At 36.4% G+C, this 61,662-nt stretch overlaps 2 protein-coding genes across 7 annotated transcripts in view; both read left to right on the top strand.

The window, feature by feature from the left end:
* Positions 1-1,553: 1,553 nt before the first annotated feature.
* On the top strand, positions 1,554-49,736 carry LOC117926465 (serine/threonine-protein phosphatase 5). 6 transcript variants are annotated; one of them, XM_034845557.1, is made up of 14 exons: positions 1,554-1,657; positions 4,099-4,265; positions 7,414-7,595; positions 7,684-7,755; positions 16,066-16,216; positions 25,061-25,270; positions 27,686-27,794; positions 27,891-28,008; positions 45,282-45,429; positions 45,959-46,207; positions 48,272-48,397; positions 48,480-48,580; positions 49,126-49,200; positions 49,313-49,736. In XM_034845557.1, the coding sequence occupies exons 2-14, from the start codon at positions 4,187-4,189 to the stop codon at positions 49,370-49,372; spliced, it is 1,680 nt and encodes a 559-aa protein (XP_034701448.1). In that variant the 5' UTR covers positions 1,554-1,657; positions 4,099-4,186; the 3' UTR covers positions 49,373-49,736. The 6 variants fall into 6 exon arrangements, with proteins under 6 accessions (XP_034701448.1, XP_034701447.1, XP_034701450.1 ...); XM_034845556.1 differs by having other exon boundaries at positions 1,575-1,702; XM_034845559.1 differs by having other exon boundaries at positions 1,576-1,702; positions 7,426-7,595.
* A 10,785-nt stretch (positions 49,737-60,521) lies between these two features.
* The window catches only part of LOC117927135 (cinnamoyl-CoA reductase 2-like), a 2,609-nt gene continuing 1,468 nt past the window's right edge, over positions 60,522-61,662 (top strand). Inside the window, exons 1-3 of the mRNA XM_034846547.1 lie at positions 60,522-60,658; positions 60,753-60,922; positions 61,470-61,655. Coding sequence (XP_034702438.1) covers positions 60,535-60,658; positions 60,753-60,922; positions 61,470-61,655 — 480 coding nt within the window. The 5' untranslated portion in view covers positions 60,522-60,534. The remainder of the gene's footprint in view (positions 60,659-60,752; positions 60,923-61,469; positions 61,656-61,662) is intronic.

The raw sequence follows: 61,662 nt of genomic DNA, 5'->3' as shown, positions 1-61,662 counted from the left end.
TATGAGCTTACTACTCTTCATAAAAGCAAACTAGTCAACTTTTTATTTGAGCAAACCAATATGATTGAATCTCCACATTTGGGACTCCGATTTGGACCTTTTTTTAAAAAGAAAAACCACATATCTCTCCAAGACTCACATAGTAGTGCCCTCCTCTTTCCATGTCGGGCCCCACAAGTCCCCTATCCGAAATGCCTATTTGGCTTCCCGACCTCAGAGCGAGGCGAGCCATGCCATGATAGATTCATCTTGACATCACGATCTTCCCACAATTTGGCGCGACACACAATTTTTAGCCATTAAAAAGTTATCCCCTAAAAACCAATGACATTTGACTTAAGCCCCCGAGGTTCCCGGGGACCCCACCGTCTGATGGATCTAAAACTCCTCCCATCGTCTATCCGATCCCCCGATCGTCCAATATCGGCCCTCAAAATCGATCATCACCGATCTTCCCCGTTTTCTCCCTCGTGAAAGACCCCCGCATTTTAGGATGATTAGCGTAGACGCTCATCCTTTTTGACCCCCGAGGTCGAAGTTATGACCCAAAACGCCTTTTCTTCCCTGTCTTCCCATTCATCCATCAAACAACTCATCTGACCACACCGTTGCGGTCTTCGCGTTGAGACTCACTGTTTAAAAAAAAAATGTTCAAAAACTCCACCCAGAGCCCCTAAAAAAGCCTCCGAGAAACCCTTCTTTTGACCTTTTCCCCTCTCGTCCTTTAATGTCTCGATCAAAACCCAAACCGTTCGTTAAAAAGCTAATCCAGCTGTACGGATCGAAAGAACGTGTTGATTTTAAGGGGGGGGGCACCCTCTAATCTCCACGAGCATTCCCGAATATCTGGATTATAATACATCTATCAAAACCACCCTTTTTCCTCTATGTCCCTTCCATCCAACACTCCATGTGCTCCACCTCCGTCATGCCCCATCCTCCTCATCATGTGGCGCCATCCCATTGGCCCACTTGTTTAACATTTTCAAGCCATCACCACCTTTTAATCTCAATTGTCTATGTTCAACCTTAATGAGTACACCATTTCTTCTTCTTTAATAACATTTTGTTCTTTAACTTAAAATAAATAAGAAAAAACATAACCAAATATGTCCTTACAATAAAAAAAAGGCATCAATTTTTTAAAAATATTTAAAAAAATCTAATTTTAAAACAAAATTTCAATCTCAAATTTTATAATTATTTGAAATTAGTTTTTAAATACATAATTTAAACGCATACTTTTTAAACAAAAGTTTTTATTTTTTATTATTATCATAATGTTTTTTCTAAAAACAAAAATAGGAAAGTGTATGAAAGGAGATTTAATGAATGTAAGTTATAGAAATTAGAAATAATTAATTAATTACAAACTCGTGAAATCTGTCACTGACTTAAGCTCGTCTAAATTAATCATGATATGGAAATCTCCAAAGACAGATTGAATTTGAGTTGAGTTGCTTTGCTTTAATTGTTACATTTCAGCCCACCCACGGGCCAGTAGTTTTTAAAATTGGGTCGGCCCAAGTTCAGCCCATTATCACTGATATTAGAAATCAGTCGACCTGCAGCGTAACAAGCGCCGTCGTCTGTTGAGACACAAGCATTCAATCATTCTTCTCCAAACGCTGCGTTTCGATCGATCTCTGAGTTCAAGGTGCTGCTCCAACCTATCTTCCAAGTTCAATCAATCGACTTCTAGGTCAGATACAATAGTTTACGCTCCGAAAATAACGAGAAATGAAAGGAAATTTTGAATGGTAAACTTTTCACAATCTAGGGCTCGAGAATAAAAAACTCATACAAATTTCGGCTTAGTTCAACCGAGGTGTTTTTTTTCTTTTTCTTGGGTTTTGTGTTGGTGGGGGTGGGGGTGGGGGTGGAGATTTTTGGCTGCAAAGTAAGTGAGATCAGATAGGAATCAAAATATGGTTTTCTTTTATTTTGCTTCATTTTCTTGCTAGCCAAACTGAGGGCTCCAATTCCACTAGAGTGCTTTATAACTTGGGAACGCTATTGCTGGAAGTTTTGGATTCTAATGGTTCTCTTTGAACGGCCGTGCAACTATCGCAAGTTTCGATGCACTCTGAAATTTTGTTTCTCATTATTTTTGTTAGGATGACGGTCCGTGGAAATGTCTAGGGTTCAGACTGAAATTTTTTGTTAGGTTGATAGTCTTTGCTATTTGGGAATGTCTTTCTGGTATAAAAATAGAATTATTTAGAGGCAGAGGAAATAAGAGAAAAGTAATTACAATTTTGAATTGTAAAATTTTCACCATCTAGGATTCCGGAATACTGAAAAATGCTACTTCAAACTCCCACGACTGTTCGGCTTAGTTAACCTGAGGTTTGTTTGTTTGTTTTTTTAAGCAAAAGATGAGAGATAAGGTAGGACTGAAAGGGTTCTTTTGTTTAATTGCTTCATTTTCTTGGAAACCCAACAGAGGGTTAGGGTTTCTCTTTGAATGCTTTTACCTTGTCAAGTTTATTGCTGAAAATTTTGAATTCTAGGATTTCATTTTGGACTACAGCACAAGCTAGAATTTTTGAAAATTTATCTATGGAGGAACATTTTCTTGTACAAAAGATTTGGTTTGAAATTAAGTTCACTTATTTTCCATAGAAACATAAATGGTAACCCGCCATGTTGGCATTGAACCCAATGTAAAGAAAAAAAAGAGGAATAACAAAAATGTTAGATCATGGTTGGCAACTGTTTAGAACCTAAAGAAAAAGGGAAATATGTTTGACAACTGAAAAAAATAAGTAAGGTGTTTTCATATAACACATTTTAGTTGTTTTTGTGGACTACTTTAGAAAATAATTATGTAAGTATGAAGAACAATTAAAAATAGAGAACTAAAGATAAAAGTTATATTTAAAAAATATTTAAAAACATAGAAAATAGGTTAAGTATAATTTAAGTTCCGAATGAACTTTTGATCTACAAAACTTCAAAGAATAGTTTTTCAAAAACTTCAACAATTGTTTTTTAAAACTGTTTTTGAAAACACTTCCCAAATAGAGCCTAAAGCTCTTATCTTAAAAAAAAGGACAGAAAGAACTTTAAAGTGCCCAATAAGTAAAATGCATGATAAAAAGATACATTTATTATGGTTTTTATGGTCAAATAATTTTCTATTGACAAGTTATGATTTTTATAGTCTAATAATAAAAATATGAGGGGAAATAAGTTATATAATAGGGGCATTTTGGAAGGAAAAAGGTCTCTTTCTCTCTTTCCCTCTCTTTTCCTCTCTCCCTCTCTCTCTCTCTCTATATATATTGATATTTAATATATTTTAATTTTTGGAGAATGAAAAACTAATTCAACAAACTTGTTGCATTTGGAAAGTTTGGATTGAGGTACCAAATAATGTTAATCTAAAACTTGATTTCCTCCCTTGCTTTTCTTGGAGACCAAACAGTGCATTAATGGAACTGTTTTAATTTACTGCATTGTTCAAAGTTTAATGCTTCATATCATGGGAACAATTTAGGCATAGCTTGCAGGTGATATCATTTTCATTATTTTTATTTTTATTTTCAGATTATTGTATAACATAGTGCAAATAAGGTTTTTATGTGAACTTTTTCTATCTTGTGCACTGGATTTGCTGGGTGACTTGCTTAGAAGCCCTTGAAATTCAATTATTATTGATATAATAACTATTTCGATTATAGATTCACAAATTAACAAAGAAGTATTTGAATTATATTAGTCAAGTTTAGGCAGTTAGATGGTCATAGATATCTTACATGTTTTCCCTGTTAATGGTGATGACTTCCTTTGTTCTATAGGCAGCTCTTCTATAAACTATTGCTTAATTACACCCACACCCTTGGGCTAATTATTTGTTAACATTCCTTCGGCCTTGCATGGTGGTACTTTATTTCTATGTTATTATTTATTTTTGTGGCTGATTTAGCACCAATTTAAAATTTGCAAACTCAAATTGTAAAGAAGTGCTAACAGTTACTTTTACAGCCTTCTGACAGCTTTTCTAATTGATAGCTTATTCTCCCTTCCATTTCCCCTTCTTGCTCTGCATGTTTCTTTTTAACTTTATTATTACTTGCATTTCTTAAACGGCAGGTAGATCATTTTGTATAGAAAATGAGAGAGTGATGGTGGTCTATCGTTCGCTGTGAACTTATCCATTCTGAACTTTAGAAAGTTGTTAATGGTTATGCCCAGTATGGAAATCGAAAATTCCTCCCAAGCTGAAGAAATCAAACTCCAAGCTAATGAGGCATTTAAGGGTAATTTCTAGTGATTCTACAAGTTGTATTTTATTTTGTTCCTTTTAAAATGCATGCATTCATCAATTAGTTGCTTTTGTTAAAATAGACATCAAGTGAAGTTGTTACCTGGTGGTTCTTATAAGTTATATTGCATATTTTTTAGTGGTGTGTTGGGTACAAGTATGTATCTAGGTGTTAGATCCTTTATTCATACAAATTTTTGGATATGAGGACTTGTTTAAGAAGATCTTTATCATAGGTATGGACACTTGAATATAACCAATATTTTCGTAACTAGATTGGTCATTGAATTGAAAAAGCTATCGGTTGATTGTTTAATGGTCAAATCGGTGGTTGAATCTTGATGTCATCATTACATCATAAATATAATTATTTTTTATTAGAAACAAAAAATGTATTAAATTATGGATAAAGATATATTGATGAAAGATGAGGAATTCTTCTTCAAATACAATGAATTGATAAAAAAAAGTATGTTTGAAACCTCAAAACTACTAAGTAAACCTATTCAATGCTCTCTCTTTGCGAACCCACATTTTATGATCTACACATCGAAAACCAATCAAGGTGGACTACATTGAGAGGAATGTCCTTAAATGCTGTGATGTAAGAGGCCCAAAAGGAGGTGTAGAAATGATTGATGTCCAAAAGAGATTCTAAAGTCCTAACCTTGTTCTTAAAAATCCCAACATTTTTTTCCCACCTAACAATCCAAATCAATGCTAGACAAGTGGTTTTGCCAAAGAACCTTGTCTCTAATGGAGCTTCCCAATCCCTTATATGAATAATCACCATGTCACAAATACTTCTAGGAGGAACCCAATCCAAGTTAGCTAATCTAAATAGTTTGTGCATAGTCCCATAGTCAATTGACAATGTAAGAAAAGATGATTCACCATTCCTCCACTCTCCATACACAATAAGCAAACATCATGACTAAGGGTGTTTTTAGGGTTCTCTCAACTATAGCATGTCATTGGTGTTTATCTTCTAGTGTGCCACTAGCCAAGAAAAGATCTTGACTTTAGATGAGACTTTAAAATTATTCAAAAAATTTATTTGGATACAAAGGAATTGGATTTGAAGGATTAAACAAGACTAAAAAGAATGACTTTATAGTAAATAATCATGATGAAGATAATGACCAAGGTCCATATTTGGGATTGATGGAGATAAATACAAACTAGTGAAAGAGGGCATGAATCTTTCAAAGTCTTCTGTCTCCAAATTAGAGGGGTTACGGTAATAATTAAAATTCTAAGAGATAGGGTAAGTAAATCCAAGAATTGATGAGATAGGTAGATTTTTAACTAGGATAGTTTTGAATAAAGTTGGGAATTGTGAGCACAAAGGTTGATTTTTTTCCATCACCCACCATAAAATGAGTGGGTTTGAAAAAAATACTGAAAGACCTACACAATGGTCTTCCAAGGACAACGATGGTCCTTAATATGATGTTGGCATCCCACCCATTAGGGTGTGTCCCCTAGATGCTCATAATAACCTGATGCCAAAGAGCATAACTTTTCCTAGGAAACATCCATCCTCCATAGCCATTTCCCTAAAATAGAATGATTCCTTAGAGAAATCTTTACCAAATCCACCTTAGACTTGCACATTAGGTCCCAACTAATGAGAGGGTCTCTCTTATGCTCACTAAACCCTTAGATTTAAGAAAATCATGTTCCATTTCCTCAATCTTTAATGCCATTGAAAAAGGTATCTTAAATAGTCATAAGAAGTTAAAAGTATCTATAAATAATTAAAAAACTGGAAATATTTCATTCTTTTACCATTAATAAGTATTGTATTTAATAATAAGAATAAAATATTAATGTTTTAGTATTTTTTATTTTATTAAATAGTTTATAATATCTAACTAGTAAGAAGATATATCATCTATTAAAGAGTGAAATAAAATTTTATCATTTATTTTATTGACATTTCATTAACATTTTATTTTTTTATTCGAATTTCATTAACATTATAATTTTGTCATATTAATATTTGGTTTTAGTATAAATATCTAAATGATGGATATATTTAATGCATGTAAATAATGTAATGAAAAGAAAATTGTGTCAGTGGTAGTCAACTCCATTTCTTTTGTGCCCAAGCCCTCCCTTTGCATTTTGGGAAAAAAAAAATTACAAGTTTTGGGGGGGAAAAAGGATGTAGGAGGAAATGGTGGGAAATAGAAGAAAAAACAAAGAGCAAAAGGCAACAAGCAAAATGGCAGAAGTGTGGTGGGCCTATGAAGGGAACAATTGGTAAAAGTGGTTGGCGTTAGTGGGCTATGGCAGTGGTGGGACCCAGGAGGGGAAAAATAAAAGTGATGGCTTACACACATGCATTGGGGGGAAGGGGGGGTGGGGTGGAAGAATACCATCCGACTTTATGAGAACTGGCTGGTCCACCTGTTCAAGCAGCACACTTTTGATTCAATGTTTAGAATGGTTTGATAGCTGGAATAGAACTGGTCATATGACTGGTCAACAGTCCGATTGGGTGGTCCAGTTCAGTTTTAAAAACCATGGATATGACATAATATGAGGGGGAAAAAAAATTAGAAATCAATAAAAAGTAAAAATATTGTTAATAAAAATTCTCTCTCATTGAAGTTAAAAAAGAAAAAAGAAAAAAATCAAAATCAAACAGGCTTATCCTAATTGAAGTAGGCATTATAGCCACTGTTATATTGAATGGGTATGCTAGGTGGAGTTGGAGGTATAGCGTGTTTTGTAGTTTGTGTACGTTTTGCTTTCCTGTGTATAGTTTGTGGAGATGATTTTCATTTTTTGTTGAGCAGTATATGTTTCTTCTTTCTGATCAATAATTGTACATCTTGGAAGAATTTGTCATTCTTCTTTATATTTATCCTTCAATACAATGGTTATGTTTGTTTCTGATATTTAAAAAAAAAAAAACACCTAGAAGCCATACTATAGATTCCTATCAAAAGAGTGTTCAGTTTTCTTACAAGTTCACTGATTGTAATCAATTTATGATGCAATAAATTTTTTTTCTATTATTTGGAAGAAACTTGTCCTTTAATATGATCCATGAGTTGTGTTCAACTGATCAAGATCATGTGTGTTGCCTCTATGATGCTGTTTTCCCCTTTCGTCTCTGCTAACTCTGTCAGCTGGCATTCCAGCACACAAATATTCCCAAGCTATAGATCTTTATACTCGAGCGATTGAACTACATAGTCAGAATGCTGTGTACTGGGCAAACCGTGCATTTGCACACACAAAACTAGAGGAATATGGAAGTGCCATACAAGACGCATCAAAGGCTATTGAAGTTGATCTTAAATATTCAAAGGCATGCTTTTCATCCTGAATCTCGTGTACTACTGCCTATGCATTTCTAAATTCTATGATCCTGTTCTGATAGTTTTTCATTATGTCAGGGTTATTATAGGCGAGGTGCTGCATATCTTGCCATGGGGAAATTCAAAGAAGCACTGAAAGACTTCCAGCAGGTATTTGGATCAATCTTGTAACAAAATGGGTTATTCTTTTTTTGTTCTAAATTTTTATTCATTAATGGGTTTTTAATACCAATCATTCTCTAATGTCTTCTATTTTATGGGTTAAAAATGACTGTAGCAGCATATCTGTGAAAAAACTCAATTAACTGGGCCTTTTGTCTGTCTTGCATATTGTAAAAGGATTTACTTGCCTGTTGTGACTTTACTATGTGTTCCTTAGTTACTGTTATTGTAGCCAGTTTCTGCATAATGCATTACCATTTAAATAGGATCAGCATGGTTGTCATCTTTTGATATTTTATTTTTATGTTATTACAATAGCATGTATTATGTTTGTTATTTTTAGTAGGATCATGCTTCTCCTAACTTAGAGGTTTTAAATATTCTGTTAAATCATGTATAACTGACCTGGAGATAGAGGATATGGAAAGACTTATGCCCTTTCTCATTTGTGTGAACTTATCACCAACTTCTGTAGATATGAGAGTTTGGTCATTATCATCTTCAAGTTTATTTGCAATTAAATCTTTGGTCCTAGCCTTTTCCAATTAATCAACTCCATTTCTCTGCTCTCCTGCAAAATTTATATGGAAATCCAACGTCCCATCAAAAGTTAAAGCCTTTTGCTTGGTTAGTGACCAATAAGAAGGTCAACACCAGTGACTTTCTCCAGGTGAAGAGAGCTTTTATAGCTCTTATTTCAGATTGTTGCACTTTGTGTAGGGGAAGTGGACACTAATTAATTATCTTTTTTTACACTATCCAATGACTTTAGGTCAAAAACACAGGCCATTCAAACTAGCAAAATTAGATTGGGTTCCTTATAGAAGTATGAGTGACATGATGACCATTTCCTTTATGGCTTTGAGGAGTACTATTAGAGGCAAAGTTCTACAGTAAATCGCTTGTATTAGGTTGGTTTGAATAGCGTGGTGGGCAAGGAATGCAAAAATTTGTTAAAGAGTAGTGGAGTACTTCAGAGACAATTTATTTCCATTCCTCCTTATGGGCTTCTACTACTGTAACTTTCAAGAATTCCTTTTTCAATTCTCTTGTTCATTCCAAGTCCTTTTTTTTTGTTATCTTTTATATTCCAATTGAGCAACTATTGTTTTCTACCTTGTCTTTCAACTCTTCACCTAGTCTTTAAGAATTCTCTACAATGATTGTGAAAGAATTTTTCTGATGTTGCCTTTCCCGAAATCTCTACCTTAGCTCTACAACCGATTTGTTGTGCCAATGGAAACTTTGAACTTATAAAATATGTCATTAGAATCAATGGTTTAAAAGGCTAAAGGCAACCTTGAGGTGTTTGCTCAATCAAGCGAGATGTACTCCTTGAGGCGAAAAGAGGCATAAGCCTCGCTTTAAATGAAAAACTTAAAACATTAAAAAAAAGATACTAATAAAGTCATGTAAAATAAATTCATAAGAAATAAAAAATTTATAAATATCAATTGCATTTCCTTTTTTTGCTCTTAAAAAAAATTAGTTCTTTTCTCTCTCTTCCAAAATCCAACTCTTTTGTAACTTTATTGAATAATCTTTAGCACCACTATCACTATCACTAGTAGGATCTACTTTTTTTTTTCATCCATCAATTACAATGATCTCTTTCCTCTATCTATTAATAAGGTAATGATTATGTATGAACCTAGCCACTACAATAGCCAACTACTCTTCTATTTCTTCTTCTCACTCTCGCTCACTTTCTTTGTGTGCATGTGTCTTCATTTAAAGGGCTAAATGAAAGCTAGTTGCATACATGTTTTTTTATAAGGACCTAATCCTTGGACCTAAGCTCAAGACAAAAGACTTGGAAAATGTATATTAAAAGGAAAAGAAAACAAAAAGCTACTCTTTCCCTCAAACCGACCCTAACCAATCAATGAAATCAATTATGGACACCAATCTTTCACTTATAAACAGTTTGGTCCAAGTTAATGAGTTACACAAAAACAAGTATTTCAGCCTTTGGATTGAAAGTTCCACATTCTCAAAAGATCTTCTATTTCTCTTTTTCCAAATTGAGAGTTCTAATTCTCAAAGAGTTCCATCTTGGGCCGCTATTTTAGTGCCTCTTATTAATACAATACCTTTGCTTACTTGTCAAAAAAATTGTCTAGAAGAGGTATAAAGGTGTCGGCCTCCAAACTTATTTCTGCTTTCTTCTAACAAAGGAACCATGCCAGCCTAATAAAGTCTTTCTAATTGTGGACCGCATCACCCACTAAACTCTAAAGAGAGAGAATAATAGCCCCCACGACACCCTTCCCTTGCCACAATGCAAAAGGATGTGGTCAATTGACTCCTCATGACACAAACATTGTACACCTTAATTTGATGAGGCTTAAGCCTTAATTTCTTTATATTAAGGTTAGAGCTTCAAGGTTAATTCACAGTGTCTCACATTGAGGTGAGTCTTAAGGTGTAAACCTTGATGGGCCTATTGAATGGCTAAAAGGAAGTCCACCAGAGAAATCCTCTTAGCTTATGGGAAAAAGGTTGTCATCCTCGCTTAAATTTGAAATGCCAACCTTGAGACAATTTATTAACTTAACCAACCTTGAGCTCGACCTCGACCTCCTAAAGAAATAAGTCTTGGCCTTGAAACCACTAGATTACCGTCAATGAATCATAGCTTAATATAACAAGAAGGTATGATGAAGGCAATGCTAGGAAGGAAAATTAGTTTTGTGAAGAGTATTTGATTAACATGCAAGATCCTCTTGAGGGGGAAAGTATCACCCAATCAGGAAGGACCTTACAAAGTTAAAATTGCACAAAAATGAGGAGTAGACCAAATCAAGCATATGAATGGAAAAAAAGATCCCTCACCCCTAGTATGCATGTAATCTACAAAAGTATTATCAATAAAATGATTGGTGATTTCTATCAAAGCTTAGAATCAACAAGCTTACAATCGACCAAGTTGAGCATCTCCTTGGGACGACTCCTTTCTTGGACCCGTTGTGAACAACACATTTACTTGCTAGGAACCCATGATTTGGATCTTCTGTGCAACTCCTAATGCACCCAAGTCATATATAATGTAAGTGATGCTTTATAGTTACATCATAACATGCTTTTAAGGGCTATATCCTAACAAATACCCTTTGAATTTCCACTTTGTCTCATTTCTATGACTTTTAGGTACAATTAAGACATTTTGAAAGTTGGGTTGAGGGGGGAGCTATTGAGATATAAGATATTTCTTCATAGACACCTCTGATTTTTTCAAAACCAGCTTATTATTATTTTTTTTAATACTTTTCTAGACCTTGTTAAATTATTAAATGAGGTTTCGTTGATAGGTATGCTTAATTATAGTTTTTGTTTTCAATGATTCTTAGTAGTGCTATATGAGATTAATCAAGTTAGAATTTTTTTCTTGAGTTGAGGATTCCTTAAGATGAGATAGTAGGATTTCGTGTAATTCAATTTAACTTGATATAGAGAGGAATGCCTAGATAGTTTGGTTGGAATTTTAAGAAGTTTAAAATTTACCTGGTTCGAATACTACGAAGTGTGATCCCAATAAGTGGCACATGGCCCTGGGTTCAAATCTTGCCACTGATGATACCTTGAATTTATTTGGTCTTGGTTGTTGCGGTGCGGTCATCACCTCGAGGTTTGAGTCCCCATGGAGAGTCTTAAGGGCTTGGCCATGAAAGGTTTCTCGGTTATTAAAAAAAATAAATACAAAATTAAGAAGGTTAAAGATTTTTCATCCTATAGAAAACATCATAAAAGAAAGGGAAAACAAACAAAAATCCCAAGCTTCAGGGCATCACTACTTCCTCTTTTTTAGCATCTACACCCTAAATCTAAACCCTACTCCAACAATTGTCTCTTATTCTTCCTTACATCTCTTACCCAATATACCTTTTACAGGCATCTCAATCTCTTGGATTTTGCCCCTCATGATGTAAAATATGTATGAGGATATGTCTAATGTTTTTCCTTATTCAATAACAATACTTGTTTTCATAAGGACCCATTTTCATATGGAAATACAACAAACAATGTATTTTAGACAATATTATCTACCAAAGGAAATTACAAACTAAATAGGAATTTTAAACATTTTCCAACACCAAGGATCCTCCCATAGCCCTTTTGATAGCCCCAACACATCCAAGACAATCATCTTTTCTTTCTTTTTTTTCAAAATTGGCCCATAAACCCTCAGGAGAACCAAATGAACTCATCCTATGCGTGTTAATTTGTCAAGAAGTGCATTTCCATGGTTTGTAGATTCCAGGATAGTGCTTTTCGATTGTTTGTAGTCACTTTTTACTTCTCTGAAATGCATGTGGGCATGTGCGTGCTTGTTAATTTGTCAAGCTAGTGCATTTTCATTGTCTGATGACACTTAATTACATTAGTTGTACATTATTTGGCTCCGCATTTTTGCTTCTCTAAAATCTATGTTTGTTCATGTGTTTATTAATTTGTCAAGTTAGTGCATTTCCATGGTTTGCAGACACTTAATCACAATAGTTTATCATAGGATTTAGCTTTACCTTATTTATTCTCTAATTTGTGCTATTTACGTAGGATTAGGTCATATCAATTTCATATTGATTCTCTAATTAGATAAGGAGCCAACTACTTCAGCTTCAGATTTCATAGAATAAGCTCTCTTATTTCTTTTTAGGTGGCAATCTGCATTTTTTAATCGTTTTGCAGCCAATCAGAAATTGTATATCTGACAGAAACTAGATATGCAATCTATGACCTAATCAGGTTATGTACATTGTTTGCACATGGGGAAAAATGCTTATTTTTCTAATTTTATGGGTGGATTTGGTCATGTACATTGTGATAGGATTTGTGATCCATCAAAGTCAATGCAACATTCATTGTTCTCATGTTTTACCACCTTCATTTTACTGGGACTTTCAGCTTTGTTTTGGATGCAAAATTGAGAGCCTTAAAAGCAGTCTTGAAGACTTGGAATAAAGAAGTGTTTGGTTTCATTGAGGCTAGAAAGGGAGAAGCTCTTAGCCAGGTTGTGTATTGGGATGAGAAGGAGAAAGGTTCAGCCCTTAATTTGGAAGAGTCTGAATCCAGGAAAGAGGCTAGGGAGGCTTATAAGAATTGGGTTTTGAGAAAGGAAATCTCTTGGAGACAAAAATCAAGGGAAGTGTGGTTGAAGGAGGGGGACAATAACACCAGATTTTTCCATAGGATGTCGAATGCTCATAGTAGAAGGAATTGGCTGTCCAAGATGAAAGTGAATGGTTGCTGGTTTTTCGAGGAAAATGAATTAAAAGCTAGTGTGGTTGGGGCGTTTCAAAACCTCTTCTCTGAATAAGGGGGGTGGAGTTCCAGTATTGACGGGTTGTCATTTGCGGGCTTAGATAGTAGTGAGATTGAGAGGTTGGAGCTTCCTTTTTCGGAAGAAGAGGTGTTTGCTACTCTCTCAAATCTGGGCAAGGACAAAGCTCTAGGTTCGGACGGTTACACCATGGCGTTTTGGCTCTTTTGTTGGGATGTGGTGAAGGTTGAGGTTTTGGGTTTTTTTTAGGAATTTCCATGAGGGGGCAGATTTGTGAAGTCTTTGAATGCTACTTTCCTTGCTCTTGTTCCAAAGAAGGGAGGTGCGGAAGACTTGATAGGTCGATTAGCCTTGTGGGCAACCTCTATAAGCTACTGGCCAAGGTGTTGGCCAATAAGACTTAAAAAAGTAATGGGCAAAGTGATCACGGAGTCCCAAAATTCATTTGTGGAGGGTAGACAAATTTTAGATGCAGTGCTGATTGCAAATGAGGCTGTGAACTCAAGGTTGAAATGCCATGAAGGTGGTGTGTTGTGCAAGTTGGATATAGAGAAGGCGTATGATAATGTGAATTGGAAGTTCTTGTTTGCAGTGCTAAGAAAGATGGGCTTTGGGGAGAGATGGATTAAATGGGTAGAATGGTGTATTTCTACTGTGAATTTTTTTGTTCTAGTTAATGGCTCTCCTTTTGGTTTTTTTCCAAAGTTAGAGGGGTTTGAGACAAGGAGATCCTCTCCCCCCTTACTTATTTGTGATAGCCATGGAGGTGTTTAGCTGTCTCTTGAGGAGGGCTATTAGTGGGGGCTTCTTATTTGGTTGGCGAGCGAGAGTTAGGAGTGGTAATGGGATTTTGATATCTCACTTGTTATTTGATGATGATACTTTGGTGTTTTGTGAGGCGTCTTAAGACCAGATGACTTATCTAAGCTAGCTTCTTATGTGGTTTGAGGCTTGCTCGGGTTTGAGAATAAATTTGGAGAAAAGTGAGCTAATCCCGGTGGGCAGGGTGCCTCATATAGAGGATTTAACCTTAAAGTTAGGGTGCAAAGTGGGAGGCCCTCCTTCCCGCTATTCGGGTCTTCCTTTGGGGGCCCCCTTCAAATCTGTAGAGGTATGGGATGGTGTTGAAGAGAGATTTCGAAGAAGGCTAGTCATGTGGAAAAGACAGTATATCTCAAAAAGAGGGAGACTCACTCTAATTTGAAACACTTTGTCTAGCATGCTTATATATTTCATGTCTCTCTTTTGCATGTCAAGACAAGTGAGGTTGAGATTAGAAAATATTAAGAGGGATTTTCTCTGGGGCGGGGGGGCTCTTGTGCAGAAACTACATCTTGTCAAGTGGAAAACGGTTTGTTTGGAGAAAATGAAAGGTGTTTTGGGTGTGAGAAATCTTTTTATGATGAATATAGCTTTCCTGTGCAAGTGGAGTTGGTGGTATGCCAATGAAAGGGAGGCTCTTTGGAAGCAAGTCATCAGTCAAAAGTATGGTGAAGAGGATGGGGGGCGACGTTCCCGTGAGGTGAGAGGGAGTTTGGTGTGGGGTTGTGGAAAGCTATTAAGGAGTGGAAGTATTTGAGTGACAAGTTGGCCTATCAAGTGGGCAATGGGCAGAGAGAGAGATTTTGGTTGGATAAGTGGTGTGGAGATGAGCCACTTAGTGAGTCATTCTCTTCCTTATTTACCCTTTCTACGTCTAAGGAAGCTTGAGTGGCGGATGTTTGGAACCCTAAAGGTGAAGGGGGTGGTTGGACCCTTATTTTCTCTAGGGCCTTTAATGATTGGGAGCTAGATTTGGTGGGGTGTTTTCTGCAAAAGAACCAAACATCTAGAGTTCACAAGGATTTGGACGATAGAGTGATTTAGACAGCTTCAAGTCGTGGGACTTTTTCGGTCAAATCTCTCTATTCTATTTTGATTCTAGAGATCCTCTTTCATTCCTTAGTGGTAGTACTTGGAGATCGAGTGCGCCTCTTAAGGTGACCTTCTTTGCTTGGGAGGCATCTTGGGGGAAAGTGTTAACTTTGGACCAACTTCAAAGGAGGGGGTTCTTTTTGGCAAATAGGTGTTTCTTTTGCCTCTCTGATGCAGAGACGGTTGATCACCTTCTTCTTCACTGTGCAAGGTCTCGGGTTCTTTGGGATCTTCTTTTCTCCCTTTTTAGTGTGTCTTGGATTCTCTCTTGTTCAGTGAAGGATACTCTTCTTGGGTAACATGGGTCGTTTGTGGGTAAATCTCATAAAAAAGCTTGGCAAGTGGGCCCTTTATGTATATTTTGGACAATGTGGAAGGAAAGGAATTTGATAGTGTTTGACAATGAGGAGTTATCGATCCAAATATTGAAAAATTCTTTTTTATGTAACCTGTGGTCTTGGTCTAGAGTGTCTGTAGATATGTGCTCTGTTTCTCTTGTAAGTTTCATTGATTGGTTAGGCTCTAAGTAAGGGTAGGTGATGTTTTTTGCTTCTGTCCCTCCCTCTCTGTTTCGAGCCTTTAGGCTCGACTTGTATACTTCTTGTATACTCTGAGGGCACTGTTTTCGGTGTCTCCTCTTTACTTTATATACAACTTTTCTTTACCTTTTTTAAAAAAAAAAATTTACCACCTTCATTCATTTGGAACCTTAACCTTTTATCTTGATCTAGCCAATAATTATTTACATTAGGTATACACATGTGTGTGTAATTAGGGCTCGAGGCATCCACCCAATTCAATATATGGAAAGGTATTAAGGTATCCATCAAAAAAAATATATGGAAAGGTATAAAGGTACCTCACAAGATAGACAAATGAGGAACATCATTTGATTAGCCCTTTATAATACTATCCCTCTTTCCATGATAGATTCTCCTAACGCTAGATTGAAAATAATAACTCTCCTATCATCCACATAAGGCCACTTTCCATAAAATCCTCTTGTTCGGGTTGATAATATGGTACTAGTCCCAATGGAAGGGACATTCTATACCTTGTTGATGTGCTAATCTATGGTGTATTGTTTCATTTTTATAACTTAGGTCAAGAAACTCTGTCCAAATGATCCTGATGCTACTAAGAAATTGAAGGAATGTGAGAAAGCCGTAATGAAGCTTAAATTTGAAGAAGCAATTGCTGTGCCTAATTCTGAACGACGTTCGGTAGCTGATTCTATTGATTTTCGTTCTATAGGTATTATCACCTTTATTTGATTTATTTTTTAATGATATATGATTTTTTTTTTGTTTATTTATTTAAAACTTTGGTGCATGTTTCTAAATATATGATTTTTCTTCTTGTGTTTCTTAGAATTTCTGTTATTTATTTATTTAATGAATATTTTTTATTATTGCCATAAGGAAAATGTTTAAATTTGTTACAAATTTTGGAATGATAAATGCGGACATGCTATGGTGAAGGAAGAGAATATGGTGAAGTTTTATGGCTTGAGCATCTTTTTTTTTTTTGATAGATTTGATGGCTTGAGCGTCTTAGTCGCTTCAATTTAATAGTCAACAGACTGAGGTTGACTCTCTTGGACATTGATCATTGATCATTATAGGTTATAGATTTTCTGAGGATTTGACAGAGATCTGTGATTTGGTTATCATTTAGGCTTGAATAACTCCTATAAGGTTGTACAGGAGGAAGAAATTAGGGTTGTATTGTTTTAGCTTTATGGAGATGTTGGGCTCAGGATCATGGTTCTTAGTGTGGCTTTAGAGATTTTTTTTTTTGCGTTCTAGATAGAGCTAGAACTTCTCAGAACAGAATCATTTTGATTGAGCTCGTTATGCTGGAATCATGAGCCCATCCACCTAAATGTAGGTGCAGCATTCAGACTAGTAATATTTCATTTGTGTAATCTCAACCTTATTGTATTTTTGGAATCGATTAGGTTGTTGCCTTATGATATTTGTCAAGATTGATAAAATGTGATCGAGCTTGTTTGCTAGTTATATTTCGGTTATAAATTTTTATTACATTAAGTTGAAAGACATACCAGGGTTGGAGGTGTACTTGTGATGTGGAATTTTAATCTACTTCAATCTTTGTGATGTATGGGGGATGTTAGTGTATATTTGGTTCAAGACAGCTATTTAATGTTTGGTCTCACTTCATTGAAATTGGTAAGGATGAAAATATTGATCGCTTGATTTTATAGAAATTTTAACAAAAATGGCCTTAAAAATAAAAAATATGGAAATTGAAAAAAGATAAGGAAACTTTGGCTGCAACTTTTTCTTTTGTCTTTTTTTTTTTTTGTTGAAAAACAAATAGAGAGTAAAAGAGCACCAATGAAAGGGGGTACACCTTATGTATACTAGAAGTATGCCCAAAAAAAGAAACAGAGAATACCAACTCGTATGTTTAGGCAATAGCCTCAAAACCCAAAGCATCCACAACTAAGACCATATAATTTTTTTGATGGGTAAACACAGAAGAGAATATATTAAATAGAAAAGGAAGCCCAGAGGGCAACCCAAGGCATACCAAAAGTAAATAGCAGGTGCCAAAAGGCTCAAAAGAGCAAAAAGAGCAAAACAGGAGTAAAACAAAAACCTCACCCGCCCTCACCTAGTGCCCAACCAATCAAAAAAGTCAATTAAAGATAAAGGGCCAGCATCTATATACAACTTTGTCCAAGACCATAAACTACACACAAAAGAATGCTTCAACCTATGTACTGAAAACTTTTCATTGTTAAAAGCTATCCTATTTCTTCCTTTCCACACCGCCCAAAAAAGGCATAAAGGAGTCAGTTTCCAGGCTTTTTTGCACTTCTTGCCCACAAAGGACCCAAATCAACCAAGGAGAGTCTCCCTTACCGAGCAAGGGAGAACCCAAGTCACCCCAAAGAGAGAGCGAATAATAACTCCCACAAAACTCTAGTCTTCGTGCAATGGATTAAGATGTGATTAGTAGACTCCTCTTCGGCTAGACAAAAGAAACATCTATTAGCAAGGGTCTAACCCCTCCTTTTGAGTTGATCCAAATTTAAAACTTTTCCCCATGAAGCTTCCCAAGCAAAAAAACCAACTCTTGGAGGGACATAAGGATTCCATATTAATTTTCTTGGAAACCGGACTGTACTTCCCGACTCCTCAGCACTGTACAAAGACTTAACTGTGAACAACCCACGTTTTGTCTTTTTCCAAATCACCCTATCCTCTGTTTTTGCACTAACTCTCTTTCCTTGAATTCTCATGAGCAACCGCTCCACCAAGACTACCTCCTAATCATTGAAAGCCCTCCAAAAACGAAGACTCCAACTCCCCCCTTCAACCGAAGCGACCCAAACCTCCGCCACCCACTCCTCTTTAGAAACCGCCAAAGCAAACAAAGAGGGGAAAGAGTTGCAGAAAGCCTCATCACCATACCAAGAGTCTAACCAAAATCTGATTCTTCTTCCATTACCCACTGAAAACACAATGTAGTTGCTCAACCGATAACTTTCCTTCCTAATCTCCTTCCACAACCCCACACCAAATCCCTCTCTACCTTCTCGAGTATACCACCCCCTTTCTTCCACTCCATACTTCCGACTAATAACTTGATTCCAAAGAGCCTCATTTTCTAGCATAAAACTCCAACTCTATTTACCCCAAAGAGCTCTATTAAGAGAAGAGAGACGTTTTACACCCAATCCCCCCTTACTTTTATCTGAGTATACAATCGCCCATTTAACAAGATAAGTCTTCCTCTCCAAAGCCCCCCCCACCCCAAAGGAAATCCCTTTGGATTTGCTCAAGTCTTAATCTAATCGATCTAGGCATATGCAAAATTGACATGTAGTAAATAGGCATGCTCGACAAAGTGCTTCGAATGAGAGTAAGTCTCCCTCTTTTAGATATATATTGCATCTTCCACAATGCTAGTCTCCTTCATAACCTCTCCTCCACCCCATCCCACACCGCCATTGATTTGTGAGGTGCACCCAAAGGAAGCCCTAAATATAAGGAAGAGAGCTTCCCCACCTTACACCCAAGCTCAAGAGCCAGCTCCTCCAGATTCTCCACGCTCCCTACTGGAAGAATCTCTCTTTTATCCATATTAATTCTTAAACCGGCTATAACTTCAAACGAAATTAACACCCAGCTTAGGTGAGCCAGTTGGCCCTCAGAGGCATCACAAAAAATCAGCGTACAACAGATGGGTGAGTTGAACTCTCTCACCACCCCTCCCTTTAACCCTACAACTAGTCAAAAAGCCCCCACTAACTGCTCTCTTGATCAAACAGCTCAAGGCCTCCATACCTATTATAGAAATGTAGGGTGAAAGGGGGTCCCCTTGCCTCAACCCCTTGGAGCTCTTAAAGAAACCTGGCAGTGTGCCATTAATCGACATCGAGAAAGAAGTTGTAGAAATATACCGCTTAACGCACCCTACCCATTTGTCTCCAAAGCCCATTTTCTTCAACACCTGGAGAAAGAAATCCCCTTTTAAATGGTTGTATGCCTTCTCTATATCAAGCTTACACATCACCCCGCATTCAAAATAGAATCTACAGCCTCATTAGCTATTAACACTGCATCCGGAATTTGCTTCCCATCAACAAAAGCATTTTGAGATGGAATACCACCTTACCCACCACTTTCTTCAACCTATTAGCTAACACTTTGCTAACAATTTGTATAGCCCTCTCACCAAACTGATAGGTTTGAAATCTCTAAAGCCCTCAACATCTCCCTTTTTTTGGACCAGCACCAAGAAAGTGGAGTTCAGACTTTTAACAAACCTCCCATGCTCGTGAAATTCTCGGAAAAAACCCATCACCTCCTTCACCAAATCCCAACTAGATTGCCAAAAAGCTAAGTAATATCCATCTGGCCCTGGAGCTTTGTCCCCGCTTAGGTCGCAAAGAGCAGAGACAACCTCATTAACAGAGAAAGCCTCCTCTAGCCTAGCTTCCTCTTCCCCTACTAATCTGTCAAAAACCAGCCCGTCCAAACTTGGACTCTAGCCACCAGGATCCGACAATAGGTGCTGAAAGTACTAACCACAACCCCTTGAATTTCCCTCTCCTCTACTATCCAAGAACCATTACTTTTAATCTTGGTCAGATTACTCCTTCTATGACAATTCGCCATCCCATGGAAATAACCTGTATTCCTATCACCTTCTTTCAGCCACACTTCTCTAGATTTTTGCTTCCAAGAGATTTCCTCCATGAGAACCCATTTCTTATATTCCTCCCTGGCCTGCTTGCCTCCACCTCCTCCACCAATAAGGTTCTAGACCTCTCCTGAGTATCCCATAAATTGACTTGTTGTAATGCCAAACTCTTGTTAACCTCCACCTTCCCAAACACTTCCTTGTTCTAGGTTTTCAAAAAATCCTTAAGAGCTTCAACTTTGTTGCTAGAATGAACTGCTAGAGCCCTTGAAATTGAGCCATTGCCACCAGTCTTTTAAAAGATCCTTAAACCCTTCCTCCTTCAACTGCATATTCTCAAAACGAAAAGGCAAAAGACCTCTCCTCATCCCTCCCCCATCTAAAAGGATAGAATGGTGATTAGACACTGGTATGGGAAGAGTGCTTTGCACCACCCCACTGAACTGACTTTCCCAATCCTCAGACACCAAGAAAAGATCCAATCTTGACATAGTTTGCCCATTAAGACTACCATTCCAAGTAAATGGACCCCCTGCAATGGAAGGTCTCTCAGAGCCAAATCATCAATCACCTTCGAAAATCTTCTCATTGCAGCCTCCAACCTACCTCCTCTATTGCGCTCACTAGGGAACCTTGACATGTTAAAATCCCCTCCAATGCACTAGGGGTCATCCCACAACCCACAGATAGCCCCCAGCTCCTCCCAAAAAAGTTCTCTACATCTCTTCAAAATGGGACCATAAACCCCCGTAAAAACCCACACAAAACATCATCGCAATTTCTAAAACGACAAGAGATCGAGAACTGACCCACCACCATGCTAGTCAACTCTAACACTCTGTTATCCTAAAAAACCACCACCCCTCCGGCTATTCCACACACATGCACCCCACTCCAGAAACCTGCCACTCCAAGACTTCGCACCACTCCAATGGACATCTCCTGAATTTTAGTGTCCTGAAGACACACCAGATTTGCCTTCTGATCCCTAATGAATGCTTTAATAACCTTCCTCTTATTGTTGTCATTTGCCCCTCTGACATTCCAGGACAACAACTTTAGCTTCATTTACAACTCAACTCTCTGTTCCCTCCTCCTTTGACCACCTCACTCTCTTTGTCCCCTCCTTTGTAATTGATCAACCACTCTAACTTATTCAGTTCTGAGTCGAACCTAGTGGTCGAACCAACACCCTTCCTCTTAATCTGTTCCCTTTTTATTTTTATTTTTTATCCTTTAAAGCAAACTTAAAAATTCCCCTTCAAACCCTTCTAAGGTAAAACCCAAATATTTGCTGAACTTTACCAAGCTGCTCTCATTCCACTGATCTCCAAACTCCCTTACTTCTTGAGTAAGCCCTACTTCCACAGCCATTTCTGCTACGTCCCTCCCTCCCCCTTCATCCATAGCCTTTTCACTACTGTTAGCCAAGATGATGGACAAAGGATCTAAGGAACTCTCTTCTTCTGTTGGCACCAACCCACCCTGGCCAGAGGATCCCCTTGCCACCAAGGCTCGACCAAAAAGAAAAGGAGTAGAAGAGAGAAACAGGGTCTTCACACAACCGTGGGAAAGAGTGTCATACCTGGAGGCCTCTTCCAATAGCACCTCATTTTTAAACTCTGCCCTAGCGACCTCCGACAGAGTCGACTCAGTCTGGGTAAGCAAAGGAGCCACCTCGAGCATCGGGTCCCCCTCTAGGATGCCAAAAATTGACCTTTTACCACTGTTGGCTTCTCTTTGGGACTTCTCTTGAGCCCTAGCTTCAAAGTCAGCCACGGGAAGAACTAAGGCTTTAAAAGGGCCATTGAACCCCAAACCACTTTTACTAGGCCCAACCCTCATCTCCCAACCCTCATTACAACCCACTAAAGATATTTTTAAAGAAATGGGCCTTAAACCCACCTCCAATTCTCCCTCCCCCCGTCGATACTCAAGCCCAATAACAGATTGGGCCTCCATTGAGCCCAATCTCTCTTTCCTTTTTCTTCCTTTAATCAACTCGCCACTGCACCCACCCAACGATTTAAAAAAAGTGTCATTCTCCCCTACTCTCAGGAATCAAATTAGTATTCCACTTTTTAGACCTACCCACTGACCCTAGTTCAGAGGAAGCAATAGCAACAATAGTAGTATCAGCACCAACTCCTTTTTGCCTCCCCTCATGCAACAAACATTTTGTACTCCCCTCTGTACCTCAACCAACACCACCCTTTCTCTTAAATCACCACAATAATCAGCGTGTGGCCTCTCCTCAACTGCTTCCCTACCCTTGGAACTTCCAGCCATGCAGTTCTTGCTCACCGACACCACCTGGACAAAACTAGGATGGGTTTCCCACCATAACTGAATGACAAAACAACCTGATCCCACAGAGAACTGGTTTGCTCCTTGCCTTCCAATTCTACTAAAATCCTCGCCCACTGTAATTCCATGAAGAAAGCTATATCCTCATCCACTGCAATAAAACCTCCGCACCCATCACCTATATTTTTAAGCACCTCTCTACTCTACATGTGAAGAGGAAGACCCACCACCCTCACCCAAGCCTCCTTAATGCTAGCACCTTGCTGGAAATACCCCGCCTCCGGATTCCATCTTGTAAGATGCAAAACGTTCTCCTTGAGTCTTCTTTTCCCTCTAGCCAAAACCCTTTCAGCTTCACTCAAAGACTCAAACTCAAACAACAAAAGCCCTTTACGCGGAAAAGCTGCTCTCAATCTCCCCTTTAGCAACCAAAGGTGGCTCGCCCAACTCCTCACTAAATCCAGGGGCAGGAACAAAATCCACTCCCCACCAGCCCACTAAACACCGGTCCAATTGATCCTTCCTTCCTAGCAACTCTCTTTCTCACAGCTCCAACCAAACAAATCACCTATCCTCCTTGGCCTCGGTTTTGCCATTTCGGCATAAGTCATTGACAACAAACCTTTCCAAGATCACGCAGCTTGTCCGCCAAAATATTCCAACCTCCTAACAAATCCCTTCCTTTTGGGAAGATCACACAGTACCTCTTGGACTCAATATCGCAAATTGAACAGAGAAAAAACCTTCATGCCTCATTTGATCGATGCTCCAACCTATATTTCCTCCCCTCCTCCTCCCAATCAAGAACCCACCTTCTATTTCCATTATCCCTACAACAAGTTTCAACACCATCCAACAAACGACTTAAACTAACTTCCCCAAACCTAATCTATGAAGTGGTTCCTCTACATCTCTCCCCAATACACCCTTTCAGCTTGCCACCTACCACCTCAACCTGCAACTCGTAAGACTTAGATTCAACAGCAAACTAGCTCCTTCCACCCCTAGAAGCCTCACTCATTCTTTGTGTGTGAGGCTTCTTCACTCTCAGGGTACACATTGTGCTGCTTGCGAGATGATGAATTTGGCCGTCAAGCAGTTGCGGGAATAAACCTTCTAACCATATAGAGGCTTGAGGTAAGTATAAGCAAGGAGCAAGGACACTTCCTCTAGGGACCAAATATGAATGTCATCAATGAGAAATTTCCCATTTCTAACGTACCTTTGGACCAACCAAAGAGGGATTTCCCATTGAGAAATGATAAAATAATCTATAGTATACATTAATCAAGTTCTTTTAAGATAATAATATATGTGTTATAAAATTAGTGGCATTGGTCGCTCTTGAGGCCTGGCTCAAGTGGTAAAGGGTTGGGGTGGGTTTATGAGAGGTTCTAGGTTCAAGTCCCAATGGGGACAAAAACGGAAAAAAGAAAGAAAAACAATTTTCCTATGAAAAAAAAAAAAATCGTGGCATTGGTCATTAAATAAAAATGCAAATTTATATTGATAACAAGTATGACTTTAAAAGTGAATATTAAATTTATAGTAGAGACGACAATTGTGTTTCATGGAATTTCAATACTTAAAAAACACATTAAATTACATTCTACACCAAAATGATAATCTATGTAGTTCAAAGGTACTTTAGGACATAAAAAATGATGATCTGTGCTATTTTTGTGTTTGTTTATAAGAGTTTTTAAAAATGTTGGTAATTTTATTTACAAGTCTATGCTTCATTGAAATTAATTACTACTTTATTATGGTGATTATCAAATACTCTCAGGAAAGTATAGAGCTTTCACTTCAAATATCTCACACTTATTCATTCCTAGAACTATACAGGAAGCACTAGGAATGAACTAGTAAATCTTATTTTTTTCTTTCCTTCATTGGGTTTTTCTTCAAGAGGTAAGGTGTTGAATTATGTTTCTCTTTTCACATTGAGGGAGTTAATCTTTGATATGAAGTTTTTTTTGGAAGAGAAGAAGCTTCCTTGTCTAAATTTTTGAACAATTTGAATGCATGAGAATCTCAGTATTTTCAATTATTGGAAATCTCATTGGATTAATTTGATGGGTATTGATAATGTATGATGTATTCTTTGTGTATTGCAGAAGAGTTCAATGGGGAATCATCTTTATTTTAGAGTGAGATTGGAGTTAGATTCAGTAAAGTGTTTCTATCATCTTTCTTGGTTGATGTGTATTTGTTTTTCAAATTGGTTTGATATTTTTTAACTTATGTGTTTATAAAAATGGGAGTGGTGCAGTTTCCATGGGTGGGTAGCTATAAGGTGATGTTCTAGCTAGAGCATTGGCTGGCTACATTGTGAAGGATAGGGCTCTATTGTTTGCAGTGTTCTCTATTTGTAGGCCTGATTCATTTTCAGGACTCAAAATTATCCTACATTTCTAGGCCTAATAAATTTTTGGGATAGGAGCAGGGCTCAGAATTTCAAGCTCGAGTTGGGTTGCTGCACTGATGCTTGATTTGTGTTAGTTTTATGAATACATAAAATAATTTTATAAATTTATAATAATCTATATAAATTTTATGCTTATTAAGAGTTAACATTATTAGTATTTTTACTAATTTTTATTGTTATAGGGACTGGCCCAGACTCATCATCCTTGACCACCCTGGTGACCGCTTTAGCGGCGGCAGCAGTAGCCATGGTGGTAGTGATGTTAGTGGTGGGAATTGCAGCAACCGCAGTTGCAACGACTGTGGTGGCAGTGGTGGTGGTGGTTATAGGGGCTTGTTGGTGGGGTGGCTGCACTAGTGGTGTATTTTCCAAAAGTCATACAGTTAACCTAGGTTTGAGCTTTTCAAAGTTATCATATCATACTTGTTATATGCCTACTAATACTGTATACTTTCTTTTGCTCTTTCTGCCTAAGTCTGGTTGAGGAAGAGCTGAGGGGTATTCTTTCATTAACAGTCTCTTTTGCTCTTTCTGCCAAAGTTTGGTTGAGGAAGAGCTAAGAAGTATCCTTTTATTGACTGCTGTTCTTTTCTTGGGAGTGTACTGCTGACTCTAGTGCTGTAGTGGTGGAACATTGGTTTGAGTTCTCTCTTTTTCCAACTTATCTTGATTCTTCAATAGCACAACCAAGATAACATGTTCTCTATTCTAGGGGAATATAGCAACAAGAGTTTCCAAGCTATTTGAAACAATGTAGAGTATGAAGAAGGATCACAAATTGCTCCCATAATTCCAGAAGTCACAAATTCATGGTTTTAGATATTGTGGAAACTCACAATGAATTATCGACTCAACAACTAACCAAAGAGAAGTTTGGTTAAGAATTCATCATTAGCATTAAATACCTTTCATAATGTAAATCAAACATGGCATAATAAAATTTAATAAAACTTAATAGTGATAGACATTGTTAGGTGAATGAGAAGTACTGCCTATCCATTGGCTTGGTTAATAATTCTAAATTTATATAATTGGTGGAGTCCAGTGAAGATTTGTTCTTCATTTTTCTATTGAAAATGGGCCAGAGCATGATTTGAAAATTTTGTTTCTTTTCTTTACTAGAGTGCAACACATGGGGATTAATGAAAAGAAAATTGATTTAAGCAACTTTTTTTGAAGTGTAGAAAATGAGCATTTTAATATATTGGTGATGCTATATAAAAATGTTCCGTTGAAATGGATTAATAATAGTGAATGTTGTGAAATAAAAAAACAGTAATGCTATTTCTTACCACATTCTTTACCACTTGTACAACAAGTGGTGATGTAATGTGATGAAAAGTAGTTAATATGAATTAAATGCAAAAACATTTTGGCTCCAATCACCACTAGCTATGCAAGTCGGTGGCCAAAAAGTGTGGTAAAAGTGGTAGGAAGAAAAGAATCATTCATAAAACAATTAACTAGATGTTTTAGGTAAAAGATGGAGAAAGGTTTGAACAAGATTACCTTTGGCGATGACACAAAAAAGATAAAAGAGTCATACATATGCATGCACACACTAAAAAAGATTGCATGTTTTAACTTGACTTCATGCCACATAACTACTAATGTTCTTGCTATTATTTGCTAATCATGTCCATATTGGGGAAATTGATGGCCAGCAGATGATCAGAAGTGAAATTGAGGTTGATGTTGCTTGTAGGCTTGGAACATGATGGATGATGTGGAGAAGGTCCTAGTAGTACTGCCTCATTGTATAATGCCTATGAAGTAAAGGGAAAATTTTACAAGATACCTATGAGTCCAGCTATGCTAAATGTTATAGAATGCTAGTTGCATTTGAGGCCAGTTCTAGTTGCTAGGGTTTCAGGTAGGTTTGAAGTTCGATCCCATGTAAGAGCAACCAAAAAATGAAAAAAATAAAAATAAAAATAAAAATAAAAAACTATACAAATTTTATAGAATGCTAGACAGTTAGGAGACAACCTCTTAAAATAATATGTTGCTAAAATGGTAAAAGATGGATTGGCCAGTCATGAAATGCATGATTGTCAGGGACTTCATGAGGGGACGTATTGGATATACTCAATTATGTGAAGGGTCTGTCTACCTGACTCCATGTGGTTGGGATTATGTGTCTGTTGAGTTTGTCTTAATTGATTGAAAATTTTGAAACCATCTATTTGCTTTGTTGTTTTTCCTAATCTATATTTTCGGTTCTCTTAGACTCCTGGTTACTTGTGGAAATTGAATTTCTGTTGTGAATGCATCATCGGATGTCGTTTTCTTTTTTCTTTATTATTATTAGTTTTTTATCAGAAACGAACAAATGTACTTGTGGGAAGCATTTTTCTTTCTCTTTCTTTTTTTTTTTTTCTTTTCTTTTTAGTTTTGCTCATGTACATCCTTGTGTTATTATGTTGCTGAATAAAATGCATCAAGGCATGCATATACAGATGCACTAGTTATTCTTTAATTTAATCTCTCTCTCTCTCTCTATTAATTTCAATAATTTTCTAATTTTGGTTCATGTATTAATAAAAATGAAGAGAATGGGCTTTAACCTCTTACATATTCCATCAAGTTGTTTTCCTCATGCTTCTGGATATTCTAAAGCATTGGTTCTGGCTGTCAACTTTAACCATTGTTTCAAATATAATTCATTTGCTGGGGGATATAATCAGTTGAACAAAAATTATTTCAGTTTTCTAGAAGATAATATCATATAAGTTCTGGGAATCTATTAAAAAAGGATTATTTAAATGCTTGGTGTTAATGAAGTTGCTATTTTGTTTTCATCCAAGATGTGGAGCCACAGTATTCTGGTGCAAGGATAGAGGGAGATGTTGTGACGTTGGATTTTGTGAAAAGAATGATGGATGACTTCAAGAATCAGAAGTGCTTACACAAGCGGTATGTGTAGGGAACTTTAAACTTGTTATAGGTTTGACTCTTTCAAAGATGGAAGTCCTAATGTTTTTACTCTGAATCTTGGTGTCCACTTTGTAGATATGCATTCCAGATTGTCCTTCAAACAAGAGAAATGCTGCGAGCCCTGCCTTCTCTTGTCGATATAAATGTTCCAAACAACAGCCATTTCACTGTTTGTGGTGACGTCCATGGTCAGGTAATTGCATTACTTTCTCCTTCCATCACATTTCTATGAATTTTTTTTCCCTACATGTTATAGGTCCTGAATTTAAGTAACATTCTGTGTCATTTTTGAGATAATTGTGCAGTACTCTGCATGATACATTTTGGTGTGTGCTTTCTGTTGTAGGGTGAAGGTTAGGCATGGTAGCATGTATGCACACTGACATTCATGGTTATAATGTGTACACTTTCATGTTTATGCTAGTCCTGGTGCAAGTACTTACAATGCTTACCTAAAACCACTTATCTTTTGTTCTCATTTGTCCATGTAGATGCCTTGAGGTTTAGCTCAAGGAGCAAGTGATTGGATTGGGTTGGGAGTAGGAAGGTTTTAGGTTCAATTCCAATGCCAAAAGGGGTCATCTATCAAAAGAAATATACTGCTTTTAAATTCACTGAGCTGTCCTGGATTATAGGAAAGAATGCTCCTCAAATGCTTAATAAACCATGATTTGGAGAGTTCGCATTTGGTTGAATCCGCAGGAATTTTGGGGATTGATAGGATTGTGATAGGATGTCAAACTCTCCTTAAATAGGCTGTAATCTGTGTACATATTTTCCTTTGTAAAAGATATTCAATGTAATAGGAAATAAGATTTTTGCTCATGGTATTAGAGCTCTTGCTCTTTGGGAAATAATTTATACAAAATCCTACAACTTTTCTTGCTGTTTTTTTTTTATTTTTTATTTTTAAGAAATTTGATTCTTTGAGAAATCCCTTCTAGCTGTCCATTATTCAGTCGTACCCATTATTTAGCCATGTTTGAAACATCTGAAGGTAACTCTATTGCTGTGATTACTGAAAACCAATCTGGAGAGGCACAACAAAACTCTCCAAAAGAGGAGTTGCAGAATACTCAATCATCATATCAATTAAATGGTAGAAAATACTTATAGTGGTCACAAGTGGTGAAGACTTTTCTGAAAGGAAAAGGGAAATTAAGCCATTTGATGGGGATTGGACCTGCTTAGAATGATCCTACATTTGTCAAATGTAGTGAAGATGCTGCTATGTTACTAAAGCTTGAATTAGACTATTATAAAAAATCCTTAATGCTGAGTTTGACCAAGTCTGAGTGCAAGTTTTAGGGAAGGAAACTCTACCCTTATTGCAAGGTGTTTTCTCAATATCTGAGCCGAAGAAAGTGGAAGAGGTGTCATGCTTGAATCACAACCCACAGAAGGGTTTGTCATGGTTTCCACAAAAACAAGTGATGAAGGAATCAAGAGGAATGTTGAGAGACAAGGAATCACAACTGAAACCGTTAAGAATGAATCAACAAGGTTGTTCAACAGTGATGGAGTATGGTGCACCTATTGTAAGAAGCTTCATCACACCAAAGAAACTTGTTGGAAACTCACTTGACTCACTTGAATGGTGGTTTTAAGAATGGACAGCAGAGAGGAGAGACTCACTTGACTCATGCAGAAGGTTATCCTTATGAGAATTCCAATTTAAGTAGCTCGAAGACTGGGGAATTCAATAAGGAGGAGATAGAGAGGTTGAGGAATCTTCTTAATTCCCTTCAAAAACAAATGGATTGTGTTCATTTGCACAATCAGGTAAGTTTCCTACTTCTTATGCCCTTGGTGCCTCAAACACACTCCATAATGATTCTTGGGTCATAGACTTGGGAGCAATTGATCATATGACATATTCTTCTTAGTCACTTATCACCTATAATCCTTGTCCTAGTAATAAGAAAAATAAAAATTGCAGATGGCTCTTTCACTACCGTTGTGGGTCAAGGAATTGTTACTTTATTCCCCTGTCTTCCGCTAAAAAATGTTTTGCAAGTTCCTAAATTGTCTGTCAATCTTTTGTCTGTTCATCAAGTTACTAAAGATTTGGATTGTAGATCTATCCAACCTACTGTGTTTTTCAGGATCGGGTTATGGGAAGGATGATTGGACATGATAAGGAAAATGATAGACTCTATTTCCTTGAGACAAAGGGTGGAAGTAGCAACCAACCTTCACATTGCTATTTATCTAATGATTTTTCCTTGAATAAAGATGACATTTGGCTTCAACACTTCTGTCCTAAGACATTCACCATGTAGTTTACTCAAAGATATGTTTCCTTTACAATTCAATAACGTTGATGTTAACAATTTACATTGTGATATTTGTGAATTTGCTAAACATCATCATGTTTCCTTTCCTCTGAGTAATACAAGATCATCTTCTCCATTTTCTTTGATTCACTCTGATATTTGGGGACCATCTAAAATTCCTAATATTTTGGGTGTAGAGTGGTTTGTCTCATTTATTGATTGCACAAGGGTAACATGGGCTTTTCTCTTGAAACAAAAATCCGAAGCGAGTGAAGTTTTTCCAAATTTTTTCAAAACGATCAAAAACCAATTTGGGGTATGCATTAAGAGTTTAAGGAGTGATAATGTAAGGGACTATTTTAATCAAACCCTATCAACTTTTCTTCAAAAAGAAGGTATTATTCATTATTCATCTTGTGTAGATACTCTGCAAGAAATTGCAGTTGCTGAACGGAAAAACAGACACTTGCTTGACGTTACATGAACACTTTTTTTTTTTAAAACACATGCTCCTAAATCTTATTAGGGAGAAGCCATATTGAGGGCAACATACTTGATAAATCAAACCTTTAATGTTTTAAAATTGCCATAAATTGTCTAGTACTGACTGCATCATTCTCCCTTCCTTAGAAGAAGCTTGTCCTCGAGTTTGGTGCTGCTGGAAACATCTTTTACGTTTTCACCAGTGTAAGAACATCAGAAACTATGATGTTAGGGCGTAAATCGACATAAACATCTATGGAGTTAAACTACAAGATTAGACGAAAATGAGGGATACCCGTGGATAAGGGTAGATATCAAATACTAATTGGTAAGCTTATCTGCCTGGCACATGCTAGACATTGAAATCACTTCCGTTGTAAGTGTGGTAAGCCAACATATACATGCAACATGTGAAGAAAATTTCGAGGCAATGAATAGAATATTAGGGTACTTGAAGACGATTCTAGTAAAGGGATTGTTTTTTGGGAAGAAAGTAGAGAAGAAGATTTAAGTTTTCACTGATGCTAATTGGGTTAGGCCAATAGAGATAAGAGGTCTACCTCGAGATATTGCACATTTGTTGAGGGAAATTTGGTGACATAATGAAGTAAAAAGTAAAGTGTAGTTGCTAGAATTAGTGTTAAGACTAAGTTTAGGTCCATGGCTCAAGGGATTTGTGAAATGATTTTGTTGAAGCTATTGCTAAATGAGTTGAGGGTGCTCCCACATGGTCCTATAAAACTTTATTGTGATAATAAAGCTACCATGAGTATAGCTCACAATTCGGTCCCTCACAAAAGAACAAAATATGCAGAAATTGATCATCATTTTGTCAAAGAGGAGATAAAAGAAGAGCTAATGTGCATCATGTACATTCCGACAAAGCAATAAACTATAGACATCTTAACAAAAGGCCTATCGAGACAAAACTTTGAGGATCTAACATACAAGCTAGAAATGTTGAACAATTTTTTCTCAACTTGAGGGGGAGTGTAGAGGATATTGTTTAGGATTAAGTTTGTTATGTTTTGATTTTTTTTAATACTTATTTTTTTTAAAAAAATTTAAAATGTAGTTGTTAGTGATTAGGAAGCTTTATCTTTATGTAGTTTCGGTTCCTAGTTTTTAGGGATTTAGTTTAGCCTAGGTTGGATTTGGATGCTATGTTTTTCTTTATAAATGTATTGGTTGTTCATTTCAATAAATTGAGAGAGCTATTCCATTTATTTTCTAGTCTCTATTTACAACTATACAAAATCTGTGCAAGATCAGTAAGTAAGCTTCCAAGACGTTTGTTCTTTAGTTGTAGGTTGTGAAGAATGAGTTATGGATTCTTGCTATTATGGAGTAGTGGTAGAATGGCTTAGGATAATTGTGTTTTTGCATTTTAGTTGCTTCAAAAAGGTGGAATTGTTGGGATGTTATAGAAGAAAAATAATTTAGGTTGAAGGGAGGTCACTCAGGACAATGTACAACACATGTAACTAGAAGGAGGAAATAATAGAAAGTCTAATACAACTTTGCTAACTCCGTAATTTGCTATGTACTAAAAATACAAAAGATTATAATAAATCATTAACCAACAAGGTTCTATGAATTTGGATAGTCCTTGGTGGGGTGCCTTTGTTGGGAAGAAGGCCTAGAAAGTTGCGCCTTTGTACCTATTTTGGACTTTATGGAAGGAGAGAAACTGAAGAGCCTTTGAAGATTCTGAACTAACAGACCACGCGATTTTACGCTCCTTCATGTACATGTTTTTGGAGTGGGTTAGGGTACATATATAGTCTACTTCTTTGCCCCTTTTAGATTTCATAGATTGGTTGGGCTGTAAGTGAAGTGAGGGTGTTGTTTTTTGTCCATACCTTCTTTTGTTGGCTTTGTATACATCATGTATACTTTAGGCACTTTTAATACAATTTCTTTACTTATCAAAAAATAGTCCTTGGGACAATCAGATTTCTTTAATTCTAATACTTCCTCTTAAGCTGTGCAAAGATGCTATGCATTCCTAGCTTGTTGACCATAGAGTCGAGCATTGTGTTTAAGATTCCTTTGCAAAAATATTTGTAATTTGCTACTTGATTGTCACAAAAAAGGTGGAAATTGTCCATTCTTTATTTTTCCTTGATGAAGTGTCTATCCACCTTTACATGTTTGGTGTGATCATATTGAACTAGGTCATGTGCAATGTTGAATGTTGCCTTATTATTACAATAAATCTTCATAGCCTCTCTAAGCTCCGATTTAAACTCCTTGAGTAGAAGTTTAATCTGTGAAACTTCACATATTTATTGGCCCATTGCCCATAATCCAACCTTAGCACTAAATTATGCTACAATCAGGGTTCTTACTCCTCCATGTATCAAGATTGTCTTCTACTTGGAGGTGGTCATTCTTAGAAAACAAAAGTCCTTTTCTAGGAGTAGCATTTAAATATCTTAAAATTCTTTGAACTTCCTTCTATGTGGCATTCCAATAGTGAATGCATAAACCGGTGATTTCAAAGGTGGACTTAAGGTGCACATCATGAGGTGCCTAAAAATGCATTGATGCTCAAAATGAAAAATGTGAAGCCCCAAAGATGTATGCCTTAGGGATCAAGTCTTGGATGAGGCACACCTTAAGTGCATTTTTCCTCCTTGTTTCCTTGATGTCTAGTATTTATCTAGCTACTAGGGTGATTAAAAACAATGGTTAGAACATTGGACACCACATTTTGATTCGAATCGGCAAGATTTAGTTGACATGGGAAGTAGGACAAATCTTCTAGATCACTTGTTTTCTATTCTTGAAGACAATTGTAATAATAATAATAATAATAATAATTTGGTGAAAGTAATGTACCTTTAACTAACATGTTCCAATGTTTCAAGATCTCGACCTCCTATAAGGTTTGGAGAAAGCATTAATTATATGTAATTTGGTGAAAGTAATGAAAGGTTCAGGTTGAATCCTCAAGGTCTGAAAGGGAACTTAAAAGGTTGGAGTGTTCCATTAATTTTAAAAGTTCAGGAAATGGAAGAGCTATTTTTCGAGAGAGTGGGGGTTCAGTCTCTGTGGGTAAATGAAGTTAAGAATTCTCTCCTGGAATGTGAGAGGGGCAAATGATAGTGATAAAAGAAGGCTCATTAAATCTCTAATCAAGGCTCAAAAGGTGGGTTTGGTTTGCCTGCAAGAAACCAAAATCCAAAGTATGTCGTGTAGTTTGGTTCGATCGTTGGGGGTGGGCAGGTTCTTGGAGTGGGGCGCTCTTGATTCTCGGGGTATGGCAGGGGGGGTGTTAGTTTTTTGGGATAATAGGGTTTTAGAGCTGACTGAAATGGAAATTAGTAATTTTTCGGTTTCCTGTCGGTTTAAGAATGAGGAGGATGGCTTATGTTGGGGTGGGTTGAATAACCAAGTTTAGTCAAGGTTGGATAGATTTATAGTTTCAGAGGACTGGGAGTGTTATTTCAGTGGGGCAGTTCAAAGTCTTTTACCCAGACTTGTTTCTGACCATTGCCCAATTTTGTTGGACTGTGGAGGAGCGAAGAAGGGCCCTTCCCCCTTCAGGTTTGAGAATATGTGGCTAAAGGAAGAAAGCTTTAAGGATTTGTTAAGGAGTTGGTGGATGGGCTTCCAATCCAGAGGGACTTTTAGTTTCACTTTGTTTGAAAAACTGAAAGCGCTTAAAGCCAGCTTGAAGATTTTGAACAGAGAAGTGTTTGGTAATGTCACTGCCAGAAAAGATTTAGCTTTAAAGGAGATGATGTTTTGGGATTTAATAAAAAGGGATAAGGTGTTGTCTGCTGAAGAGCAAAATCTCAGAAAGCAGGCTTTGGAGGAGTATAAGAAGTTGGTGATAATGGAAGAGACTTTCTGGAGGCAAAAGTCTAGAGAGTTATGGCTGAGGGAAGGTGATAGAAATACTGGTTATTTCCATAAAATGGCCAATGCACATAAGAGGGTCAATTCCCTGGTGAAGATTAAGATAAATGGGTCGTGGGTAACAGAAGAACGTGACATTAAGGATGGTTTGGTTCAGGCTTTCCATTCTCTGTTGTCAGAAACAGATGAGTGGGGGCTCAAATGCAATGGGCTGCAGGTTGAGGCTCTGGAAAGGGAAGCTGCAGCAATGTTAGAGGCTCCTTTTTCTGAGGAAGAAGTGTTTGGTGCTCTCTCGGACCTCAACGGGGATAAAGCTCCTGGTTCTGATGGTTTCACAATGGCGTTTTGGCAATTCAGTTGGAGTTTTCTGAAGGAGGAAGTTATGGGGTTCTTTAAGGACTTTCATGATCAGGGCAAGTTCGTCAAGAGCATTAATGCTTCTTTTCTGGTTTTAATTCCTAAGAAAGGAGGAGCTGAAGATCTCAAGGACTTTAGGCTTATAAGCTTGGTGGGCAGTCTTTATAAGTTGTTAGCAAAGGTGCTAGCTAATAGGCTTAAAAGAGTGATGGGTAAGATAGTGTCTGTTGAGAGAGAGAAAGAAGAAAGACCTTAATTCTCATTAATGTAATGATCTACTTACAATTGAGAAATATATATATATACAAGGCTAGGAGTCCTAACTACCATACATGTATCCTATATTAACAAGGAAAGGTTATACACTATAAATACATTATATTCAACACTCCCCCTCAAGCTGGAGCATATACGTCATATGCACCAAGCTTGTTACAAATATATTTAATCCTAGGACCTCTGAGAGATTTAGTAAAGATGTCAGCTAGTTGATCATTTGAATTAACAAAACTTGTAGCAACACATCCTGATGCGATCTTCTCTCTAATGAAATGACAGTCAACTTCAATATGTTTGGTCCTTTCATGAAAGACTGGATTGGATGCAATATGTAATGCGGCCTGGTTATCACATATGAGTTTCATCTGTTCATCCTTTCCAAATCTCAACTCTCGAAGAAGATGTTTCAACCATATGAGTTCACATGTTGCCAAAGCCATAGCTCGATACTCGGCTTCAGCGCTAGATCTGGCCACTACATCTTGTTTCTTACTCTTCCAAGATATTAGATTACCTCCAATAAAAACACAGTACCCTGAAGTGGAACGTCTATCTGTGGGTGAGCCAGCCCAATCTGCATCTGTGTAACCAACAACCTGAGTATGACCTCTGTTCTCGTACAACACACCTTGGCCTGGTGTACTTTTGATATATCGAAGAATGCGGATTACAGCATCCCAATGGCTATCACATGGTGACTGTAGGAATTGACTAACAACACTCACAGGAAAAGAAATGTCTGGACGAGTAATGGTGAGATAGTTCAATTTACCTACGAGCCGTCGATATCTCCCGGGGTCTCCTAAAGGCTCCCCCTGTCCTGGTACAAGTTTGACATTCGGATCCATGGGTGTGTCTACCGGTTTACAGTCTAACATACCGGTTTCTTCCAGGATGTCTAAAGCATACTTCCTTTGGGAAAGGACCACAGCAGAACTGGATTGAGCTATCTCAATTCCTAAGAAATACTTGAGTTTCCCCAAGTCTTTGGTCTGAAAGTGGGTAAAAAGGTGTTGCTTTAGTTTCTGAATACCATCCTGATCACTGCCTGTAATGACGATGTCGTCCACATAAACAACCAGATAAATACACTGCCCCAAAGAGTTATGATGATAGAAAACTGAATGGTCTGTTGTACTGCGAAGCATGCCAAACTCTTGAACAACAGAACTAAAACGGCCAAACCATGCTCGAGGAGATTGTTTCAAGCCATATAGAGAACGGCGTAACCTGCATACTAAACCAGACTCCCCCTGAGCAACAAAACCAGGAGGTTGCTCCATATAAACTTCCTCGGCAAGATCACCATGAAGGAAGGCATTTTTAATATCCAATTGATAAAGAGGCCAAGAACACATGGCAGCCATGGAGAGAAGCAGACGGACAGAAGCAATCTTGGCAACCGGAGAGAATGTGTCACCATAATCAGAACCATAAACCTGAGTATAGCCTTTAGCAACTACGTGGGCCTTAAGGCGATCAACCTGACCATCAGGACCAACCTTAACTGCGTAGACCCAACGACAGCCAACGGTAGATTTACCCGAGGGTAAAACAACAAGATCCCAAGTGCCATTAGAGTGCAGAGCAGCCATTTCATCCACCATTGCCTGTCGCCAGCCTGGATGGGAAAGAGCTTCATGGGTGCTCTTTGGAAGAGAAACAGAGGATATAGCAGAAACAAAAGCAGAATAGGGTGAAGATAATCGATGATAACTCAAAAAATTGTAAATAGGATGAGGATTACGAGTAGAGCGAGTACCTTTCCGAACAGCAATGGGTAAGTCATTAGGAGAAGGCAGAGCCGGGGTAGGTGAAGCCGAAGGGATAGGAAGTGAGTCAGTAGGTGCCTCAGCAAAAGGGAGAGGAGCAACGACACGAGGGCGACGATGATAAACCTGAAGTGGTCGAGGAGGCATAGCATCAGGTGGGGAGACAATGGGAATAGGCAAGACTTCAGAAACAGGAAGAGACTCAGAAGTGGTGGAAAAGAATGGTGAGTCCTCAAAGAAGGTGACATCAGCGGAGATAAAGTATCGATGAGTCTCAAGGGAATAACAACGATAACCCTTCTGAAGTCTGGAGTATCCCAAGAAGAGACACTTCATGGCTTTGGCGGAAAGCTTGTCCTGTCCAGGAGTGAGAATATGAACAAAGCAAGTACAACCAAAGACCCGAGGAGGAAGGAAATAAAGTGGTTGGTCAGGGAAGAGAAGGGAGTGAGGAATCTGATCATGTAAGACAGAGGAGGGCATACGATTAATCAAATAACAAGCGGTAAGAACAGCGTCCCCCCAAAAACGAAAAAGAACATTACTATGGAGGAGGAGAGTACGAGCTGTCTCAACAAGATGTCGATTCTTGCGTTCAGCTACCCCATTTTGTTGAGGAGTACGAGCACAAGAAGACTGATGAAGAATCCCATGATGAGACATAAACGAAGTAAATGGGGCTGAAAAATATTCCTTGGCATTGTCACTGCGTAACACACGAATAGAAATATTGAACTGGGTTTGGATTTCAACATAAAATTTCTGAAAAATAGAGAATAACTCAGCTCGATTTTTCATTAAAAATAACCAAGTACATCGAGAATAATCATCAATGAAAGTGACAAAATACTGAAATCCTAAAGTAGACGCAGTCCGACAAGGACCCCAAACATCAGTGTGGACAAGCTCAAAAGGAGACTTTGCCCGATTATTCAAACGCTTTGGGAACGAGACACGAGTATGTTTCCCAAGCTGACATGACTCACACGGAAGCGACGATAAAGTGGAAAAACGAGGGACCATCTTCTGGAACTTGGAGAGACTAGGGTGGCCCAGACGATTGTGAATGAGGAGAGGAGCATCAGTGGAAATGCAAACTGCAGGAGATGAATCCGAGGTGAGGTGATAGAGGAGAAAAGATCCTTATTACCAGATAAGTGATCAGAAGCTCCAGAACCTAGAATCCAGAGTCCAAGAGAAGATGTGTGGGTAAGGCAGGCAGAGGCATTACCAGGCTGGGCAACAGAGGCAACAGAAGCCTGAGATGCAGAAGAGCTCGGAGGCTGAGGCAGCGGAGAATCAGAGGACTGGGCCACATGGGCAGTGCGAGGAGGTCATCCATGTAACTGATAGCAACGATCGCGAGTGTGGCCAAGTTTATTGCAATAGGTGCAATGAGGACGTTGACCTCTACCTCGGGTACCACTGCGGCCTCCTCGAGAGTTAGTTTGAGAAACTAACACAGAAGAATCTGAAGTGCTATCAAATGGCAAAGTCTGAGTGGAGGAGATACGGAGGAGGCGAGCAAACACATCATCCAAGGACGGAACTGATGAACTACCAAGAATCTGATCGCGGACAGGCTCAAGATCCGGATGGAGGCCAATAAGAGTAAGAACCATGAAGAACTTGTCAAGCTGTGTTTGTTGAGCCCCAACATCAGGAGTAAGAGGCATCACCGTCAAGAACTCCTCCTTAAGAGAGGCAATCTGGCCAATATAAGTAGATAGATCCAAGTCCTGTTGGCTGAGATGGACAATAGCAGAAACCACCTTATAAAGACGCTGGATATCATTCGTATATAGTCCTTTGGCCTGAATCCAAAATTTAAAACAAGTTTTGTAGGCCCGAAGATGAAGAAGAATCTTGGGATCAACCGATTGCCATAATACACTACATAACTGTGCATCTATCTTCCTCCACTGTACGCGGTCAACCTCAGGGATATCTGCCTCCTGTGTAATCAAGTGATCCTCATATCCTTGACCCATAAACCAAAGTTCAACAGAGGCAGACCAGGAAAGATAATTGTCACTGCCAATCAATTTCTCCGAAGTAATCATAGGAGATCCAGATATAACAGCGGAAAAAATGGAATTTTTAGTAGTCATATCTACTTATCTGGAGAATGAAGTATGTTTGGATCAAAGAGAGCCCTAATACGGCTTCAGATTGCGGCGTGGCACCACCGAAAAAGGGAGACGGCCTCAGATCGCGGCGTGGTACCACCAGAAAGGTAGAAGAACACTTCCCAAGGCACGTGCAGGGATTGGAGTGGAGAAAAAGTAGTCGGAGCTTGGCCGGAAAGACTGTTTGGAGGGCCGACGGAGACAAAAATCCCCAAAAGAGGTACGTGCAGGGCTCGGATGGGAGAACCAGGGAGGTAGGGAGGCTGGTCGGCGTCAGGCGAAGCTGGAGGAGGAGGCGCGTCGCCGGAAAAGGCCTCACGCGCCCTCACGCGCCGGCGCGTGATATTCAGCCGTCGGCCGGAAATTTGCGCGTGGACGGCGTGTGGCTGAGATTTTGGTGCCGGTACCTTCACAAAAGTTGTAGATCTCCTCCAGGCGCTCCTTCTGGTATGGTCGGTGTCGGAAAAAAAGTTCCCCGGAAAAGTTCGCCGGAAAAGTTTGCCGGCGGTGAGTGGTTTCTGTCGACGATCCGACTGACCGGAAAGTATTGGGAGATGGGGAAGGTGACCGGAATGAAACACGGTCACCGGAAGGTTTCCCGGAGTTGATGACACGGGAAACAGGAAAGAATTAGGTTTTCTTCCTTGGCTCTGATACCATGTTGAGAGAGAGAAAGAAGAAAGACCTTAATTCTCATTAATGTAATGATCTACTTACAATTGAGAAATATATATATATACAAGGCTAGGAGTCCTAACTACCATACATGTATCCTATATTAACAAGGAAAGGTTATACACTATAAATACATTATATTCAACAGTGTCCAAGTCTCAAAATGCATTTGTGAAGGGAAGGCAAATCCTGGATGCCTCGCTGATTGCGAATGAGGCGATTCATTCGATGTAGAAAAGTAGAGGAGGTGGCATCCTTTGTAAGCTGGATATTGAGAAGGCATACGACCATGTAAATTGGAGTTTTCTTCTTTGGTTGATGGAAATGATGGGTTTTGGAGCTAAGTGGATTAGCTGGATTTAGTGGCGTATTGGTACTGTCAGTTTCTCCGTTCTTATTAATGGAACTCTCTCAGGATTTTCCCAAAGTTCTCGGGGATTCAGACAGTGGGATCCTTTATCCCCCTACCTGTTCGTGATTGTCATGGAGGCTCTCAGTTGTTTGTTCAAGAGAGCGAAGGAGGGGGGGTTTTTGCTGGGGTGGCAGCTTAGTGATAAAGGAGGTGCGGGAGTGGAGATCACTCATTTGCTGTTCGCGGATGACTCTTTAGTATTTTGTGAGCCTTCCATTGATCAGGTGTCCTACTTGAGTTGGCTCCTTATGTGGTTCGAAGCCATGTCAGGGTTGAAGGTGAATTTGGACAAAAGTGAGATCATCGCGGTGGGAAGAGTGGAGAATGTAGAGGAGTTGGCTCTTGAGTTCGGTTGCAAGGTTAGCAAGCTCCCATCTTCTTATTTGGGACTTCCTTTGGGTGCTCGTTAGAAGAAGGTGGCAATTTGGGACGGGGTTGAGGAAAGGCTAAGGAAGAGGCTGTCCTTTTGGAAAAGGCAGTATATCTCCAAGGGAGGCAGAATGACCTTAATCAGGAGCACTCTGTCCAGTATGCCTATCTACTGTATGTCCTTGTTTCATATGCCAAGGAGCGTGAGTTTGAGATTGAAGCGGATCCAAAGGGACTTTCTTTGGGGTGGTGGGACCCTGGAAAGGAAGCCCCATTTAGTGGAATGGTCTATTGTTTGCTCAGATAAACAAAGGGTGGTTTGGGTGTGAGGAACTTAGTCTTGCTGAATAAGGCACTCCTATGTAAGTGGAGTTGGTGTTTTGCGGTGGAAAGCGAAGCTTTGTGGAGGCAAGTTATATGTGCAAAGTATGGGGAAGAAGAGGGTGGTTGGAGGTCCCGTGTTGTGAATGGTAGTTTTGGGGTTGGTTTGTGGAAAGCGATTAAGAGAGGTTGGGATGCGTTAGGCGACAATTTGGTTTATTCTGTGGGAAATGGTAGGAGGGTTTAGATTTTGGAAGGACAAGTGGTGTGGAGATGATCCTTTGTGTACTTCTTTTCCCTCTTTATTTGCTATTTCATCGGCTAAGGAAGCTTGGGTGGTGGATGTGTGGAGCCATTTTGGAGGGGGAGTGTGGGCTCCTAGGTTCTCAAGGCGGCTTAACGATTGGGAAGTGTTCGATGTGGAGCGTTTTCTATTAAGGTTGCAAGGGAGGAGGGTTTGTAGTGATGTGGAAGATCAAGTAATTTGGACTAAGGCAAAGGAAGGAAGATTTTCCGTTAAGTCTCTTTACAAGGAGTTGGAACTAGAAAGACTAGGGGATTTTCCTGCAAGAGTTATTTGGAATTCATTGGTGCCTCCGAGGGTGAGTTTTTTTGCTTGGAAGGCTACGTGGAAAAAGGCCTTAACCTTGGATCATATTCAGAAAAGAGGGTTCGCCTTGGCTAACAGATGTTACTTGTGTCTGGCTGAGGAAGAGTCTATTGATCACATCCTCTTGCATTGTGGGCTGGCCAGAAGTTTATGGAGCTTACTTTTTTCCCTCTTTGGGGTTTCGTGGGTGCTCCCCTCTTCGGTTAGAGAGGCGTTATTAGGATGGTTTGGGCCTTGTGTGGGAAAGGAAAGGAAGAAAGTGTGGTTTTTAGCTCCTTTGTGCCTTTTTTGGATTGTTTGGAAGGAAAGAAACAGTAGGGCGTTTGAAAACGAGGAGCATTCGATTCATGGGTGTAAATCGTTTTTCCTTTGTAATCTGTGGGCCTGGACTAGGGGGTTATTTGGCTCTTGTCCCCCTTCCGTTGTAGATTTTGTAGATTGGTTAGGCCCTGGTTAAGGGTTCTCTTCTCTCTCCTTTGTATTCTACCTTTGTATACTACCTGTATACTCTGGGATGCTTCTTTGATGTGCCTCTTTTCTTTTAATATATTTCTCTTTATTCATAAAAAAAAAAAATTATATGTAATTTGGTGAAAGTAATGAACCTTTAACTAACCTATTCCAATGTTTCAGGATCACGACCTCTTGTAAGGTTTTGAGAAAAGCATTAATTATACATGTAACACATATTAGCAGTTTTGGTGAAAGCAATGAACCTTTAACTAACCTATTCCAATGCTTTAGGATATCGACTTCTAGGACTTTGATTTAGTCCAATGATGACCTCCACTCCAGGGAGTGGAGCCCACAACCATAGTGAAAAAAATATAGAAGGGTTTCACCAGTCAAAATATATATATGGAAGGGTTTCAAAGAATTTGACATCCATGGTTAAGTATTTTTTTTGCTGGTAGGAAGGATCCAGACATTTGAACAGTTTTTGAGTAAGAAACCTAGGAAATAGCACCTAAGAGCTCTAGGATCAAGTTTAGATCATTCTCTACTTAGGAGCTGAATAAAGGCTAAACATCCAAAGACTCTAAGGGGAAGAGATTTGAATAAGTTAGATATTGGGAGACAGTTTTTAGGATTTGAATTGGAGTTTTCAGTAGGGTCTTCAAAGGCGTATGGTTTATTTAATAGGCTATAGTTAAGACAAGATAACCTTAGCAAATCTTTGGGATATTGTGAGTAAATCTTAACGCTCTAGGAACTTGTTAGAAATGCCTATTTTTCCTCTCAATCACTGCATATTGTTGGAGTGTGTCTATGCGTGAAGAATGATGTATAATCCCATTTTCAAGAAACTAAGACTTCATGATACTATTAAAGTATTGTCACTAATTATCTGACTGAAATGCTCGAGTGTTTGTGTGAAATTGATGTTGAATCATTTTGTGAAAAGATTTAAAAATTGAGGCAACTTCAAACTTTTCTTTGAGGGGATAAAACCAAGTTGGTGCAAGTAGAATCATCAATGAAGCTTATGAATCAGTTAAAGCAAGAATAAGAGGTTACTTGTGATGGACCCTGCACATCACTGTGGAAAATGGAAAAAGGAATTTCTAATTTTTCATTACTCAGACTGAAAAGAGAAAATGACGACTTTTGGGTAGCTCACAAATTTCACATAGCAATTTTGAAACAGTACATGTGTTTATGTGGAATCATAGGCTTTCCTTTTATTGCAAGAATAGGATTTTTTTTTTTTTTTTATAAGTTAGAAAGATAGGAGTTTAGCAAAGAAGTAAACTACTGACACTAATTCCAATAAAATAACAGAAGTGTATGTAGGATTATCGCTTGCTTGTCCAACTCATTCCAGCAATTCAGAAATTACCGAACTACCTCTCTGAAATAAACATAAGGAATCTTTACTAAAAGCAAAACAGTTTTCTGACTTGAACAAAATTGTGCTAAGATTCAATTTGACTTAATTTAACCGTGTAATGTTCCAAGTGGAACTTAAAAGATCATCCTAAGCTGCTCAAAGCTTGGGCTGGCTTGACTTAAGCCAACCCAAGTTGAAGTCCTAGCTTTTATAGTAGTTTATAGTGTTAGAAAAAATTGGCTAATCCAACCTATGGTAATCACCCTAGAGGGGGGGTGAATAGGGTAATGGTTTCTTTTTGCAAATTTAAATTATGTGAATGAAAGAGATAATTATATGCAAATATATAATAATACAATATGAAGACAATTGCATATAAAGTAAAAGAGTTAGGGAAGAGAGAATGCAAACACAAGATTTTTATAGTGGTTCGGCGAAACCCGGCCTACGTCCACTCTCCTCTAGCTTCAATCCCAAACTTGAGGTTCCACTAATTCAAGGCTTCCAAACTAAGCCTTCAAGTAATACAATTAGATTATGGTTCCAATCCACCTTCTTGGACTTTTGGCTCCAAGCGCCCTTTACAAACCTAAAGAAATACCTCACTCTTGAATAACCCCTCAAATGATACCCCATACTTGAGAATCCCTAAGTGATACCTCACACTTAGATTCTTCCTCTCAAAGATTTACAAATGAAGATAGTAAATGATCTCACAAAATCCTAGTACAAAATTTTAAGGCTCAAATGATACAAGAAAACTAGGATTGAATGGTGTACTAATGATATGCAAGTTTTAGAACAATTGTGCACTCAAAAACACTCTCCCAAGGCTCAAATATATTCAAGAAAGGTTAGGAAGGTTAAGCTTTAGAAACAATGAAGATTAAAGCATTTTCTTAAAGGAAAACTACCAAACTACCTGTTGGGGGTTCGACTGGTCGAGTTTGGGGTCGACTGATTGACTAGCCGTTAGCATTTAATGCTTGGCAGGTGACCGTTGGACCTCAACAGTCCCTTGACTGGATCTCGACCGTCCCTTGATTGGTTGAACAAGTGTTCTAGAAGAAAGAGAAAGTTTTTGCACCCTTAGACCGCTTGAGCTAGGGGTCGACCGGTTCCTCATCCAGTTCAACCGGTTGAGTCGTTTTTGTCTCAACAATCATCATTTTCAACTTAAAACCTTTTTAACAAATTTGGAAAACATTTGACATTAGGTTTTAGTTGAAAACATGAAATCATCTAATTTTAAAGGATTTAAAACAAAATTACTTTTGAATGATTTTGGTGCATAAATTAATAATGTAATGCATGAAATACCTAATGTACCAACAACCAACCTTACAAAGAGATCCTATAAAGCTTAGGTCTTGAAAAGAACTTCCCTTTGAGGTCTTCTTCTTCTTATTGATTTCTCTTTGGCTTGATTTTGTCTTTGTGATTGCTACTTTGGAAATCTTCTTGCCTAATCACACTTGAAATATAATCATTAGTTTCAAACCTTGTTTTGTTATCATCAAAACCGAGATTAACCAAACTTTGGTTTCACATATAGTTTGTTGTAATGAATACACCCATTAGTGACCATGTGTTTATGCCGTCCCATTGGATAAACTGTTATTCATTAAAAGGATAACTATTCTACATATTAAATGCAATCTACTACATTGCAAGTTGCAATCATAATTGATTTATGCTTTCTTGTTCTTGTAAAAGCTTGAAAGATCAGTTCTCAAATTAATGTTTCCAATCCTGCCTGAAGATTTTTTGATGCCCATTTATAGCTCTGCCTTATATTCCTGGAGAGGAAATCTGGATGCTTAAAAGTGTTTTGTAATATCTTTCTCCATTTAAGCATTATGTCTAGAATGTGTAGTAAATCAGTTTTTTTGCCTTGTATTGGCACCTAGGCATCTTGCATCCACTGATTTCTGATACAGTGACATGGACGTTCCATATTGTTTACTTAATTTAATCTCTTTTAGCTCTGTCTTTATGTTCCAAACTATTTTTATTGCCTTTTCTTTTTTCTGTTTGCTATTTTGGAATTTGGAGGGACTTACACCCATCTTGATATGCTTGCAGTTCTATGATCTATTAAATATTTTTGACCTCAATGGACTTCCCTCAGAAGAGAACCCCTATCTATTTAATGGTGATTTTGTGGATAGAGGATCCTTTTCTTTAGAGGTCATCCTCACACTGTTTGCATTTAAGTGCATGTCTCCATCAGGTATTCCCTCTGCAATTCTTCTGCTCTTTGTCTTCTCTGCATGAGCTTTGCTTACAAGGTTTGGCACTGACAAACAATCATTACTTTCTGAAAGGGTAACATGTGGAAATAGAATCTACATTTTGCTGATTCTTGTTTTTCTCATTAGCATATCAAGAAGTTCATTTTTGCTAATTCTGTTTATGGCTGTTGAACAACATATATTTATAGTAATATTCAAGGCCATCTGCTTTTGGTACTGATGAGTAAATCATATTTGAATACGTGCCTAAGCAGGTCTCTATTATTAGGTTCATTTCATATTTTGCCTTGGTCCTGAAAGTTGCCATTGATATGTTTAATTCAGCCTTTCTTTTTTGCTTGTCTGGGTTTTTATGTGTAAAAATAGCAGCATTTTCTTCATTTCTTTCTACAATTACCATGCATTACTTTGTTTCCTCTTCATTTGTTTCATGCTCTCTAAGTAACAAAATCACAACTAATTTTATTCTCATGTAACATCTTGTTGACTGGTTCAAAAAATCTTCAGCTATATATCTCTCTAGAGGAAATCACGAGAGCAAGAGCATGAACAAGATATATGGTTTTGAAGGGGAGGTCAGATCCAAGTTGAGTGAAACATTTGTGGAACTCTTTGCGGAAGTGTTCTGTTGTTTACCTTTGGCTCATGTAATAAACGAAAAGATCTTTGTAGTTCATGGAGGTCTATTCAGTGTTGATGGAGTGAAGCTCTCTGACATTAGAGCAATTGACCGGTTTTGTGAGCCTCCTGAGGAAGGTAAGCTAGATATGCTGTTCATTCTGTACTTTTTTCCTCAAGCTTCTATTAATATCAAGATGCATTCTCTTCCAATCCTACCACTATTGGTAAATATTTATAATTAAATTGTCAATTATATAATGTCTTTCACTTGCCAAATAAAAAAGAGAACAAAAAAAGAGGAAAAACTGTATTTCTTTTTCATTTTGATTCAGGGTGAGGATCCTTTGTGTAAACATGGAAGCTTAACAAATTTGGCATGACTTAGAGGAACTCTTATTTATCCCAGTTGTGAAGCTGCGAGAAGAAAAAGGAAAAAAACCATGAATGGAGAACATGTTCTATAACCTTATGAATTGATGTCACCATTAAAGATCCTCAGAAGCAAAAAATTCAATCTTCTTAGCACATGAAAGTTTCACATATACAGCCTCTAATGATTGAATAGAGCATAGCAGCCTAATCTCAACATTTGTGCATGATGATCACAATCTAACACAGCCCTACCTTGGAATTTTGGCATTCAGCGAAAATTTAGTTTTTATCGGGGCTGTTTAGTCCTAGTGGAGTAGTTAATTATTTATTTATTCATTTGCTTTTGTATATCAGTCATCTCAATGCCTCGATCAAATGGACTTTGCATAGGTTATAATTGAAATGATTAAATCTTTTTGTTGCTTGCATACTTGCTATTGGTACCTTTATCTATTCATTAGTAAAACATGCTGGTTTTGTTTTGTCTGGTTTTGTTTTGGTGCCATGGGTAAGATATATCTCATATCATGCATCCAAGAAGATGATATAATAGAAGGTGACTAATTACAAATTCTCAAAAATTCAAAATTGTTTAATGATGAGCAGTGAAAGAAAGGTAATAGGAGTTATCTGTCAGATCTAAATCTTAAATCCATGAAATATTGGAAGGACACAAGCTAATTTGAGGTTCCAAAACTGGGGTGGACATTGGTATGTATAAACTTCTGGTTAAAATGATGAAATAATTCCAAATATGGCATTAAAAGTAATGCATTCACCTATGTCAAAATTAAACTTAACCAATGTAGGTAATGACCAAGGTCATATTCTTATTAATTGGTAGCTAATTCATCATCCAGTTAAAATCATACAAGAGGGTATAATCATTTTCACCAACCATGTTTTATCTTGAAGCCCACATTAACAAACAAAATATTTAATCTTGGCTAATACCACAATAATATAAAATTTTGCTTTAGGACTCTCACCCAAGGATGTGTGTCTGCACCCCCCCTATTATATTCCTAATGGAATCTTCTTGAGGTTACTTTGGGGTCCTCCATCACTAGGGACACGATGCTGTTCTTCTTTTTGGGCTCTCACCTAGGGGCCCTTGCCCCCCCATTAATGCATAAATTCACAATTGTGCAACATATGATCAGTTTTTTTATAGAATTTGTCACATGCATAATCACTTAATATGTAGGGTTCCCCACAAATATGTCCATCTGCAGAATATCTCCAATTAAACTAATTAGGAAGAATACTTCAACCTGCATCACTTTGTAGTTCAACAAAAGATAATTCATTCACACACATTTAATAAAAATATTTTGAATGTCCATGATTAAAATAAATATCAATTTATTATCAATTCTAACAAATGAAAATAATAAATCATGACAATAACAGTTTTTTTTTGTTTTTTTAATTGTAGCCTCAGAATTTATAAAAAGAACTAACATAAATGAAGTTATCTCAGCACTTGATTTAATATTCTAATTCTTAATTTCACAAATGCACTTTGTATAGTTATTGTTCAAGAAAATATTTTTAAATACAAGTTATTAGTAGTAGTAGCATGTGCATAGTTGTTTCTGTTCAAGAAAATATTTTAAAATACAAATTACCATGTGCAGAGTTCATATTGTAGTCTCAGTATTTTTCTTTCTTGTCCTTTATCTCACTTCTGCTGTTTACTCTGGATAAGGTAAACTTGGATTTTTCTTTTATGTAAGATCATTCTAAGGCATGATCCTCTGCTTCTTCACTGCTTATGTTTATTGATTACTAAGTACCTTTAATATTTATCTGGTATTCCATAAGGATTGATGTGTGAACTGCTGTGGAGTGATCCCCAACCTTACCCTGGAAGAGGCCCTAGCAAGCGGGGTGTAGGTCTTTCCTTTGGTGTAGATGTGACAAAAAGATTCTTGCAAGAAAACAATCTAGGTACTTCTCTACTAATTTGTATATTATTTATGGTCATATTTTGTTGAAGTCACTCTCTTCATGCACATAGCTTGTTTGACAGATTTAGTTGTGCGATCTCATGAAGTAAAGGATGAAGGCTATGAGATTGAACATGATGGCAAGCTTATTACTGTGTTTTCTGCTCCAAACTATTGTGATCAGGTATGTGAGGCTTAACCTTTTTAATAGTTCCTTGGATTTGAAAGCTTAGAACTCGTGTACATTCGACTAAACTCCTCCAGGGGACATCACATATGTATATGTATTTAGAAATGTAGGCCTCATGAAGCTGTTGAGTCCTTGTCTACCAGTATGAACCACTGTTCCTTGCAATTTTATCACATATGAGAAGTCTCTAAAGAAATTGCAAAAGTAGTCAAAACAGCAGAGCCGGTTGTATGGAGCTTATCTCATCAGGAGTGAGAAAATATTGTTTTTATTCATCTCACTCATTAGACTATGGAACATATATTGGTCTTTTAGGTGATCTGCAATATTCGTTCTTGGAGTATGGATATATTTATATATTTGTTGCTTATAAGGAGCTTGGATTTGTAATGAAATTTCATACTGATTAGTTGTCAGAACATTATATTTTTGGAATATCATTTTCAGATAATTTTGCATTGATTTTACATACTTATGATGTGTTTTAATTATGATGCAAGAGATTACATATAACTTGGGTATGTGATTGGCTGTTGCAGATGGGCAACAAGGGTGCTTTTATTCGTTTTGAAGCCCCAGATCTGAAGCCAAACATTGTCACATTTTCAGCAGTGGTGAGTAGCCTGTGTTTTCTGAAAGATCCTTCTGCTAAATTTTGTCAACTTGGTTTATAGATGGTTAAAAGTGTAACTTGTCCTCTTATTTCTTTTTGTGATGAAATTGCAGCCACACCCTGATGTGAAGCCAATGGCGTATGCCAATAACTTTCTCCGGATGTTCTCTTGATTGGTGTACCGCCAGTTGTATGTCAATTTTTTCTATACAATAGTACTTACTAGCCTCACTGCTGAAGTGCAAAGTTGTTGCAGAAGGCTGGAGAAGAGCTGATCTTGTTGGCAAAAAGCACTTTTTTTTTTTCTTTTTTTTTCTGTCATGAGATTTTTTAGAAATACATTTTTTACCAAAAAAAAAAAAAAAACTCTGAATAATACTTTTATCTATCTCCAAGCTTTCTTGTTTGGACCAGAAAGTCAGGTCTTGCTGAAAGACTTGTGGCATACACATGTAAAATTTATGGTCCTATTCTCTCTGTATTTGTTAGTTTTGTTTGGCGTCTACTTTCAATAGATAGCCTTTGCTTTTTCTCTCCTGGAGAGTTACCGTCTTTTCTTAATCAAAGTACAGCTAGTGAATCAGAGTATTAACAAATTTGAAAATAGGTAAAAAAAATTCTATGAAGGATGAATTTAAGGATGAATCAGGAACAGGAATGATAATGGAGTTGCAAGAGAAGAAGGAATCAAATGGAGTTGAAAGAGAAGGAATCAAAATATCATAAGAATGTGTTTATGGTTCTGGTGAGAGTGAATTTTTATTAAATGTTTTTATCTTTAGTAGTTAATTCAAACAAGAGTCACATTCTCATTTCTTACTTTTAAAACATTCAAAACATGCCCTTGAGAGATGCTTCTAGGGAAAAGTACCTCCTTTGTTTCTTGCTTAGTTAATGAAAGAATTTAAACCAATGTGAGAGATTAAATGTCTTGTCGTGCAGTCACATTTTTTACATGTCCCTATTCAATGGAAAATTTGATTTTTTTGAAAAAGTTGGAGTTGTTATTTGTTTTTGCTTAGTTTTAATAGGGAAAAAAATAAGAAAATAACAATTTGTGCGACTTTTTAGTTGGAAAAAGAACAAGTTTGTGAACAAAAAATGGATTCGGGATCGGGTTACATGTTGAGAAGGTGTGATGATAAGTTGTAACACCCTTTTAAGTTTATATGCTAATAGTTTTTACTAAATGAATGAAGAGAATTGTGATGATTAATTAATCTATCGTGGATATCAATAGAAAAAATTCATACAAATATTTATGTACAAGTCATGGTAAAAATAATATCATAAGAATAGGCAAAATATAAAAAAAGTGATATACACAAATTAATTTAGAAATATATAGAAAGAGAAGTGCACATTAATTTAGGTTAATTAGATTTTTTTTTTTTTTTCAAACATTACAACGCAATTTTAGGAAATTTTGAAAGAATTTATTTGTATTAAAAAAATAATTTTGAGTTAATAACTTCAACTTATTTATATATAAAAAAAGTTTCAATTTATTTTTAACAAATTATTTGATTTGATATTCAATTTTTATTTTCAAGAAACTTATTTGCACTTATTTTATCAAAAGAATTCATTAAACAAAAAAATCAAGTTGACAATAACAAATATTTTTACTTATTTTTACTAAAAAAAGAATGAAATTTTATAACTTTATTTACAAAAATATGTCAATTTAATTTCTATTTATAAATGAATTAATTTCTTTACAAACTTTATTTATGAAAATATTTTCAATCCAAATTTATTAAGAAAATGATTTTTACAACTTTAATTTACAAAAATGACTCTCATCCTATTCTTATTTAAAAAATCTTTAAGGTCTCTATTTACAAAAATTATTTTTAATCATTCTTATCGAGGAAAGAAAGTTTTATTTAAAAAACATTTTTTCGGATGATTTTATTAAAATTAACTTTTGGACAATTTTATTTAAAAATCAAAATTTTGGACAATTTTTACTAAACAAATAAATTTCTGGATAGTTGTTATTAAAAAAAATTAGAATTTTTATTTAAAACAATTTTCTGTATTTCTCTAAAATCATTTTTAAAAAATTTTTTTATTAAGAAAACCTTCTTTTATTAAAAAGAATATTTTTTGAATTATTATTTTATTAAAACATAATTACTAAACTCTTTCATCAAAACAAAAATTTTGAGTTATTATGTATACTCAATAAATATATACAAAAAAGAAAAAAAAATGTACAAGAATCAATAGAAATGAAATTAAATAGAAGCAGGGAAATAAAATGTGTACTAAAACAAACTTATAACAAGCTCAATGACTCATTCACAGCCTTTCTAAGCCTGATTTTATTCCATGAAATTCAACCCTCCAAACGTCACGAATCCGTACTCAACCAATATAATACCAATATGAGTAGTGCAATGGGCCCATGCAAAAATAAAAATGAGTCCAAAATCGAATGCTCATAAATGTACAAAGCTTTCAATAAGTTCAAAAGCAATCTCAAATTAGTCAAATAAATCCCACCAATAAAAAATAGCCCAAATTAAAAAATAAAGCCCAACAGAAATATCCCACATGGTATAACCCCGAATACAAAATTCCAAATTAATAATTAATATGCAAGTACATTCAATCAAGCCCAAATATAAGAAATCAAAATAAATTCAATTAAGGCTAAATTCAATATTTCATAATTTAAGCCTAATTTAATATGCAAACCCAAATCCACAACCAAAATCGAGCTCAATTTAATATATAAAGCCCAAAATGCAATCAAGCCCAAGTCAACAAAATTCAAACCCAAATCCAAAAACAATTACTATAGAAATTAAAGAAAAAAAGAGAGAAGAAAAACTTACCCATTTTGTAGCCCTAGGATTGATATGCAATGGGATGATGATTTTCCATGGGTGAGAGGAATGGAGAGAAAAATGAAAGAGAGAGAGAGGTGAGATAAGGGGGTCGTCAAAAATGGTGTGGCATTGGTGTCATGTCGTTGGAAGTGGCGACGGTGACCGTAGACAATGGAAGACACTGTGGTGAGGGGAAAAAAGAGAAAAGAAGAAGAAAAAGAAGAGAAAGGAAGAGAAAAAAAGAAAGAAAAAAATTGAAAGAAAGAAGAAGAGAGACGGTGTGTGTGGTAGGTGGGGGAAGAAAGAAAGGAAAAAGAGAAGGAAATAGGATGAAGAGAAAAGAAAGAAAAAACAAGAAAAAAGAAAAAAAAAAATAGGAGAAAAGAGGAGAGGAAAGAAAAAGATAAGGGGGGAGTCTCCTAGACATGGGAAGGAAGAGAAGTGGAATGAGAGAGATAAAGAGGAAAAAAAGAGAAAAAAGACAAAAATAAAATAAAAATAATATAATATAATAAAAATAAAATAAACATAAAAATACAAAATAATAAAAACTAATATTCAAATGGTATGAATGAGCCAAAAAAAAAAACGAATGTAATCGGGATTGAAATCTAAGGATAAAATTGGATTCAAAATTAATGTAAAAATAAATTAGGGACAAATTTTGGGGTATACAAATATGCCCATTTTCGGTAGAGTCCACGAGTGAAATAAGTGTATATACAAACAAAATGAAGTGAACTCTATCATAAAACAAGAAAGACCATCAAATTTGTCTTAGTACGATACGATCTCTATAAGGTCATTAAATATGTTCATCGATATGCCAGTAGGGAAACATGCAACATCCATGTGGACCTCAACGAAGGGCTTGTTGAATAGGACAGTGACAATGCCTATGTGAAACACTAGGGACCATGCTATAAAAAAAATGGGAAACGACGAGTAAACAAAAGGGGGGAAAAAACGAAAATAAATTAAGGTGTGACTCTAGGAAAACATAAAAAAGGTTGAAAAGATGGGGTACGACACTAGAAAAACATAAAAAAGTCAGATAGTCAAAGTGTGCCTCTAGGAAAACATAAAGGAGGTTGAACAGTTAGGTTGCAACATTAAGAAAACATAAAAGAGGTCAGATAGTTAGGGCACGACTCTAGGAAAACATAAAGGAGTTTGGAAAATTAGGGCACAACGCTAGAAAAACATAATAGAGGCTGGATAGTTAGGGTGCAACTCTAGGAAAACATAAAGGAAACTGAATAGTTAGGGTGCCACACTAGGAAAATATAAAAAAGGTCGGACAGTTAAAACGCTACATTATAAAAACACAAAGAAATCGGATAGTTAAGGCACGACTATAAAAATAAATAAATAATAAAAGATGACGAACAATCAGGATGTGACACTTAGGAAAACACAAAGAAGTTAAACAATCAGAGTGCGACACATGGAAAACATAAAGGAGGCTAGACAGTCAGGGTGCGGCACTAACATGAAACATGAAAAAGGTTGGATAGTCAAGGATGTGGCATTAAAAGCAAACTAAAAAGGAAATGTCAAATAGTTAGGGTGTGACACTAAAAAAACACAAAGAAACTGGACAATCAGGTGCAATTATTGGAAAACATAAAAAATGTTGGATAGTTAGTGCACAACACTAAAAAAAAACATAAAAAGGCTTAACAATCAGGGTGTGGCACTAATAGAAACATAAAAAGGTTGGAAAATCGTGGCATGACATTTAAAAAACTAACCAAAACTCTAAGTTTAAATGCATAAGTCATGACATGTCAACAACCAAAATGAAAACATCATCACAAACCCATCGATGATCTAATAGATCTTATAATCATGGGGATTTTGAACCTGATATCCAAAATACACATGAAATTTCAACTAGGAAACTTGGGATTGGTCTACATTCTCCTCTAAATATGATATCTTAAGGTCATATGTAATGAACATGAGATTGGTGGGCTCAAAACAAGATATAGGTGCAAAAATATCCAAGGTGTGGTGTCTAGGTATGTGACAAATATAGGTGAGTGTCTAAATCAAACTAGATATGCTGAGAAGACTAAATCTAAGACATCGTCATCTTTATAATCCATCAGAAACCTCAAGTAAGTGGTTGGATCCCAATGTAAGAGAAGATCAATAAAGTGGTTGTGCCCAAGTATGAATACTTTCTCAAATGGTTATGCCTTAATATAAAAGACATCAAATCAATATTCCCAACCATCTCTCATACTCTAATATGAAAAGAATATGATCACCTCCAAGAAAGTGGTTATGCCTTAGTATACGGAAATGAGTGAAGTGGCTATGCTCCAATAAAAATACTCTCTGAAGTGGCTATGCCTTAGTATGAATATATCAAGTTGAAATGTGCCAAAATGGGTAAGCCTTGAACCAAGTAATCTCCTCCAAAATCAAGCACTAATGACAGAAGTATGCCCCAATATGCTTGGAATGATCATACCTTGATATGAGGTTATCTCTAGAATGGCTATACTGCAACATATACAATCTAATCAAGATAAACTTCTACTCCCCAAAGTCTCATCATACTGTAATGTGAAAGGAATATCAAATCTCCTTTGGAAGATGAATATGTCTTGGTATAAGGAAACAAACATAGTGGCTATGTCTTAGTATAAATCGTTAAATCAAAATCAAACTCTACCCCTACGTCTAAAAAATGGATAATATACAAATATGATCCTTATGACTCTTGATCCACTATGCTCCATGAGAAGGAATGAAGTGGCCATGCTTTTATATTAATTGTTGTCTCAAAAATCAATCACCAATAAGAGGGTTATGCCCCAATATGAACACTTTGAGGTGCCAATGCTCCAATGTAAATCATCATCTAAAAAATCCATCACTGATGAGATAGCTAAGCCCTACTATAAACTCTCTCATAGCTCCTTATCCATCATGCTCAAAGTGATCTCAAACCAATCTCAAATGTTGCCCATGTGTGAGTTATCAATCATAATGTTGATGTCATGGCCTCAAGGTGGTCTTAAGACTCGAGACGTAACATAGGCTAAGGTAATAGGGAAAAGAAGTGAAGGGAGACTAGGCTTAATAATCCTAATGATAAAATCCCCATGCCTCTAACATATACAATGCAACAGATAAAAAGCCTTCAAGATCGTGGACTTCATAGATGCTCCATAACATGGATGACTGAATGAAAGAAAAAATGAAATCGATGAAAATAATAATGAATCAATGGAAGTACTATACATATCCATGTAAAGGGGTGAAAGAAATAGGAAGGACAAGGGTGACATTTTGAAATGGGCTCAAGGGAATCAAAAGAATAGTATAATGGCTAAAGGTAGAGTAGACAATGTCGATGAGTGCTAACTCGATACACAAGCAAAAAGAACATGACCAAGATGAATGAGAATAAAACTCTAAATGTAAAGTGTAATCGAGTATAAGAGAAACAAAATGTCATAATCGGGGATAAAACCCATAACTCAATCATAAGTCAATGTATAGATAAAATGAATATATACAATTGAAATATCAAAACTATCACACAAATTGCCAACAAAGATTGACATCACATTTTTTTTTTAACAAAAATCAAACCAATGAATCAAGGGAAAAATGTACAGGGATCCTAAGACAGTTTGGGCAAACCTTGATATATATATTAGAAAACCAACCCGCATGTACAAAACAAACTCATGGTGATAGGAATAATGAACAAATAACTCAAATAAATACAACAAAATACTAAGAAGAGGTATGGATGAGAAAACAAAAAGGATCAAGGCAAATAAGATGAATAAATTGTAAAATTCATAACCTAAGAGTTCTTATCCATAAAAAAAGATATGCCAAGGGGCCCTAACTCAAGTTATAAGGAAAAAGGTAAGTGTGTGATGAATGAAAAAACTAAATGAACATAACTCAACTAGCTAGCAAGCGATAACTCTGTGTGTTAGGACTATAAGGTAAACAAGCTCTTGAGATGATGGTCACCTATCCTTTGACCACAACTTGAAACATCATGCTCTTAAACTCTCACATGGTAAAAACTAAATACTAGTATCCATCAAAATATAGTCATGCAACCCCTCTGAAATCGTACGTAAATATCCCACTCTGGATGCTTTGTAATAACCTCAAGACGCTTTCCTCAACCATAGAATAGTCAATAATCTCGTGAAGCAACCAACTCACTCATCACAAAATGCTCCTCGTCATGCAAAATCACCTCGAGTTCAATCTTCTCAAACTCTACCTAGCTCGATTGAAGAAGGGGTAGAAAGTAAAGGTAATGGTGTTGTACAAGCCAAGAACTATACAAGGAATGCAAAGGTCATGCAATGGCATCAAAGGATAGTGTTGTATAGGGCTTACAATAGATAGGTCCATGTACAAAAGGTTAAGGTGTGGAAGTGGGTGAGGTACAACTCTGATCATAAGACAAAAAGTGTTACAGTCCCGAACTCTCTAAGTTAAACCTTTAGTCCTAGGTCAATGGGCTCAATATCCTCCATGATGGATTAGGCTTAATGATCATCATACAAAAGTGATACAAGCCTCAAATCAAAAATCATCACAAGACACAAACATATACTTAACGAAAAAGATCAAGTCTACAATTTACATCTACAAGTAGAAATAGGTATTGATAAGTCAAAACACTTTACAAAGGATACAGATTCTGACTCTACCACAAGACTAACATAGACTCAACAACGAAGACAACTAACTCCAACGTCAACAACTAGGACAACTAACCTTGACATAACAAAAAATGACAGTCCCACTAACTCTTAAGCATTTCACCTTATCACCTAGAAGAAATTAGCTAGGTCCCTAAGACTCTAACTAACATGACTCACTTAAGGAACCGATCAATGACCCACGAAACACAAAACCCTAGACTTAGGTCCAAAAATGTCAAATGAACATACCTCAAAATGCAACACCTTATGCACAACAACTTGGAAAAACTAACAACATGCCTACTAGATAGAATATATCCTCTCTATGTACAACCTAAGGCTAACAAACTCTTGATGGGAAGAAAACTATAAAAGATAAACTAATATACAACCTAAAAGAATGACTAACTCTAGTAATAAACATGTGTTGCTATTGCAACACATTATCCAAAGGTCTAAGTATTAGATACTTGGTTTTCTAATCCGTCTAATACCATCTTGATATACCACTCTTTCCTTTTGCTAGGTTAATTCATAGGGAATAACTAACTCTATCTAAACTAGTTTTCTATGCAATTAGTTACTATATCCAAAATAAAATTAGTCCAACTAATTAGTTGGGCTTGGTCCAAGGTGAGAAAGAAAGTGATAATAAAACCAACATGATATCTGTAACAAAGAATATGACCAAACATATGACATAATTGAGCATTCAAGGCAATTGGTAATTAATTTAGCAAAATTGTAGTGTTCTCAAACTACATGTCTTTTTGCAAGGTATCCTAGTATCATAAGAATCAAACCTACGTGGGGCAGGTCATGACCTTATCACTAGTTAGAGACCCTCTCAAATTGATCTCTCTGCCTTAACCATGAAAAGTATCTAAAGGCAAGATCAACATTATTTTTATTTGGCATATGGACTATGTAAGTGGGACCATGTGGGGCGATTCTACCATTTCATATCCAATGTCAAGTGTATAACCATTGTCCTTGAACTATCAATGTCACCAAGTAAAGAACCCCACCGTGGAGGTGGTCGCTCATACTTTAGACATATCTAGTCTCGTCAATGTGGAAAGTCCATATGTTCTGATTCTTAGGACTAACCCACCTTGGGGCTGGTGATGAACCCAAATCAAGATGGGCTCGACAATGGAGGTCGTGGGTTTGCTTAAGACCCTTCCCCACTTAATCTTTTAAGATAAATAATAGCATTTTAAAACCATTAGTAATTTCCTTAAATGAATAAATTATCTACTTTGAGAATTTTCAAAAATATTTATTTCCTAATTGGAAATCTAGTGTAATAGGAGAACGAATTCTCATTCTCCTTCATAAATCCAATTAATAAATATTTTATTTAGAAAAAAGTTTCAAAGAAATTTATTTCCATCAAATTACTAAGCCTTTTGGTAATAATATTTTAATGATAAATTATCGATAATGAAAATTTCCAAAATATTTATTTTCCAAGTTGGAATCTCTAATGTAATAAGAAAATTATCAATTTATGAGATTGTGAATAATTTTGAGAGCAACTTATCTAGAAAATGAACTTTTGCTTCTTATATTAACAAATCCTGATAAAATTTACTTTCCTTATTCTTTACACCTTTCCAAATTAATAAACATTTACATGAAAACTTCATAATAATTTATTCCATTAAATACAACCAGAAACAAAAACTTTTAATAATCTTTTAATAGATAAAATATGCTCTATGAAAAACTCCCAAAAATATTTATTTCCAAAAATGAATTAAATAATCCATTTTGGAAAGTATTGTCAAAATATTTTATGTCTCCATTAAATTACTAAAACTTTCTAAAGTTATTTTGGTAACCCTTCTTAAGATAAATTATCTATCATGAGATTTTTCAAATCCATTATTTACCTTTTAAATTGGGACTCCTATGTTAAAAGAATTGTTATCTTATTCCTTATCATTGAACTATCCAAATAGAATGGTTTCTTCCTTCTCTCCAGAGGGAAGGCTTGGAAGACTAATTATAGGTATAGTTTTCCTTCTCTCATCGAGAAAGAACAAGAAAACCTCCTAAAGTTTAATAAACAAATAGTTATAAAGAAATAGCAATAGATTTTAATGACAATCAGTTACAAAAAAAATAACATTGGAAAAAACTTTCCATGAAAATTTATTTTCTTAAGAAAAATCTAAAAATTACTTTAATTTATTTTATTTGAAATAATAACTTGGTAAAATATCTTAATTATGAATTATCTATTATAGATTTTTCCAAAATAATTTATATCCTTAAATTAGAATTTTGTGCTAAAAATGAAAGATTTTATTTAATATTTAGAAAAATAAAACTTCTTCCTTAAAATAAAAAGATTCTTAGAGGTCTAAAATCTTAAAAGATTTATTTTGAGAAAAATTCTCTAAGAATTTAATTTTGAAAATGAAGTAGGTTCCTTATTTATTTTCAACTTATCTTTCCTAAAATAAAAATTTCCTAATATTTAGCATATTCCAATTTAATAAATTATACAAAATAAGAAAAAACATATGAAAATTCATTTACTTAAGAATACCATAATATATTTTGTTAGTTTAAGGGTTCTCCTAATCGTGTTTTGATGATAACAAATCATGATTAAGTTGCTAATTGGTTTTAATTATAAATAATTTCGGGTGTTACTTTAGAAATTCATCAAAGAATCCAATGAATGCAAGATCAAGATAATTAGAAGACCCTTTAATTATAAAAAATATATGTGAAATGAAAGCACATATATACTTAAAATTTTCATATCTTTTCATCATCTTTAAAAACTATAAAAACTATATTTATACATTAAATTGCATTTCAAGTGGTTTTGTCAAAAGGCAGCCATATCAACAGGAATACGTGGTCGTCGAAGGAAAAGACAAAAAGAGAAGAAAGAAAAAACAAAAAGACAAAAAACACCATGCACATAAATATTTGCATTATGCGACACTATGCATGTAGTATACAAGATCTATCACTCGTCTTCCTTTTTGAAAAGAGTCATCATTTACTATCTGAAAAGCCTATAGACCTAGTAGATGGTTTTCTTTTGTCATCTTTTAAAAAGTTCATGCATAAAAAAGGGAAGAGTGAAACAAAGAGAGACATTTGGAAAAAATTGGAAAAAGATGAGAAAAACCAACTCTCCAACTCCTCTAGCTTTTGCAAATGTTGTGTAAATTGAACAACAATCAATGAAAGTCATATTTTTTACTCTCATTTTAATTGTGCTTTGTTTATATTATTTTTATTTTTATTTATTCCCTCAAAGGGAAACATAAGGTAAAAGATGATAAAAAATAAAATAAAAATTGTTTAAGTCAAAACTTTTCATTTTTAATTTTTAATATCACTTATAATATAAGTGGATCCAATTCAAAAAAAAATAAAAATGGAGAACAAATTGTAGTAGATTTTATAATGTTCAAATCATTTTTAACATATATACATGTATGCATAAAAATATTTGGACCAAATCTAAAATATTTCATGCTTTACAAAAATTATGTCTGTTTTTTAAATTGTAAATACAATTTTATTTTTAAAAAAATTGTTTATATTTTTTCAAAAAGCATTTTAGTGGACGTGGGAATAATCAATTTTTATGAAAGGTATTTTTATTCAAAATGAAAAAAAAAAAAAACAATTTTCTCTGCTTTAAAAAGAAAAGGATATTTTTCAAATTTTGAAATTATTTCATATCCTTTTATATATATATATATATATATATATATATTTCAACGCCGATGTATCTGTGTTTTCGTGAGAAAGAAAGAGATGGCTGAGAAAGAAGAGAAGGAAAGGGTGTGTATCACAGGTGCAGGAGGTTACATAGCTTCATGGGTTGTCAAGCTTCTGCTTTCAAAGGGTTTTATTGTTCATGGAACTGTCAGAGAGCCATGTGATCTGCTTCTCTCTCTCCCTCTTTTAATTTCCATTTCATTTCTGGGTTTTTCATGTTCAATTTCCCTCATTCAAAATCTCCATTTGATCAGGTGATGGAAAGAACAGTCATCTGAAAAAATTGGAGAAGGCTTCAGAGAATTTGAAACTGTTCAAGGCAGACTTGTTGGACTACGATGGCCTTTGTGCTGCCATTGATGGTTGCACTGGAGTCTTCCATATTGCCAGCCCTAATCTTTACCCCAAAGTATCCAATCCCCAGGTAACTATTTTCTTGTGATTTGATCGCCATAATATATATATATATATATATGAAGTAAAATCTCATTTAAAATCATGGGACTTTTTTATATCCTAAAATTAAAACTATTATTTTCAAAAAAGAATTAAAACTGTAAGCACAACATCGAGAAAGAGATAGGGACTTGTTTGAGCAAATACTTAATTCTCACATTGCCAGTTGCATTTTTATATTTTTATAATTGATTTTCTTAACGTATTCACATTTCTAAAAACAAAATAGCTTATTTTGTTTTTCCAAAAGACCCAAATTGGTAGAATCCATTCCCAATATATATTTTCAGTACCCATTTTCCCATTATTTTATTTTATATGATGATTTGCTTCCCATCCAGAGATGTCATGCCTTCTAAATCTTTGCTATGGAATGATGGAGAACTAACCTCAACCTTGACTCTAATTATCAAAACGGAAATTGGAAAATGAAGGTTTCTGTACATGATACATGATACATGTGATTCTTCTGACTCACATGCATGTGGCCTTATTTTTGAGCAAAATTTACGTAGGCAGAAGTGGTAGAGCCTGCTGTAGTGGGTACGCTGAATATACTAAAGGCATGTGAGACGGCCAGAGTGAAGAAAGTTGTGGTAGTGTCATCTGTTGCTGCAGTCATCCTCAACCCAAGCTGGCCTAAGGATCGTCCAAAGGATGAAGAATGCTGGTCTGACCCTGAGATTTGTAAGGCACCCGAGGTATGCA

Source organism: Vitis riparia, chromosome 12, assembly GCF_004353265.1.
Source record: "Vitis riparia cultivar Riparia Gloire de Montpellier isolate 1030 chromosome 12, EGFV_Vit.rip_1.0, whole genome shotgun sequence".
NCBI lineage: Eukaryota > Viridiplantae > Streptophyta > Magnoliopsida > Vitales > Vitaceae > Vitis > Vitis riparia.
This window is presented reverse-complemented; position numbering and strand designations above follow the sequence as displayed.

Excerpts from the sequence above, each read along its gene's own strand:
- LOC117926465 (XM_034845557.1), top strand. The coding sequence starts at position 4,187 with ATGGTTATGCCCAGTATGGAAATCGAAAATTCCTCCCAAGCTGAAGAA. Across the intron at positions 7,596-7,683 it reads TTGATCTTAAATATTCAAAG|GGTTATTATAGGCGAGGTGC; the intron begins GCATGCTTTTCA and ends TCATTATGTCAG. Across the intron at positions 28,009-45,281 it reads GTGGTGACGTCCATGGTCAG|TTCTATGATCTATTAAATAT; the intron begins GTAATTGCATTA and ends ATATGCTTGCAG.